Here is a 72,089-nt window from a genome sequence, read left to right on the forward strand (position 1 = left end):
TTCTAATCGGTTGTTTGAAACTATTGGCATACTTATGCAGGATAGATATATTGATACGTAGTTTGCGCACTAGTTATACGTGTAATTACACTTCGATATTTTCTGCCAGAGAACGAATAATTCAAGCAAGTGTAGACCATGTCCGTAGTCCTTGTACACCATGTTGCATTTTGTGTTTTTTGGTGCTTGCATCATTTAGTGTTTATAATCTGAACTACTTTGGATCATTAGCTGGTTGTCAAAGTGCATGTAGCTTCACATTTCTCAAGTTATGTTGATTTTCGGAGTGCAAGTGCCTTCGTATTTTTTAAGTTAAATTTTTGACCCTGGTAACTTGAATTCGTGGATCAGCCACTACACACAAATCATACACGAATGCCAGTATGAATTAAATGAAATGCAGGGACTTACGCTAGCTTGTTGTACAGGCTCACTGCAGCTCTGCTTGCGCTTGGGATGTTCCATGTACCAGTCCATGTTATCACTTGCTTGGAGGTGCAGGCCTTGTGCTCCTTGCATCCCCCTCTGCATTTTTGACACGGCGAATGGTTGATCAAATAATAGGAATCGACCTTGATGTTGTACCGGAGGACAGATACTTACAAGGTTATACAGGTGTGCAGGATGTGTACCAGATCCCGTAGCTCCGTCATGCTTCGCTAAAAATGGATTTGCTTGTTTCATATGATATCTCCAGAAGAAATAAGAGTTAAAGTTAGAGTTGCATAGGCGTGTAAGCTAAGAGAGCAGTGAAAGGATATCCAAACATCGTCGGAACAGTGCACAAGGGAGTGATGTGTGGATACCTAGTTCGGGCCGACGATTGGGCATGCTCGCCTAGCTAGAGTGCGGGTCACTTCAGAGCCGTTGAGGGTGATGCGCTGGCGTTGGCTGGCCGCGCACGGATGCGGATCTTGAGTGGCAGCGGAGCGCTATGATGCGGTGGACGAGACCGTTGGTGAAGCCCCAACGGCCTCGGGGGCGGAGGTGCGACAATGTGCTTAGTGAAGTAGCCCCGGTGAGCTGGGAGACGGCGTCGGTGAAGCGCACCTGATGTGGTGGAACTCGGTGTCTGTGAGGCACGTCGGTTGCGGCGGCCGACGTTGTCGGTGGACCACCCGGTGCGGTGGACGAGGGCGTAGATGAGGTAGCTCCGGTGCGGTGGTGAAGCATGACCGTCCTCTTCGTCGTCGTCGTCCGGCACAGAGGTGGGGACCGGTGGGGAAAGAGACAAGACGAGGGGCGATTCGAGGGTTGGTGGCGAATTAGGGATTTAAGAAAAATCTGGGCGCGGAAGGGAACGGTGGAGAAGAGAGATTTTGCATGGCTGGAATTTGGGCCGCAAGATATTTCAATCTGAAACGTGGAAGCGCGAACTTATATTGTCGTCGTCCTTTTTTGGGGGGGAGGGGGGTGGGTGGCTCGGTGCTACGCGTCGGTCCGACACACGCGACCACCCCGACAGGACTATGATTCGGTGCCTTAAGGAACCTGCCTTTGTGTCCATGCCATGTGGGCCCAACAGGTGGCTGGCCCACATGTCAGTGACCCAAAGGCAGTTGCCTTTAAGGCACCGAAGCAGCGTCCACCCCGACACGACCCTGGTCTGCCTAGTGCGCCTACATTTGAGAATGCAAACGAATCTTCTTTCATTTGCAAACAAATCTGTATGTATTACCATGCCCGTGCTTTCCTTGCAATAATTAGTCATTCGAAATGAGATACTCCATCCGTTCACTTTTGTAAGTTGTTTCAGACAACTTAAAATGAACTGTTGTGCACATTGTCTGAAATGTCTTCAAGGTCTTATAAAAGTGAACAGAGGGAGTACTGTAAATTAATTAATGAGGAGTTATTTGAAAAAAAATTGAAATGGTACCCACGCTAACGTGGATTAGAGTGCGTGTCACATAATTAGTTATTTCAATTAGAGTGTGTGTCACATAGTTAGTTATTTGAATTAGAGTGTGTGTCACGTAGCGATCTCCAATTCTAACGTGGATTCCGCATTTCACTATATCCACACTACTTTTTTAATACAAATTCATATGTATATGATGAACACCATGGTAGTGAGAAAACTTTTGGATGGATTCAAACATATGACCTACGAAATAGCACAACAAACTGAGTCAATGTCAACTTTTCGAAACTTAGCATGGCACGAATTCGAAATAATAACCTGTATGCCTGGTCCTCGGTTCAAATCTTACAATGTACACCGAATTGAATCATCGATATTAAGTCCCGTACTATGTACATTCAAATGTTGTTTTTAGCACCCCACCCCCCCGCACAAATGCTACATACTTCCTGTATCGGTCAATCTTCCTCTACTAACCACCTTAGGAAGCTATCGATTTCCAACACACGTTCATTCTTTCTCTCCATGTTTCGATCTCTAAGTCTCTCAACTACACAACCCCTTTTCCACTCTGTTACCAAATGTATTTACCTCACACACCCGCCATTGCACCCCATGTCGAGCTCTCTCTCTCTCCCCCTCTCCCTCTCACCCTCTCGCGCTAGATACATGCATTGCCTATCTAGCCCCCCCAACCTCTCGTGCGCACGCACGCACGTTGTATATCTAGGTCACTCCCTCGAGACTGTCTCACTCTTTCTTCCGCACGGCGGGCCACACTCGCTCAATCTTGCTCTCTTTATCAGAGTCTTGTTTAACCTCGTTTTATTTCACACACAAATGACATATCTCCCTGTTTGGGCCTCGATCGACACACTCTATACTCTCTCATGCAGATTATCTATCTAGGTCAGTCCATCCAAGCCGCCGCCACTCTTTCGACCTCATGGTGGGCCACGCTCACTCAATCTCTCTCTCTTTCTCTCTCTATCTCCGTATGTCTCGATTAACCTTGCTCTTTCTCGGACAAAAACGATATATCACCATGTTTGAGCCCAATTCGACCTATTCACATTGTATACTCTCTCACGCACATCGTCTATCTAGGTCACTCTCTTCAACCGGTCTCACTCTTTCGATCGCACGACGACCCTATGTGATCGGTTGACCTTGCTTCCTCCCACATACAATATATATCTACATGTCTGTGACTGGATCATCTCTCAAGCTCTATCTTACAGCCCTCACCCTTGCATAAAAGCTCAATCGGACAATATCTCTCCGGAGCATATATGTTTGTTGAATGAATGTCGGACCACACTCACTTTGTCTCTCTATCTATATGTCTCTCGATTGACCTCGCTTTCTCACACCGTATCTTCCACGCGTTGAGCTACTACCTCTCCATCCCTTGCAAAGCCCGAGCTATTTACATTGCGAGGGGCACTCCAACCTTGGATTAATTTGTGTAGGCATTTATTCCGGTCTGTTTAGATTATATTTTCGTAGCATTTGGCCCACAACTACTCCAAACACCGTTGCAACCCACGCAACTCCCATAGTTGATTTCCCTCTGGCTTGGTCATCGCTCTCTCGCACGTCCTTTCTTGCCTTCAACGTCGCACCATGGTATAATTGAAAAAACTATGTTGTTCTATTTATTTTTTATAAATAAGCTACAAAACTACACACTCATTGTCCACTTGGAATGGAAAAAAATCCGACCCACAAATTAAAGTGCTACAAACTACACACTAAGGGGCCCACATGTCATGAAACAAATTTGGACCCATATATAAATTAAAAATAAAGGACGAGGATCGAACATGCGACCGGGCTTTCAAGCCGCACGTCAATAGGCAACATACGTAGAATAGCAATGTTTGTTGTACCCCCTTTGTTCACATAATGTTTTTATATTACCACAACCTAATTAATGGATAACATGTAATATTATTTTTAGTACTATTCGCCTTCACTTACTAGTGGGTTCCATGTGTGCTCTCTCTCTCTCTCTCCTCCCCTTATGCGTTTAGATGCATGGGTAAACAGGAAGAACTCGCGGGCGATGTTGCCGTTGACCATATTTGGACGCGTTCACAAGTCATGGCACCAGTTTCACGTACTAGCAACACTAGTTAGTGTGTACGTGCAATGCACATTAATTTGGAAGTATATTAAGTGCATGCGGATATTAACTACTAGGATATTATTTGCGTGTTGTCATGTGATTAGCACTATTTTTGGCATGAAATTAACTGCACGCTAAACGTGTTGAGCACTCGACATTGAAGCAGTCTATGTCGTTGGATGACAAGGAATACATGTGGCTTGATGATGTTTTATATTTAATTTGATACGAATCTAGCAGAACATTAAATCGATAAAACCATACGTTTCGTTCAGTCTGACTCCGACTTTAAATTATACGACGATCGATATAAAGTAAACGGAAATGATAAACGTTCGGATTATAATCATGGCGATCCGAACGTTTTTCATGGCAAATTTAGATTAAGCGGCGGCGGCGGGGTGTCTCGTGGTGGGAAGCGGCTCCTCTACCGTGCTCTGTGTGTCATTGGGCCACTGACCGACGGCGATCGCGGCGTCTTGCGCCATTGTTGGCGTACTCCTGGACGTTGGCCTAGCTTCAAGGAAGGCCAAAATGTTCTGGACTTCACAGCGAGTCAACTGGTGGGATGAGGCGACTAGCGTTGGTGCAAGGAAGCGGTCGACGGCGGCCATCCATGCCGCCGAGGGGGGCACTGGCACCCGCGCGGGGACAGGCGATGTCAACGGCGCGGCAGATACATTTGTGTGCACAGGCACTGGCACGGGCGCGCATGTCAGGGCACGCGCAGGCGCATGCGCTGGCAGGTGCACGGGCACCGGCACGGGTGTGCGCGTCAGTGCATGTGTAGGCGCATGCGCTGGCAGGTGCACGGGCACGTGAAAGTCGGAGGGGACCTCGTGGAACCCCGTGGGATCAATCTCGGCGACAATGTGCGGCTCCCAGCCCATCAATGCCACGGGGATGGGCGCTGGCGCAGTCGGGGCGACGGGAGCGGTAATGGGAGTAGGGACTGGCGTGGCGTCTTCCCGCAAGGCCAGTTCAAGCTCGTCCCAAAGCGGCTTATGTTCTTGAGACTTCAGCTGGGTGTCTTCCTCAGGAAACTGGAACACTAAGGGCAGACCATCGTGATGCGGCATGGCGTACGTTTAGGTCAGGCTATTTGGAGGTAGACAATAGGAGAATCGGAGAGGAAGAGAGAGGATTGTAGCGATACCGGGTAGTGCGGGGTTGATTTTAAACTGCGGCGCCGGCGACATTAAAAGTGGGAGCAGTTGGGATGACGGTGGGCGGCGGAGCCTGGACAAAGGCTCGCCTCCCGGTGAGCTTGCACAGTGGTCTGCTCGCATGCCTCCCTGACAGCCGGCACAGAGTTCTGCTCGCACGCCTCCCATCAACTCACACGCTTGCTCGGACGGCACCTGCCAATGATAAGTGGGGACTCGTGGCGGCACGTAAATGCCCATGGTTTCAATAGTGAAAGCGTTCGCCTTAACGTGACAGGTCTTTGTTCCAAAATACCTTGGCTCTTCATTTGTGCAACTTGTCATAAGCAGCTTGTCTCAAATTGAAGAAAAAACTTATGAAGTAATATTTGTGCCATATCACGTGACCATGCTTAGTTTCAAGAATTTATGCTCACTTTTGGATTTTCTGAATTTAAGATCCAGGATTCGAAACAATATCATAACCTGCATCATGCAATAAATTTTCAAGCCGTACATCTGTCCTTTTGTATTTCTTAAGAAAGGATATGGTCAAACATTTTGCTTAGTTAGACTTCAGACAAGTTATATATGCAGAGTAAAAGGATAATCCCTCCGTACCAGTGCATTGCCTGATATATTAACTCAAGTACTAGGCACGAACAAACGGGCTCAATTCTATGCTCATCCTGGTGTAGTAGTAGTAGTACTAGGCAATGCAGTTGACGGGTGACCTTGACGAGCGGCGACCGAGGGAATTGAACCGTGCTCGGCACGGTAGGTAACATTGTCTAGTTACTAAAGCATCGCTCCGTTGTTCATCAGTAGTCATTATGGACCGGGGACATGAGGGGAATTTCCTAGGGTTGGAATTCTGGCCGCCAGATATTTTGACTTGAAACGCTGAGGCTCGACTGGTTGGGGTTGCCTAATGTGCGTATCACGGACGCCACCGAAGGACACGAGCCCAGTTTTTTTAGGATCAACACGAGCCAAGGTCTGGCTGGTACGCCGTTTTGTCCTACCATTCGAGAATACGAAAGGAACCTTTTAAATTGCCGAACGAATCTATGTGTATTACAATACCCATATTTTCCTTGCAAATACTAATCTCAACATGGTAATTGATTTATGACGAGTTGTTGAATTAGAGTGAGCTTGTGATATAGTGATCTCAACGTGGATTTCACATTTCATGGTATACCTAGTAAGTTTTCCAATGCAAATTCAAATTTAAAAGATGAACAATATGGAGGTGAGAAAACTTTGTATGTATCAAGAATATGACCACACACACACACACGCACGCACGAACACAACAACAATCCAATAACTATAGTGCATCTATTTTTACAAACCATGCATGTATGACACGAATTCAAAAATACTCCTTCTATTCCTAAATATTAGTCTTTTAGAGTGTTCAACAAGTGACTACATACGGAGCAAAATGAGTGAATCTAGACTCTAAAATATGTCTATATATATCCGTATGTGCCAGTCCATTTGAAGCCTCTAAAAAGACTAATATTTAGGAACGAAGGGAGTTCAATATTTAAAATGAACATGAAACTGAAACATGAATATTAAGTCTAGTACTACAGTACATGCAAATGTTGTGTTTAGGCGGAGCTATGATTGTCGGGGGTCAACCCCTCGACCTTAGATAAAATTGTGGAGCTCTGTTTAGGGTTGTTTAGATTATATTTGTCCCCACCCTCCCAACCACCGATTGGTTGTGCACCCCCACCCCTCCTCCCCGGGAGAATATCATGTGCCCCCATAATTTAGATGCTATAGGCCGATACGAGTTGCTTGGAGCTTGTAGATCTGAGATATAGCAGCTCACATGACGTGTCTTAATATTTTTGCAGGAAACCTTGATGAGTTTGAGAATTGCACACAATTTGTACAAAAACTACTTAGATGCCCTTTGATCCCATATCCAACGACCTCGAAGCTCGTATCACCGTAGCATCTAAGACGAAGGAGGACATCATATTCTCCTGTATGTAAGAATATCATGTGCTGCCACACCTTAGATGCTTTGGTGATACAAGCTCTTCGGAGGCGTTGGATTTGTGACCCAACACCTCCTCGGTGGTTCGAATGGTTTTTTGCAAAAAAGCCCCAAAAGAGTTCGGCCACTGCTTACAAGCACAAAGAATGCTCAGATGCCATTGGATCTCAGATCAAACGACCTCCAAGCTCGTATCACCGTAGCATCCAAGCTGCGATAGCACCTTATGTTTTCTCGCACGGGAGAGTATGAGGTGCTCCCGCACCGTAGATTATATGGTGATACGAGTTCACTGAGATCTAACTGCCCATAGTAGGAGGTTTGAATGTTTTTGCAATATACGGCGGATAGAGGTTGGGAAATGCGCAAGAAGTACAAGTACTACGCATGTGCCCTCTGATCACTGATCATACGACCTAGATGCTCATATCACCGTAGCGGGTAATTAAGCTACGGGGAGCACCTAATAAGAGCACCAGGGAGCCGTTGGATTGAAGATGCGGTGGCACAGACGAGGCCTGAATGTTTTATTTGAAAAAAAACCTTTGGAGAGTTTGGAAATTGCGCATAATTACAAATACTACTCCCAAGCCATTGGATCTCACTTCCAACGGTGTAAAAACTCGTATCACCATAGTATCTAAGCTGCGGGGTGGATGTGATATTCTATGCCGCTGTCATTTTTGTTCGTAAACTTGCAAATGTGTAACTCGTGTCGTTACTTGTCTAACCGCGCAAAGTGTTTGTTCAAAAAAACCATCCTACACTGAAATATCACTGGTAGAAAAAGGGCCTATAGTCCCGGTTCGTAAGGGCCTTTAGTCCCGGTTCCAGAACCGGGACTAAAGTGTCGGTACTAATACCTCCCCCCTTTAGTCCCGGTTCAATCCAGAACCGGGACTAAAGGCCCTCCACGTGGGCAGTGCGCAGAGCCCAGTCAGGAGACCCTTTGGTCCCGGTTGGTGGCACCAACCGGGACCAATAGGCATCCACGCGTCAGCACTTCTGTGGCTGGGGTTTTTGTTTTTTTTGAAAGGGGGGGGGTTGGGGGGTTTTGGGGGGTTAATTTAGGTGTTTCATATATTGTGTTAGCTAGTTATAATTAATAGAGAGAAGTGTCCTCTGTTATGTCCGTGCTTGGTCGACGCTACGTACTATACATACGTATATAGAGAGGACTAGACACGCTAGCTAGCTAGTAAGCAAGCGAAGGAAACAGAAGATCGTCATGAACATATATGCATATATACAGAGAGAAGTGATATCGACCACCTCTCCTTCTCCGAGAGATTGGTCGAACAACAAGTTCTCGTATATCTATCTGACACTACCGGCTACATATATACAATAATTATCTCTTACAAATATAATCATATGGACTCAGGGTCCACATAGAATTCTCCGTCTTCAGGGATCACGTGGTCAAGAAAGAATGTCGCCAATTCCTCTTGAATTTCTCGCATGCGAGCTGGTGCTAGGAGTTCATCCCGCTTCCGAAACATCTAATTTGAAGAAGGGGGTCAATACATATATATATATAAATGAATGAAACTCAACACAAATGATGGTAATAAAATAAAATTGTGAATGTTGTTATTTACGTACTTCATATTGTTCGTTAGAGTACCCGGCCCGCTCACAGGTCGTGTGGCGGATGGACTCGCAGATGTAGTATCCACAGAAATCATTCCCTTGTTCCTGCCACAACCACTTTATAAGAAATAGAGGTCAATCAAACTGATAAGCAAGAATGCTAAATGGTATTGATGAAACTAGCGCTTGAATCACTAGGAGATGCGCGGAACATGCTACTATAGTACTTACTTTCGGGTGTCTAAATTCCAGCTCCTTCGGCAGTCCCGGAACTGTTTTGGTGAATTTTCTCCAAACCCTGCCGGACAAAGAAAACAATTACTTGATATCAGGAAATGAACAAAGTTGCTGATATGGTGGATAATGATCGATTTAACTTACTTCTTGAGGATTTCAGTCATGTCCGCATACTCCTTGGGATCTTTTCGTTTAGAGTCCAAGACGGTTACTACTCCCTGCTCAAGCTTAATCTCTAGGAGAATATAGTGGAAACTGCAGACACATGCATAACTCATGAATTACATTACTATAACCTTGACTAATATATAAGGGAAACTGAATACGCACAAGACAGTAACACTCACCTGAAGTTGTAAGGAAAGAGTATTATATCTTTGTTTTGATTTATTACGAACGATCGTAGCAAGTTGGCCTCGGTAGCTGCGGCATGAAGTTTAACCTGAGTTGCATCTATGAGATATGTGTTAATGAACCCAATATCACCGACTTGTCTTTTCTTCAATTCGGCGATCTTCAATCTGCATAATATAGTGAGAATGATTATAAATACATGCAATGAAAGAGCTAAGCTATATAGAGAAACTTAATGACAGAAGTAGTACTACTTACAGACAGTAGCAGGCGACCGTTGTTTTATCGAGGGCCAATTGATTGAAAAACTGATAGAACTCCTCAAATGGAATAGGCAACAGATCAATTCCAACGAGTTCATGCTCCTTTTTAACTTTCACATACAAAGTACTCCTCCCCCCAGAGTCTCTGCAGATTTTCAAGTACCAATCATGCAATCTTCGCATCATCGTTGATAGAGATCTTTCATCTTTGACGAGAGGCTTCCCGTACTCGTATCTTTGTATCTGCACCTCCATGGGTTCATAATGTACTTCGTCGGGCAGGTAATCTGCAAGATTGCTATAACCGGGCAACATCCTCAGATCATTATCGACGTTGTGGCTAGGCACCTTGAGCGGGGGGCACGATTGCTTCGCTTGTTCGCCGAGCTGGGCAATTTTTTTCCCAGCTCGTCGGTCTTTCAGCCTTTGATCACTGACAGTACTTCCTGCCCGCTCCACTTTGGCAAATTCCTTTCCAATAATGCGGTCATAGTTTCCTTTCGGCGGATCAGACTTTGGTGGTTTTGTCAGGGCAGCCAGAGTGCGCTTCACTTTCACCCGATCTACCTTCTCCTCCGGAGGTGGATGTTTCTTTGCTTTCACCCCTTCAAAGAAGTTCCTCACTTCTTCTCGCGCGATCTCGGCGTTCTCCTCCAGGGTCCTCTCATATGGTAACTTCTCTAGAGTCTTTAGAGAAGGACCGAATCTGTATGTCCTCCCGCCTCTGGTTGTACTGCTAGACGCCGACCGAGCAGACGGAGCGGTTGTCTTCTTTACTTGCTTAAGCGGCGGAGGAGAAGGACTACAACGCGTCGGAGCAGCTGGAGCGGCGGCAGGTCTCTTCCGCCCTTGCTGACGAGGCGGAGAAGTGGAGGCTGGCTGCTCGGGAGCGTGGGCGCAGGCGGAGAAGGAGGCGGAGTGCCGCCACGCGCCGGAGAAGGAGCCGGCCGAGGGCCCTGATCGTCACTCGCCGGAGGAGGAGGCGGTGGAGGCGGAGTGCCCTGACTCGCCGGAGGAGGAGGAGGAGGCGGTGGCGTCCAGTTCGAAAGGTTAATGAGCTCCTTCTGCCATAGGCATGGAGTCTTCAGAGCAGACCCCAGCCGAGTCTCCCCTTCACCGGTAGGGTGGTCAAGCTGGAGGTCCTCAAATCCCTCCGTTATCTCATCCACCATCACCCTAGCATATCCTTCTGGAATCGGCCGGCAGTGAAAAGTTGCGCCGGGTTCAGTAGGATAAACAGAGCCAACAGCCGCCTTGACCTTCAAATTCATCCATTGCATCATAAGGTGGCAATTTTGAGACTCTGTTATAGCATCCACGGGATAGCTGGCAGGAGCCGTCAAGGCATGCTCCAGCTGAAGCAGCTCGGTGGAAGCCACGCTGCTTCTGCGCTGAGATGGCGGGGTAGCTTCGGGGGAGGCTTCGGCAGTACGTCTGATCTTATACCGCAATGCACCGCATACCGGGCATGCGTTCAGATCCTTGTATGCACCGCGGTAGAGGATGCAGTCATTAGGGCATGCATGTATCTTCTCCACCTCCAATCCTAGAGGGCATACGACCTTCTTTGCTGCATATGTACTGTCGCGCAATTCGTTATCCTTTGGAAGCTTCTTCTTCAATATTTTCAGTAGCTTCTCAAATCCTTTGTCAGCCACAGCATTCTCTGCCTTCCACTGCAGCAATTCCAGTACGGTACCGAGCTTTGTGTTGCCATCTTCACAATTGGGGTATAACCCTTTGTTGTGATCCTCTAACATGCGATCGAGCTTCAGCTTCTCCTTTTGACTAATGCATTGCGTCCTTGCATCAACAATGACCCGGCGGAGATCATCATCATCGGGCACATCGTATGGTTCCTCTTGATCTTCAACAGCTTCACCCGTGGCAGCATCATTGGGCACATCGTCTGGTTCCTCTTGATCTTCACCAGCTCCCTCCGTTGCAGCATCACCGTATTCAGGGGGCACATAGTTGTCATCGTACTCTTCTTCTTCGCTGTCTTCCATCATAACCCCTATTTCTCCGTGCCTAGTCCAAACATTATAGTGTGGCATGAAACCCTTGTAAAGTAGGTGGGAGTGAAGGATTTTCCGGTTAGAGTAAGACCTCATATTCCCACATTCAGTGCATGGACAAGACATAAAACCATTCTGCTTGTTTGCCTCAGCCGCATCGAGAAACTCATGCACGCCCTTAATGTACTCGCGGGTGTGTCTGTCACCGTACATCCATTGCCGGTTCATCTACGTGCATTATATATAATTAAGTGTCCAAATTAATAGAAGTTCATCATCACATTAAAACCAAAGTGCATACATAGTTCTCATCTAACAACATATAGCTCTCCAGAGCATCTAATTAATTAAACCATACATTGAAACTATGTAAAACATTTCAATGCGAAAACAAATGCGATCATAATCGCAACCAAGGTAACAATTGATCCAACGGCATAATGATACCAAGCCTCGGTATGAATGGCATATTTTCTAATCTTTCTAATCTTCAAGCGCATTGCATCCATCTTGATCTTGTGATCATCAACGACATCCGCAACATGCAACTCCAATATCATCTTCTCCTCCTCAATTTTTTTTATTTTTTCCTTCAACAAATTGTTTTCTTCTTCAACTAAATTTAACCTCTCGATAATAGGGTCGGTTGGCATTTCCGATTCACATACATCCTAGATAAATAAAATCTATGTCACGTTGGTCGGCATAATTTTCATAAACAATAAATGAACCAATAGTTATAAAGATAATATACATACCAAATCCGAATCATAGACAGGACGAGGGCCGACGGGGGCGGATAACAAAACCATCGCACTATATAAGATGCAATAATAAATGTAAGAAAATGATACAAGTATCTATCTAAACATACAAGTAAGAATATTTTTCCTTTCAGAAAGAAGATAAGAACAAGAGGCTCACCACGGTGGTGTCGGTGATGAGATCGGCGCGGGTGATCGACGGCGGTGAAGACGGGGACGGGGCGTGATGGACCGCTAAATCTAGAAAAATCTCGAGGAAAATGGAGCTTGGAGGTCGAGCTTCGAGAGGAGAAAGCTTAAGTAGTGTGGCTCGGGCATTCCATCGAACACCTCATGTGCATAGGAGGTGAGCTAGAGCACCGAAAAGCCCTCTCCCCCTTGGCCAGAAAAAACAGAGCACTGTGCTCTGCTCTTGCGCGAGGGGGTATATATAGGCACCTCATTGGTCCCGGTTGGTGGCATGAACCGGGACTAAAGGGGAGCCTTTGGTCCCGGTTCAAGCCACCAACCGGGACCAATGGTGGTGGGCCAAGAGCGAGGCCCATTGGTCCCGGTTCGTCCCACCAACCGGGACCAAAAGGTCCAGACGAACCAGGACCAATGGCCCACGTGGCCCGGCCGCCCCCCTGGGCTCACGAACCGGGACCAATGCCCACATTGGTCCCGGTTCTACACTGAACCGGGACTAATGGGCTGAGCCGGCCTGGACCATAGCCCTGTTTTCTACTAGTGTATCGGAACAACACACGGGGGTCCCACTTGTCATTAATCAAATTTGGACCTAAAACTAACAAATCTGAAAGGCAATATTCGAACTGGCAACCTGGACTACAAAGCGTGAGTCGATAGCCTAAAAAACGAACGGTTGTTGGCTTTGTCCCATAACTTGATTTTATACAGTACTTGCGTTGAGTAGAGTAGAGGGAGTGCCTCGTCAACACGTGCATGACCGTTGTCTCACTTACTGGTGGGTCCTAGGTCTGCGATCTCAATCTCTCTTCTCTCCATAGTCTAACCTTTGCACGGGCACACACGAAGAGCGGCGCTAGCTTGCCGTGGTGTTATTACAACTAAAAAAAGCTTGGAAAATAGAAGAATCGCCTAGAACAAGAGACGTTGTGGCTGGTCGAGACGGAGCTAACCACATCTATCCTCCGTGCCACATTTGCATGATGAAGTTGTGTGGCTAGTGGGGTGTTTTCGACCGACTGGCTGGGTCCCGAGGTCGAACCATAGGTACTACGTCTGATACAGTATATTTTTACACGCACATTTTTCCTCCGTGCCGAGATGTGGCACACCGTACCACGCGGTTTCGGGGTCCTCCCAGGTGGTGCACGCATATATTTTCCTGACGTGGGACGCCCTACCGCGTGTTTTTTGGGTCTTCCTCGGTCGTAGCGCCGAAGCAAGTAAATGAGTCGTCAAATCACGAAAGACCACCTTTCCCGCCGAGTACATCAGTGAAGCACGGTGGCTAGCTAGTTGGGCTAGTTCGACCGATTAGCTAGGCCGCCGCCACATTTGCTTTTCACCCCTTTTTTATCTACTTGCCAGCAGGTAAATTTAAATATCCACCGCCGCGTTGCTCTGGTGTTTGGGTGCGGCAGGATTTTTAATTTTTTTGATTGACGGGAGCAGGCGCGGCAGGATTTTTAAATTTTTGATTGACGGGAGCAGGCATGGCAGCAATTAGTCATGATGACTCCGCCTGTAAAAACCCACTGCTCCCTGATGTGAGAAGTCATCGACTGGTGTTTTACCGTGGTGAAAACCAAAAGATTCCCCGCTCCCTCACCTTCCTGTAGATTGCGTTGCCTTTTAGCCATGTCGGCCCCTTGGCTTCCTCTCCCCATTGCTTCTACCTGGTGCCATGGCAGCGCAGCAGATCACTGAGTCCGAGGTGAGGCGCCTGGCACTGGCTCCCATCGACCAGGAGCAGGCTCTGCGGGCGGTTGCACCCTGCATCACCAACGTCGTGCGCCTCAAGAAGCAGAGGGACTTCGGTGGTGTTTAGGCGCCCTCTGCATGGGCATGTCCATATGTCTCGGCGCAACATGACCGTTGGATCAAACTCAGACGGTGCAGATCCGTCACTGTAGCACAAAGCGTGTGGGTGTGTTTGGTTGCATTCCCATCTCAATATAGTTGTTTCCTATTCGTGTATTTTTGTCAACCTACTAGTGTGGACTCATGCACCCTTCATGCACTCTGCCAAACACCCAAAAGTGGGTCGAGAAGGGAACTTTTGCTCCCATCCCGTGCACCCTTCATACACCCTGCCTAACACTATTCGTGCTTCATATGGTTCATGTTTCATGGAGTACTGTAGCACTGTACTCTCCGTGCGCTGTGGACCTAGTTCTGTTAACATTTTTCTCACCGTTCATTCTCGACCGGACAGTCGAAAAAGCGGTACTATGTTACATATAGGAGTAGTTGACATGCGCACAACATCATTTGTTATCGTCATATCTTACTACACTAGCAACAAGATTGTATACTACTGACGTATGAACCACTTCACATGCCAAGTAGTAGGAGCACTGTGTATGTTCAAGTGGCTGCCGTGTTTCACACTCCTTCGTCGTAAGAGTGGAAATGCTTGCTGTAATCATTTTTTTCTTCAGAAAAATAGTGGGCACGCTCTACCGTGCGGATCCTCCTCCAGCCATGCACTAAATTACTCACTTTCGCCGACGTGTGGGACAGCCAGCACCTGGGTCCACCAGCCATGCACTAAATTACTCCGTAGTAGAGTGACGGTAGACTACCCCGATCGAACCGCCGCAGTAATGCCCAATGAGCCGTCAAATCACAAAACCCCCACCTTTCCAGCAGTAAGTTGGACGGACGAAGCAACCATCATTTCACTCTTCTCTCTCAGCTTCCTCTCTTGAAGAAAACCCCCACTCGCTTCGCTTCTCCCTCATCTCGTTCCTCCTTTCACTCTTCTCTCTCAGCTTCCTCTCTTGGATGGATGCCGGAGCACCGGCCGACGTGATGTCTATGGCTCTGGCCAAAACCATCAAGGTTGATGGTACGAAGAAGCGCAAGCACCCCGCCGAGACTACCGCAGACAAGCTCAAAGCCATCGCCCTGTCCAAGCCCCCCTCTCCGGGATCCCTCATTAAGAAAGTCCAGGTAATGCCTTTTGTTGATGATCTTTTTCTCGATCTTGATCGTGTTTTTTCATCTAACACGCAGTGCTAGTACTGGTAGTACAACTTTCTTGGTGATCTTGCATGTGATTTTAGTGTGCCAAATGACGGTTCTAAATTCCTATTTTGACCAAAACATGCGAGAGGTTGACACTGATTTCTTATAGATTACTTTCAACTACTCCCTCTGTCCCAAATTTCTTGTCTTAGATTTGTCTAGATATGGATGTTTCTAATACTAAAATGTGACTTGATACATCCGTATCTAGACAAATCTAAGACAAGAATTTTGGGATGGAGGGAGTACTTTATGAACCTCAATGCTACCTTTTAAGAGGGTACATTTGCCTCAGTAACTTGTGTTATGGATATTGCATGTAATCCCTCTGCTCTCATGCCTTTGAAGACATGTTCTAGTGTCTTTGTTCACTCATTTTTGTGTGTATATGTAGTCATATATGGAGTATAATATCGAAAATCATCTTCTTTTTCTGAACAGAGGTAGTAATAAAATATGGTTTCTGTTTGAATTAGAACCAGGTCCGCGGTGGAGATGAAGTTCTCAAAGTCATGCCGTGTGAACTGGAAGACCTGTAGCTGAGTACTACTGCTGAACTATCCAGCTGTTGTGTCCTTGTCGCCACTTGTCCTGAACTAGTGTTTTCCTGTAGCATTGTTGTCAGGCGTGTTCTCGAGGCTGTACTTGACCACAACAATTTCCTGGCTATGCCTTCGATTACGAAGGGTGTGGTTCTTGTAAAGCTTCCCAACAAATCTGATGCGACCTATCTTCATCATCATGTTTATGAGTGGAAAGACCACTCTGTTAGCTTCTCCAAGGTTGACAAGATGGTGATGGTGCATGTAGACATCTCACATGAAGTCCATGGCCTAGTCAGTTATGCGGGGTTCATCCCGTAGGTCGGTGGCAAGAAATAGTCTGCAGAGTTTAGTTAGTGCAACTTTGCTTGTCTGTAGTAAGTACTATTGGTCAGTACTTGATTTGTGTTTGTGAACCCTGTATTGTTTATTAGTACTGCCGCTTTTGGTGTGTGGTCAATCCTGAGAACGGTCTATGTTAATGTCTGTCCAATCAATTCAGTCTGTATATTTTGAAGTATCTAGATGATATTTTTTGTGAGGACGGTTTATCAATTATGGTTACACTCCAATATCTATATGCATTGCAGGGTTTATCGCACCCACCAGGATTTCCAATCCCATGGATGTTTAGTCCATATGATTTGTCACGACCTTTGGACTGTCCTGCTTGTGGGAGTAGGCGGGGCCCCTGCATGCCACGCGTAGTTGGACGATCAATCTTCTGTTTAGTACTTCAACATAGTGATTTCCTGGTAATGATTCACTCGTGCCACATCATGTAAATCTTATTGATTTACTGTCTAAATCTTATTAATTTAATGTCATGTTTTCTTTCTTTTCCTGAAATTTTATGATGCAGGTTTTTCCATGTGACATTCATCACAGAATAAACCGTTTGGGTTGCTCTACGATGGCTATTTTTTGCAGGTTTCACTTCTTATGTCGTGTCAGTAACGAAGGCACTGTCCATCACTTATATTACTAGAAAAAATTGGTTTTGTCTGTTGCCTGAGTACAAGCTGAATCCCTATGATGAACTAGAGTTTTGTTTAACAAAAACGCCACAATTAGTCCTTCTCGCGTTTAAAAGAAATGAAGAAAAAAAATGGATCATGGTCACGGATCCTAGTCAAGTTAGAAAGCTCATCATAGCAGACCAGACACGATCTCCGCTGTCTCGCACAGATCGAGCACTGGCAGTTGCTCTAGCACTGGAAGTGGCAGCAGCTCAGTCTGATCTAGCTGAGGGTTGGGCACCGACCGCGTCAGCGGATCATACTGATCTACCAGAGGATCGGGCATCGACACCGATGCCTGCTCCGACACCGGCACCAGCTCTACAAGGAGCACCATCTCCGGCAGTAGCAGCGGCTTCGGCACCTGCACCAACACTTGCACTTGCATCTGCTCTAGCCCGTGCAGTTGCACCGGCAACAGACTGGGCTGCAGTTCGCACTTCATATACCAAAGTCCTTACAAAAACCGACATGTCCACCTTCTTGGTAAGCATTTGCCGCCCAAGTGCTTCGTTCTTTTTTCTTTCCATGTTGTTTCACATGATTCACTGTGTTGATCTAACTGTTTGGGTATGTCTTCTTGTTTGCAAACAGAGAATTCCTAGAGCAACGAGGGAGTCGTTCAACAATCCGGGCGACCGCAGCCAAGTTTCTATTACCATGCGCAGCCTTGGTGTGAATGAACCTGCTCAATATACCGTAAGTACAAGGGATGGTCGCATGATGATTGATGCGAAAGGATGGTCAAGGTTCAAATCTAAATCATATCTTGCGGTAGGGGATGATGTCAAAATTGAACTTTCTCGGCAAGGAGAGCTGGTCCAAATCAACTTTGAAATTCTTCAGTAGCAGCACGCAACTGCCGAACTGATCTATCCTCCGAGATATTTTGATGTAATAATCTGGCATGGTGAAACAAGTGTCCTGTGTGTATAAGTAGTACGACAGTATTATTTATCGCATGGTATATCGTTGATAGAATTGCAACTCTGATTGCTGGTTAGGAACTGTCGTTCGATTTCATTCCAACAGCTATCATGCTTTATTCAATTTTGTGTATTCGCCTTGCGACAACATCTAAAACCCGCGCCGTATCGATCACTTGCAATATGAAAAGCGCCGAGGTAGAACACATGGGCCCCCAAACACGCAGGGTCGGCCTGTGGCCCAAAGTCCAGAACCGTGAGCCTATCTGAGTATTATATTCTCAGTTGAACCCCCATAATGCCCGTGCATTGCAGAGGGATTATATTTCTCGTCAAGGTGAGCCTGTGATATAAAAGATTTGTATATTTCTTTACAGAGGGAGTATCTCTCTGTCAAAAAATATATTTATGTGTAACTAGTTACTCCTGTCTTTCTACTTCCTTTCGCTGATATGTGGGGTAACCGGCAATGGGGTCCACGTGCCATATGCACAAGTTAGAGTGGACAACTTCACGGTAGACACACCCCGGTCGTAGCGCTGCAGTAATGCCCAATGAGCCGTCAAATCACAACCCCCCCTTTCCAGCTTTAGCAGTAAGCTGTATGGACGAAGCCGCAATATTTCACTGGGCCTAAATCCCCTTCTCCCTCGTCTGCTTGTTCAGAGAAAACTCCCTCTTGGCGATTGCATAGGGTTTTCTCATGGAGAACCAGGTACGAATTCTTCATCCATCCCCAATAAATCCAAGTCCCTTGGTCGCAGGTAATGCTAGGATGGCAGCCCCCGCTGTTGATGCATTTTTCTTCCTACTGAATCTAGTGTGTTTCATTTGCAGTGCCCAAAGTGCGAGTACCCTACAGGTTTCTGCGCCCTCGGCCAGACGCCACACTTGTTCCTTCTCATCCTAACACAGCATTTTGAAACGCGCACAGTATGCTCCTAGAATCCTCTTCTCTATCCGGGAGGGTGGGTTTTTTTTGAACATGCTGTGTTCTCATATTATTTTTCCTGCAATGTATTATTTGCTCTACCAGAACACATGTACTCAAGATGCTCGGCCTTGCCATAACTGAATACACTAGTTTAATGGTCACAGTGAAGACAAGCCATGGATATAAGTTCCGAGTTGGGTTCATGAACCAAGAAGATCACTGCTTTTTTATGGACGAACTTGGATAAACTTTCTCAAGTGTTACAGACTGAAAGTTAGCGCACGAATGTTGATGGAAATAGCAGAACCTGGTCTCATCTTCACTGTGATCTTCCACCCCCACGTTGTTCCAATTGTTCATCCATGTTAGTTTTGTATCTAGTTCTTGCTTGTTGCCTCGATTACTTCTTAATCCACCTATTCTGTCTAACTAATCACAATTTAACTTTAGAAGTAGCAACGAATCTCTCATGAAGATGCTACTTCTAACTAATATTTTCTTATATTGGTGGCACGTGTAGGTTTTTTCAGAGTTAAGCAGTCTGCTTGTTTGTTACTCTGTAATAACTCGGCTATTACTAATGGCACTGAAGTTGACTGGATTGACATCCACAAGTTCCTACACTTTATTGATCGTCTTGAGGTCCTTGTGGGGCATTTCAATGGTGGAAGGCCACATGGGATATGTGTGCCACTGCTGCACTCGTTGAACAGGTCCAACTGTGTCGAGAAACTTATGGTACGAGCTGTTTTCTGTTATATATGTTGTTCATAAACTATTGCTTATACACAGTTTTACAGCTGTGATCTTCTTGAAAAAGGAACTGTCGAGTTCTATTGTTCCTATACAGATGCCTGACCATGGCCGGGTCAGACTTGCGATTGGTCACAACATGATGTTTATGTCGACCTACTCAATTCCCCTTGGAGGTGAAAATATACTTATTCGTGGGTGGTCTCAAATAATGAAGGCACGTCCATCTTGGAGAATAGGACAGAAGATTATGTTCATGCTTTTCCATGGCTCAAAAGCGAATATCATGTTTATTGACCACGTTGCGAGATGAAGCCGCTTTCAGAAGGTTGTGGATGTGCGGGGTGGCGCATGGGCATTGTCCTGGGGCATGGCGGCCTCACCCTTGGTTAACTATAGGCAAAGTAGCATTGTTCGAGGCGTGCTTTGTACGGTTGAGCCTGTATAAGTACTCATACTGCTTTCAACTTTGGTTGTTAAGTGCCCCTGCTGGTTTCAGTTAAGGTTGTTAAGTACTCTTGCTGCTTTTACAGTCTGTCATGTTTCTTCAATCTTGTCTTCCTCCAGCCGCCAAAACCAAACCAGCACCAGCGGGGCCGCCTGCTTCCGCCTCCCACGGCTGGCTGCGCCTCAGCGCATGCATCGCCGCCCCACCGTCTCCTAAATCGTTAGCGCCGACGTCCTCCGCGCGCTTTGGTGCGCTCACCACGACGCCGACCTCTTGCGTTGTCAACATGGTCAACAAACAACAGGAATCGGTAGAAGTACGTGGAGAGGATGACAGTAGGAGCCCACCACGTCAACGTATGGAAAAATAAAATGCTTCCTCCTACTGTTTTCCTGACATCTGGGACCCACGACATTGTGAGCGTATATAGTCAATAGACAAGAGAACAACACAAGATTGGCTGACACCTGGGACGTAGCTACTTGAGCAGTATTTTTCTTTGTTTGGTATTGTTGAGACGGAGCAGGGTTTGAACTGGGTTGTGGCCCGTCTAGCCCAGGCTTATATTTTATGTTCACCATGTGACCAGCCCAGCTATTTTTTCTTTGTGAAAATGAGCCCAGTTTATTTTTTCTGAAGAATACCCAATCCAGGCCTACTTATTTTTCTACACCCTGATGGGCTGCAACTCTTTCAAGACGCCTGCAAATCTTGAAAGTAATAGGAAATGGGTTGTAAATATAAAAACAGATGACAAATTGGCAATTACTTTAAAATTTCTGAATTTTTTCACATTTTCAGATTCCTATATTACTAGACATTAACCTAATTTAAATATATCTTCAAAGTACTTTAAATCTGCCTCAACATTTGGGTATTAAAAATAGTTTGGAACCCACAGAAATATGCGAAATTGGACCTGGCCAACCAAAAAAATGACTGCAATAAATTGCATAACAAGTTGCCATGAGCTATATATAAATTATTAAAAAAAAGAGGGAGTAGTCTGACTTGTGGGCCTATTTAGTTGACGTGTATGCAAGATTTTTTTAGTTATTATATACGTCAACAAACGATTCTAGCAGGCGTAACCGTTGGATGTCAATCCAACGGCCGTCGTGTTTCTTCAATCTCTGATCTTCTTGCTCCAGCCGCCAAAGCAGTGCCGGCGGGACCGCCTACTCCCGCCTCCCGTGGTCGGCTGTGCTGTCGCGCAGGCCTCAGCGCCCCCTACTACTCCCACCGCTGGCGAGGGCATCCCTCTACTCACCCACACCCCCTGTTATTCTGCGGCGACGGCAGCCTCACACTGTAGCCGAACCGGTGAACTCTCGTACTCCTCTCCGCGTGGGCTTCCACTTCCGTGTCTTCCCTGGCTCCGCATCGTCCCCTTCCTAGGCCTCGCCGTGGTGCTCTCAGCGCGGCGTGGTCAATGTGGTCAACAACCGACTTCCATCGGAAGAGTACTGTACGTGGAGAGACAGCTGGGTCCACGGCAGCCACAAGGAAGTGCCTCCTTATTACGCGGAAAATAATTATTCCTCCACTTGTCAGTAGGGACCCACCGGACGGGCCACCAGTATTTTGCGAAAAAAACGTTTCCCCCTGACTGCTGACCCACAGGATGGGCCACCGTATTTCGCGAAAAAAACGTTCCCCCCGCTGTCAGCTCGGACCCACCGGAAGTGCCTCCTTATTACACACAAAAAATGAATACCCCCTGCTAGCTGGGACCCACCTTGGTGGGAGGCTGACTTGTGGGCCTAGTAAGTTGAATGGGACGGAGGCCTTTGTCAACTTTAGTCAATATATGAACGATTCTAGCTCCAGTGACCGTACGATGTCCATCCAATGGCCGTAGTGCTTCTTCAACCTCTAGTCTTCTTGCTCCAGCCGCCCAAAGCAGCGCCGGTCATGCCGCCTGCTCCTGCAGCCCGTGGCCGGCTGTGATGACACGGAGGCCTCACTGCCCCCTACTACTCCAACCGCTGGCTAGGCCATCCCTCTACGCACCCACACCCCCTGTTATTCTACGACGACGACAGCCTCACACCGCAGCTGAACGAGTGAACCCTCATACTCCTCTACGTGTGGGCATCCACTGCCGCGTCTTCCCCGGCTCCGCGTCGTCACCTTCCTAGGCCTCGCCGTCGTTCACCGCCCTGGTGCTCTTGGCGCGACGTGGTCAACGTGGTCAAGGAATGGCTTCCATAGGACGTGGACTGTACGTGGAGAGGCTGACAGCTGGGTCCATGGTCGCAGCAAGGAAGTGCCTCCTTATTACGTGCAAAATAATTATTCCTCCAGCTGACAGTGGGGACCCACCGGACAGGGCACCGTATTTCACGAAAAAAACGTTTCCCCCTGACTGCTGGGACCCAATAGCTACATCTTCACACGCAAGGAAGTGCTGCGTCCGAAAAAAAAGATTCACCCCCTGACTGTTGGGACCCACCAGCTACATCTTCGCATGCAAGGAAGTCGTCCGAAAAAAAACGATTCGCCCCCCTAACTATTGGGACCCACCAGCTACATCTTCGCACGCAAGGAAGTGCGTCCGGGCCAAAAAAAACAATTCCCCCCTGACTGCTTGAACCCAGCAGCTACACCTTCGCACGCAAGGAAGTGCGTCCGGGCAAAAAAAACAAAAACAAAACAATTCGCCCCCCTGACTGCTGGGACCCATCAGCTACATCTTCGCAGGCAAGGAAGTGCCTGACAGTCGGGACCCACCTGGTCGAAGCATACGTAACGTTTCCATTCTAGTCGCGAACGTGTACGTACATATATACTGGTCGATGTAGAGGCGCGCACGTGTCGTAGTAGAGGCGTGTACGTGTCGTAGTAGAGGCGTGCACGTAGCATGTACACGTACGTACAGCGGCCAGGGTGCAAGAAAGAAAATACGGCCACGTACGTACATATGGGCAGGGTCTCGAACGCCTACTCGCACATACGTACGGCCAGGGCTCGTGTACATGGCTGGGTCGGAACGGAGAAACAACATCGTTGTTGTGTTCACGGGGAGGCAACGGAATGCGTCGTGTTCATGGGGAGGCAACAGAATGCATCATGTTCATGGGGAGGCAATGAAATGCGTCGTGTTCATCGGTAGGCAACGGAACGCATGGGAGCCTACCGGCTGGGTTGGAACGGAATGCGTGGTCGTGTTCATCGAGAGGGCTTGGACGGAATAGGCGATGGAAACGAGGCCTGGCGTACTGAAAAATGGAGGAAACGGCCTTGTGTTCGACCGGCCACGTTTGAAACGGGATCCTGTTGATCGGGAGGGGTCTAGCGTACCACAAAACGGAGGAAACGGACCTCCTATGGTCGAAACGGGGGTCCTGTTGATCGGGAGGGGTGTGGCGTACCGCAAAACGGAGGAAACGGACTTGTGTTGGAGCGCTACGGTCGAAACGGGGGTCCTCTTGATCGGGAGGGGTGTGGCGTACCGCAAAACAGGACTCCACGGGATACTGTTCATCTCCACCGTCAACCTCCTCCAGCCTCCATGAGCTACCGTCGACCTCCTCCAGCCTCCACGGGCTCCTGTTCATCCAGCCTCCACCGCGCGCTACTCCACCGACTACTGTTCAACCACCCCTCCACGGGCACCCCTCCATCATCTACTGTTCATCCAACCCTCCACACCACGGGGGCCTATTCAACCACCCCTCCACGGGCACCCCTCCACCGTCTACCGTTCATCCAACCCTCCACACCACGGGGTCCTGTTCATCCAGAGGCAACGCCACCGCTCACTGTTCATCCAACCCCCCCCGCAACGCTCATTATTCATCCAATCGATCGTCTTCAGTTAGCAGCAGTAGCGAAGGAGTCGCTCGATCGGGTTTAGTTAACAGCCATTGATCGATCGCTCGGGTTCCGTAACGCATAGCCTGCAGTGCAATCACTCGGGTTTGGTTAGAGCCCAACGCCTCGCTCGGGTTCAGTTAGAGCCAATGCCTCGCACACACAAGCGTACGTGTACGAGAGAAACGTGCATCGCTCGGCCCCCGACCTCCCACCGTAACCGGGAAATCCCCGAAATTTTCCTCCCCCTCGCTTCTACCATGGTTTTTTCCGTCATGGACGGCCCAAAGAAAGTCATGCAGCTGCATCTCCGGACCGCCCAGGATGAAAAGCCCATTTTATGTCATGATTTTTTGTCATAGAAGTAGGAGCCCACCAAATCTATGATGATACCGGGTTTTGTCACAATTATCGTCATAGAAGTGTCATATGTATGACAGAAAAAAATTTCGTTCGGCCCAAAATGTCACGGATGTTTATTTTTTGTAGTGAAACGGAATTGGAGACACAAAGATTTTTGGCGTGGTTTTGATAGGTGGTGCTATCATACATCCATGTTGATGGAGACTGCAACCCACGAAGGGTAACGGTTGCGCGAGTCCACGGAGGGATCCACCCACGAAGGGTCCACAAAGAAGCAACCTTATCTATCCCACCATAGCCATTACCCATGAAGTACTTGCCTCACTATGGTAGATCTTCATGAATTAGGCGATCTCCTTGCCCGTACAAACTCCTTGGTTCAACTCCACAATCTTGTCAGAGGCTCTTAGGTGACACCTAACCAATCTAGGAGACACCACTCTCCAAAAGGTAATAGATGGTGTGTTGATGATGAACTCCTTACTCTTGTGCTTCAAATGATAGTCTCCCCAACACTCAACTCTCTCTCATGGATTTGGATTTGGTGGAAAGATGATTTGAGTGGAAAGAAACTTGGGGAAGGCTAGAGATCAAGATTCATATGGTTGGAATGGAATGTCTTGGTCTCAACACATGAGTAGGTGGTTCTCTCTCAGAAAATGAATGCTGGAAGTGTAGGCATGTTCTGATGGCTCTCTCCATGAATGAAGAGTGGGTGGAGGGGTATATATAGCCTCCACACAAAATCTAACCGTTACACAAAATTTAGCAAACTCGGTGGGACCGAATCAGAAAACTCGGTCAGACCGATTCAATTCGTAATGTGACCATTAGGCATTTCGGTGGGACCGATATGATCAACTTGGTGGGACTGATGTGCTAGGGTTAGGGCAAAACCTCATCTCAGTTTGACCGATTACACAAACTCGGTGGGACCGATTTTGGTAATGAGCAAAACAGAGAGTTGGTCAGAACAACTCGATGGGACCGAAATAATTGCAACAGGCAACAGAGAGTTTGCAAGCCCATCTTGGTGAGACCGGGATCCCATCTGTGAGACCACATTGACTAGGGTTTCTGGCAGTGGCTATGTTAAGTGAACTCAATGGCGCCAGATAGGTTAAATCGGTGGGGCCGAGTTTGACTTTTGGTTTGGGACATATGTGGATATAAGAAAGTGGTTGAGGGTTTTGGAGCATATCACTAAGCACTTTGAGCAAGCAAGCCATTAAGCAACACCTCATACCCTTTTAATGGTATTGTCTTTCCTATGGACTCAATGTGATCTTGGATCACTAAAATGAAAATGTAGAGTCTTGAGCTTTTGCCAATCTTCTATCCTTAGCATCTAGAAGGGGGTCCACATCCTCTTGTCCATGCCACCCCAATATTGAACTTATATGAAATATACTGGATAAAAGTATCAGTCCAACAAGAGATATGTTGACATTGATTACCATAACCACCCAGGTAGCACTTGTGCTTTCACACAGCTTGCATGATATGTAGACGATAGCCAATCCATCCGTGTTTGTTGGAGTCTGGTAACATACATGGACGAAATGATCTTCTATTTCATGCAGGGATCGTCCAGGCACCGACGGCTGTACAACATTGCTCTAGTACTATCGCTCGTCTCTCTCTTCTATTAACTCACCCGACTTGCGGGGCCGGGGAGTGTGCCTATGGTCGGTTCTCAATTGCGGTCCCACATGTGTGTGCAAACGCAATATGACGTGCCTTCCAGTCGGAGAGCAGCGTGCCAGACCGACCGACCGTCTAGGGTGCGACGCGAGCGCGACGGGCGTGTTGTGTACTCTGTACATGTGTACCTCTGTTTTCTTAGGCTTAACTCCATGGCGCAATCCATGGATACAAAATTATACTATACTATTTAAAAGTCGAGGGCTGCGCTTTTCCCGCGTGGTAGGCAGGGCAGTTCCACCTAGTTGGTTCGATAGAGACACGAGAAGATGAGGGAGTAGGCTGCTGCAAATGTAGGGTTGTGTGATTTGACAGCAGGTTACTGCTGGACAGGTGGGGCCCCGTGATTTGACTTGCCATTATCATTTTAACTACGTCTCTACGACCGGCGTGTGTCTCTCGATTCCTGACCACCTCCATGGTATACAGGTGCCTCTCCCAATGCTCCACCATGTAGAGGCTGGCTCTTGCATGAGAGCCCACTCCTCCACTTTTTCCTTGCCTCTCTCCTCCAAATATGCAAAAATGCCATGTAAGCGGGCTTATAGCCGACTATTGTACTTGCTCATACAGGTGCTAAGCCTGCCACATAGGCATAAAGTCTGATGTGGCAAGTTAATTAAGAAGAGAGAGGCTAGTTTGGTGACACCAGGAAGAAATGGTGCTAAGCATGCGTACCTAGGTGAAAAGAAAATTTTGAGTCTATAGCTAATTAAATGAAGCAAGCTTAGCAACAAAAAAACTCAGCACCTATGCATTGGGGACTTGAGTTGCTAAGCCATTTAATGCCCTTAGCACCTCATCTAAGCACCATTTCATTGGAAGAGGTCACTCCTTGGCAAATGCAATAAATATTACGAAGAAAGAGATATAGATAGTTAAAAAAATACTCTTATAGCCAACCTTCTAGCTAACCTTGTTGTGTGAGTGACTAAGTGATGACTCTATATGACATGCCAACATTAGATAGCCTAACGCACCTGGACGGAGGAAGTAGTTTCATGCATGCGAATTAGGCAATAAAAATGATCATCTATAACTGTCTGAAATCTCCAAGGGCGCGACTGCGCGAGTGAGGCGATAGACGTGGTGGGCGTGACCATGATACGGGCTGCTGACAGCCCTTGGATCTGAGATCGAATGGTCGCATGCTAAGTTGCTGAAACTTTACAGAATAACCCTCTAGGATAGGGTATTCACCCATAGGTCTAGAATCACGCCATGCAACCGTTCGATCTCAGATCCAAGGGCTCTCGGAAGCCCGTATCATGGGAGCATGGAAAGCTTCATATCACTTGTAATATTCAAGACGCTTGACGTGCGAACACGCTGATGCATGAAGCCATTTAATTGGGCATCAAGTGGACATGGCATCTAATTGGGCCCCTCCCCCCAAGGCAAGCCACTACCCTGTCGTTCGCATGCCCCACTCAACATTTTTACAATCGAAAAACCACTAGCAGTTCGCTCCTACTCATCCCCGGACGTCCTTTAACATTATGGTTGTTTGCTCCTAGTTGTCCCGTCCTTTCACATTACGACAGTTCCACTAATCCTGACCCTACCCACAAATCCACGGTATCCCAAATCTCCATGATCGACGGTGAGTACAAGGTTAGAACCATCACTGGCGATGAGTTTGACATCATCTACACCCGTTCTTCCGCGACGGTGAAAGGATGCCTTGCTCGCTTTAGACGCATGTTCGAAAAGTCAAATGATGAGTGGGTCGCTGGGCTAGATGTTGAGTACACCACAGCCCTAGACAAAGATGAGAATCTAAAGGAGGAAGAGAAGAAGAAGTCCGCTGTGATCCAGGTTTGCGTGCATAACTTGTGCTTGGTCTACCAGATATGCCATTCCAACATTGAGTGCGAGGAATTTAAGAACATCCTCGCTGGCGGCCTAGTCAAATTTGTTACTTTAGACATTACGAATGACAGAAAAGTCCTAGGTCGGATAGGCCTCGTTGTAGGTGAGCCCTTCGACATCTGGAAAAATGGGGTGGTGCCCTCCCGTGATCAACCTTCAATGCTGACCCTGGCAGGAGCCATGGTTCATCCTTCGTACGACACACTGAAGAAACCTCCGCCCAAGTTTCATCGTCATGCATGGCAGTGGAATGTACTAGATATAGACAACATCCAGTATGCTGCAGTGGATGCCCACCTTTGTTTCAATATCTACAAGGGTTGGATGAAGAGCAAGAGCCAAGTGTGCGGTTCAAGAAAATAAGTATCGGCCAAGAGGAAGAGGGACAAGGACAAAGTCGAGCACGTGGATGAGGAGTCCGAGTAAGGTGGCAGTGTCATTTCTCATGGTGGTTCTAATGCAGTATCTACCGGATTAGTTGCTTAGTTTAATTTTAGGGTGCTTAGTTTCATTTGAGGGGTGTGTTGTGCTGAGCCCCCAGCAGAACTATGTTATGTTGCTTCCCATTACTTTAACTCTTTAGTATGTACATACTACTATTTCTTATAGTTCATCTTGTAGTTGGTAGTACTACTACTCATTTCTTTACATTATATACATAGAATATGTATGGCCAACATCATATAGCCAGCAGTTTAGCTGTCAAGGAATTTCAGCGTGCTTAGTTTTATTTGAGGGGTGTGTTGTGCTGAACACCATTATTGTGACTCAAATCTCTTTTGCCATGTTATAATGGCATAAATACCTATGGACCAACATGCTAGCTCTCCCTCTATCTCACTACAATACAATAAAGTGTGGGGCCTACTTGATCCCAATAGCATTCTTATTTTCCTGTAAAATTATTCGCTTGGTTACTCCTAACAAGCGGGGCCACACTTATCATTGTGAGAATCTGCTTATTTTTGTCATATAACATGGTCAACGGTTTTGACGTGAAAATAACAATGTCTAATGACATTTTTGAGCAAACATCTAATGGAACGATCGCATTTTTGAGATGTCTAATTGCATTTTTGAGAAAGCATCTCACGGATCGATGGAATTTTTGAGTAGTTGTAACTTCTAATGGCAAAACTGAGTAGGTATGCTAATTTCTTTCATAGAACTTAACACCCCATTTAAGCACGTACTACCTTTTTAAATAGTACTATATGCATAATTTGGCGACGAGCGCTCTCTATATGTACCACCTTTTTCTTTAATTGCATCTTGTTAGTTTTGCTCCATGGCGCAATCCATCTATACTACTACTGTACAAAAGCATACATTTTTTTAAAAGGCTAGAGGGCGGGGCAGCCTCACTTGGTCGGTTTCACGAGAGGCGAGGGCCTTTGTGATTTGAAGGCTCATTACTGCTGGAAGGCAGGACCTTGTGATTTGACTGCTCATATGAATGTTGCCAACAACCTGAGGAGGAGCAAAGAACCATGCGGTATACTCATGTTTTCCACTGGAGTACTAGTACGACGGAGGAGCACGAAACATGGCAGCCCAGTGCCATATGACGATAAAATGATCTAATTTTCTATTCATTGATCCCACGGCACCGCTCATCATTAGCATTGTTCTATTCATGCCTCGCAGAGAATGTGACACATGCGGCAAAACACCCGAAGCAAAAGAAGAAACACAGTAGCAAAAGAAGAACGAATATTATCACTCGCAAAAAAGAAGGAAGACGCAAACACAAGTCTAGGGTGCTCCTCTCTACTACATGAAGGGTTGCTAGCCGCGGAGTCGCAACTGCATCTTCATCGCCTCCACGCCTTCCATCTCCTTGCACATCTCCTCCATCTTCTTCATTCTGTCCATGACGCAGGATTTCTCGATGTGAACCTTCATCATCTGTTCCACGACCGCATTACGTACCTTGACATCAGCAGGGTGATTGATGTGGAGCTTCGCCAACTCCTGCTTCTGTTCCATGATGAGGGCCTACAGCATCTTCATCGAGGAACAACTCTTCTCATGCAGTTTCTTCCAGACAGTGTTCCCCTCCTTCAGCACGTCGAGCTCATGGCAGAGCTTCGCCTTGTCCTCCTGAAGTTGCAGGATTTCACCGGTCGCCTTCTTATCCGAGGCAATGCTCGTCTTCAGCAGCATCACCAAGCCAGCGGTCAACCCCCCTGCTCACTGAGCTCAGCCGGCATGTCGTCGAGGCTCTCCTTCAGTAGTATCTATAATTTTTGTTTGCTCCATGCTATATTATCTACTGTTTTGGGCATTATTGGGCTTTATTATCCACTTTTATATTATTTTTGGGACTAACCTATTAACCGGAGGCCCAGCCCGGAATTGCTGTTATTTGCCTATTTTAGGGTTTTGAAGAAAAGGAATATCAAACGGAGTGCAAACGGAATGAAACCTTCGGGGACGTGATTTTCTCGCCGAACATGATCCAAGAGACTTGGACCCTACTTCAAGAAACAAAGGAGGAGGCCACAAGGTAGGGGGGTGCGCCGTCCACCCTCGTGGCCCCCCTATTGCTCCACCGACGTACTCCTTCCTCCTATATATACCTACGTACCCCCAAACGATCAGATACAGAGCCAAAACCCTAATTCCACCGCTGCAACTTTCTGTATCCATGAGATCCCATCTTGGGGCCTATTCCGGAGCTCCGTGGGAGGGGGTATCCATCACGGAGGGCTTCTACATCAAGACCATAGCCTCTCTGATAAAGTGTGAGTAGTTTACCTCAGACCATCGGGTCCATAGTTATTAGCTAGATGGCTTCTTCTCTCTTTTTGGATCTCAATACAATGTTCTCCCCCTCTCTTGTGGAGATCTATTCGATGTAATCTTCTTTTTGCAGTGTGTTTGTTGAGACCGATGAATTGTGGGTTTATGATCAAGATTATCTATGAACAATATTTGAATCTTCTCTGAATTCTTTTATGTATGATTGGTTATCTTTGCAAGTCTCTTTGAATTATTAGTTTGGTTTGGCCTACTAGATTGATATTTCTTGCAATGGGATAAGTGCTTAGCTTTGGGTTCAATCTTGGAGTGTCCTTTCCCAGTGACAGTAGGGGCAGCAAGGCACGTATTGTATTGTTGCCATCGAGGATAACAAGATAGGGTTTTTATCATATTGCATGAATTTATCCCTCTACATCATGTCATCTTGCTTAAGGCGTTACTCTGTTATCATGAACTTAATACTCTAGATGCATGCTGGATAGCGGTCGATGAGTGGAGTAATAGTAGTAGATGCAGGAAGTAGTCGGTCTACTTGTCTTGGACGTGATGCCTACATACATGATCATACCTAGATATTCTCATAACTAAGCTCAATTCTGCCAATTGCTCAACAGTAATTCGTTCACCCACCGTGAAATACTTATGCTCTTGAGAGAAGCCACTACTGAAACCTATGGCCCCCGGGTCTATCTTCATCATATTAATCTTCCAATACTTAGTTATTTACTTTGCTTTTATTTTACTTTGCATCTTTATCATAAAATACCAAAAATATTATCTGATCATATATATTAGATCTCACTCTCGTAAGTGACCATGAAGGGATTGACAACCCCTTATCGCGTTGGTTGCGAGGAGTTATTTGTTTTGTGCAGGTACTAGGGATGCGCGCGCAACCTCCTACTGGATTGATACCTTGGTTCTCAAAAACTGAGGGAAATACTTACGCTACTTTGGTGCATCATCCTTTCCTCTTCGGGGAAATCCAACATAGTCCTCAAGAGGTAGCAAGCAGCTCCACCAAGCCATCGATGAACTCCTCCTGCTTATTGAGCTGACCGGGCATGTCATCAAGGGATAATGACTCCAGCGCCGCCAGCTCGGCATGTTTGCCTCCGCGGCTAGGGCGCTCCTGGGGGCCCCCGCATCTGTGGCTAGGGCGCTCCTGGGAGCACTCGCCTCCGTGGTTAGGGCGCTCCTGGGAGCCCTCTCCTGCCCGTGAGAGATCTTTCGAGGTCTTTGCGAGGCGGCAAGCCCTCTCTTTTTTTCCTGCGTCCTTGGTTGCCGCTCCCTGGTTACGAGTAGTTCTCGACCTAGAGCTCTACACACCGGCCATGGCAAGGATGGACGGACAAGAAAGACTTATGAGGAGGAAGATGTAGAGTGATTTTCGGCTAGGTACTAGTTCCCCTTTTTATAACCTAGTACTAGCACTAGTACTAAAACCTGCATAGTGGGAATATGTTCAGGTTTGATACGTACTAGGTGTGAGCAGGTTTGCACTTAATTATACTATACACTTTGGAATGTGATGGGAACAAGCTAAAGATTAATTGATGGTTCTGGTTTCGAGGCCCGAAACGGCTCCCGATGAGTTTCCTGTAACACAAATTTCAAGTACTACTGCTCAAATACGATCGCACAAGTCAGTGATGTAACTAGTCGTACGTGTCAGACCAAGCCGATGCATGTCGCAGGTCCGACCGACCGTCTATTGGTGCGACTGACCGTAAGTATTACGCGATGGAGACTTATGGTTGTGGCTTCAGGTGATTGTCACGACCAATCATTCAAAAACTAGTGCTAAATCTATTACCATCTTTTTCCAAACGACCAAGTATTTTCACAGGAATACAATACATATAGATGAAGTGATTGTCACGGTTGCAAACCGCCATGGCACCGCAAGTTCACTGCAGCAGCAACCGAGTAGGTCACTGCATCGCCGGTGGGGAAGGAGGGAAGCTCACCTCGCCTACGATGGATGCCCAGCGGCGCCGCCGCAGCTGGTCCTGTGATTTGGCTTCTCCTACCGCCCATTCGAACAGTTGCACCGGCTGCTCATGCCACTCCGCAGGCATGCACATTCTTTCCTCCGTAGTTGACTCCGTGAATATGATCTCTGCCATTAGCCCTAGCTTGAAATCAATGCGACGCTGCCATATGCTGACATCCCTCGGCATCTCTCCCATGAGATCGACTTGCGCCTCTGCCTTGTGCTGTGCCAAGCGCAACTCCTTTGAACTTCTCTCCAATCGATGTGACGCTTCCTCGATCGAATTTTCCCTTGCTGCCCACCACTTGCAATGCAGCCCTAGCATGTCCTTTGGCGCCACCGATCTGTGATCCCAGAGCAATGGATCCCCTCTAAAACACATGTGGGTTCTGCTCAAAGGCGTCACTGTTGCGGGCCGCAGCGAGAGGGCAGCCCGCGGGATCCTGGGATCCGAGGGATTATCCATGGCGTGATCCTCCATGGTGGGATCCGGTGGGCGAGGTGGGGAGGCGATCCTAGGCGCTGGGTGAGCCCTACGAGGTTAAGATAAAGACCTATTTGACTCCGTCCATATTTAAATACAAAGGCTACCAACAGTAGCCCTGGCAAAAATTGATCATCCTGCTTGCGTCCGGGTTTATTGGCCCCTTTTTTGTGCCACTTTTTATGACATGCATAAATATTATGTTACTTAAAAACATGGTCAAAAATTGGCACAAAATATGAAGGAGACCAATGGAAGTAGCAACCCAGGATTTAACTACTCGCATGCACGTAGTGGAGTAGTAATGTCTTTCTCAACTACTTCCTCCCTCACGTCCACTCAATTTGCAGGGGCTGTATTAGTTGACCATCAATGAACTGAAGGACTTTACACGCATCAAATTATCACATGGGGTGGATCTTCGTACAAAAATGCATCCCACCGTGTACCCGCGTGTGCGTGCGAGGGAATGAGTGCGTGCGTGCACATCTTCGCTTCATGCATGCACTGCCATTGTGCGTGAGAGAGGACGAGTACATTCTTCTAGAACCAGCAGCATGTCACTATGATCAATCCACACAAGGAGGTTGCGACAACGCCTCCACATGTGCCACGTGGCTTCACGAACTAAAAGAGAGACACTGTGTAGCATGCCATTGGAATTCTAAGTGTTTTGCACATATTATAGCATGTGAGCTTTGAGTCATATATGCATGATGTAGACGTTCGTTTAATTCTTATAGTTCATCTCATTCAAAATCAATTAGTTTTTATAAAAAAGTTAATCTATTTTATGATTCATGGAATTGTGCGTTGTAAAACATAAAGTAAAAAACAAATAATGACAATTCCACTAGAAAAAAAGTTTGGGCAGTTATGATATGGAAGATTCTAGAACAAAGGAGAAGCACTTGTGATTTGAGGTTTGTTCATTATGCTTAAGTTCAATCATGGAGTCTTCTAGATTGTACATGAACTGGTTTACCAAAATGAGTTTCATATACAACATGGTAAACCTGTGATGTGTCTGTTTGTTTCTCTTTTAGAACGCAAATAAAATACTGGAGAAGAGTACCCCGTTATGCAATGGTAAAGGAAGTAATGCAGATAAGGCTCAAGATAGTGAGACATCCCTGTTGGTCTCTAAGAAAGCTGATAAAAACTATATTGAAGACACTGAGACAACCCCAAAGTCCTATCTTGATGTAGTGTTCGAGTTACTGGCTACTACTGCTGGCACGAGCTCTTCGAACTTGCTGCTTGAATCAGTTTGGCATCTTGAGTCTCAACTTCAAGTTGAAAGAGATCGTTCAGATGTTATGCGATAGGAAGCCGAAGGACTGAGGAAGTCCCTACAAAATTCAGATGCATACTTTCTGGTGCAACAGCAAGCGCTGGAGGATTTAAGTGCCAAATAAGAGAAAGTTAATAAGCTTGCTAAGCATCTTGCCAGCATTATGGGTACCCAGTATATTGTTTCTTGTGCTCTTCTCAACTGCTTTTAGTTCTGGACTTACTTTGCTACGACGTTTATTTGCACTGGTCGCCAACTTTGACAACCCGTATATGTGATATCCTGCTTTGTTCATTATATTTACACTGGTGGTGAACTTTGATGCCCAGTGGATGTAATATGTGTAATAGACGTGATAGCCTAGCGTAGGTTACTTGCTTATTTATTTCCTTTTTGTCTTGTTTATTTGTTTGCTTGTAGTCAGTGCAGTTATTTTTCCATGGTTTGCTAGTGGCCGCAATAACCTATTTTTTAGAACTAGGCCCCAATAACCATGGGCTACATATTTACTGTAGTGACCCTGGGCCTCCTACGGGTCATAGAAACAATGGGCCTTCTACTGGCCGTATCATCAATGGGCCTTCTACGGGCCGTATGATCGATTGGCCAAACATGGGCCAATAACAGACTGCATTATGGGCCATAAACAGGCTAGAGTTGGAATTGTCCGTTCATGGGCCAACCATAACGGGCTGTCGTTAATCGGCCATATTTGATGACGCTATGAAAACGGCCCAACGGAATAATGGGTCGTTAAAAGGTATAAAGTGATACACTGTTCATTACGGGCCAGTTTCACCACGAGCCGTTAATGGGCCAAGAGTTACAAAGGGCCTCATATGGGCCGAAAGACATCATGGGCCATACATCGGCCAGAAGTTAAAACGTGCAGGAATCATATTGGACGGCCCAGATGATGCTACCGGGCCTAATTCGGATAGGCCGTAACGGGCCCTGGGTTAGCGGGCTGTAAATGTGCTATATGCGAAGAAGTCGTTAAAAGGCTTTCCATGGGCTGTCCCGCTACCTTTTAACCAAGTCAAACGGGCCGGCCTTTTCATACGAATGGGCCTCTGTTGGGCCGTGCCACGTGTCGACGTATCATAGGCGCCTTTGGTCCAATGAGTGGACGACATCTGTCCCAACGGTGAGCCGACACGTGTTTCCTCCAGCCAATGATGATTTTACACATGGAAAATCCCATCGGTCCGGGCTATTAAGAGGTTATCGGATCCAAACCGGAACCCGATAGCTTAACGAAGACCTGTTAGGGTGGATGCCACGTGTCGATTACCCTTGACGAAAGCACTTTGATGACGCACGATTTATTGTCCTGGAAGTGGACACTTCCGTGACGATAATTTTGGTAATGTCATGGAACACTTCTACAACAACATAGGTATGACTATCTTGATTCTGTCATAAAATCATCATGGATGTACATGCATGACAAAAAACGTGACCTACTGTGACAAACATGTATCATCACGGAAGTGTATTTTTTGTAGTGATGGGGGTGGTGGAGCCATCGGTCACTCTTGAGAAGGGCTTGGTGGGGAGGAGCTCACTAGTACAACGAGGTGCTATACAAATGGTTTTTAACCGATTTCCACGACGGCATTTGGAACTTTTGCCAAGTGAGTGTGGGCGATAGGGGGGTCCTTCCCACACGACCTAGAAACCGTCGGGGATAGGCAGCCTTGATGCATACATTTGTCCCTATATAACCGTTTCTGATATCGTGAATATACCAAATGCTTCATCCTTGCTACTCGTTTGTGCTCGCATTTCCATCGCAGTTGGAGTTTTGTGGTTTTACCTAAAACCAGGCAGATTCTAGGCATGGGAATTTTCCAGGCACGTACCAAACTGGCTCTACATTTACAATGCCCGACACATCACAAACAGTTCATGATTATAAACCTATATGATAGGTAGACAATCACACACATTTAGTTTTCCCTCACCGTCTGTGATAGTTTCTGACATCACACACACTTTGCAAATGACAAATGTGTGAATTGTTACACATGTTTCCCTCCGTGAGCCATGTTGGATTATGATGTATATCGCACATGATGTGCTTTATTAACCATGTGCGTTGTAATGACCTGCACACTATAATTTTTCCCTAATTTAATTGTTGCTATTTATAATTGTACCTAATTTAAACTTTAAAGTAGGCTATAGCTTTATTCATATCCATCAGGTTCAAACAACCAATGCATTAGTCGATTCGCGGGTACATATGCTTAAGAATTACATAAGCACCAAATAAAGAATGATGAACCAGGGTTCTATACTTGTACTATTACAGATGGTAAAGAAAGAGGCGACAGACATTCTGCTTGCCGAACAAGGTGAAGCGAAATGGCCCTATTGTGCTCTCCTGGATGCAGAAGGTACGCACGACTCTAGTCCAACCCCTTGTGATAGCCGACCGCCAATCATGTAGTTTGAGAGGTAATCTTGAGTAAACTATTTCAGGATCCACTGCAAAGGAAAAATGATCGAGACATTGTCATCTAACACAACTCATTACGGGCAGTAAAATGAAGGCTACAGGGTTCTTACTTACCATCCTGCAGTTCACGGTTGTCTTGCATAAAGTGTAAATGAATAGTTCGATTGACATCTTTTGGCCCATTTTAACAACAATCTTTATCAATTTCCTCACTGAATGCTGGTTCATGAATATCTCATTGCCCCATATGCAGAATGGGATGAAGTGTGGATCTTTGGCAATGACATATGTACCTAAAAGCACCAAGTTAATATTAGAAGCTAAACAACAATTGCAAAATGATGTAGTACAACACTCCCTCCATCCCATTATATAAGATTTTATTACATATATATCTAGACATCATGAGAACATTAAGGTAACACTCTTCCTAGTTGTTATGTAGCCTGGGATTGCATACTTAGTCATTCAGTATAATGCATGTTGCTATGTAGCCTCAAATATATTGAATTGGCCATAGTTAACCTACTGATAAATGGGTTATAGATATATTCAGTGAAATGTACGATTCGACGATTGATCCCTTATCATCCCCCAGGCTATATGAAACTAACCTTGATGGAAAACAACACTGTTCTCAACATTGTCCTGTATGAGTACATATAAAGGTATGTTAAGCAGAACAGGCTAGACATCAACCAAATATATCCATGGTAGACAACATAATCTACAAATCACAGCTTGAGTGTATGTGCTTAAGCATGCTAGTTAAGCAAAATAAGAAGTGGAAAGGTGTGTTAACTGCATCAGGCATAACATTTAAAAACAAGCAAATAGTCATTCAAACTGGTATTGTGGTGGTCTAAAGTACACTAGTTATTGTTAAAAAATGAAAAGGCATGTTAACTGCAATATCCTTAACAGCAACCAAATATTGTAATTCATAGTGGTATTGCTGAAACTATTATTGATGAAATTGAACTGCACGACAAATAGTTGCACATATAGAGCATCACATTGTGAAGAACTGAGATAAACAAGGCATAAGGCCATCTCTAGCCGATCCTTTAAAAGTTAAAGTACTAAAACCCTTAGTGGATATATATATATATATATATATATATACTCCAGCAATTTTTGTCCGTTTCTAGTCGATCCCCTAAACTTAACGTGGTAAAGTTCAATTCGATCAAGTTCAAAGCAGGTTCAACCGAAAGTAGCATGCATTCAAACATAAACATAAATAGTTTTGGATAACCGAACATAAAACATAAATTTAAACTGAGCTAAAATACTTTCGGTCGAAGTGGAGGTTGTGCCAATCCTTCCTCGTCAGGTACGGTGTGCCACGAGCCAGGTCTGCGTCGGTGCCATCATCAGGGTTGTTGGGGAAGACACTTCTCCACTCGTCGATGTCGAGTTCCTTGTCCTCGTCGCCCACCTCGACGCCCTCCGCGACACCATCCTCACGGCCTTAGAACTCGTCATCGAAGGAGAGCGCGATAACCTCGCCGCCCTCCGTGCCGGCAAAGATCGCCCGCTCCGCCTGCTCCGGGTGCTGCCGATGGAGCTCTTCCATGTAGGCCTCGTCGGCGGACTCGGCCTTGAGGTGCTCCCACGCCTCGCGATCCTCCCATGCCATAGCCGAGCTCACCACCCCTAGCTCCGATGGAATGGGGTCCACTGGATGAGTGCTGAAGGGGAAATTCAGCCTAGCCGCTGCGCCGTGGTAGCGGACCTGCCAGCGGTCGTACCCCATGGCCACGAGCTTGGCCGTGTGGAAGCTACCGGGCCACCGGCGGGTGTGGGTCTCTCGATCTGTAATCTTGGTGACCCACGTTCCCCACCACCGCTGCCGGACCCCGAGGTAGGACCTCGTCGGCTGCCGGGTCCGAGGGAGGACAGGGAAGTCCTCGAACCGGCATAGGGGCGCGGGGGTGGGCGGATCGGGGGACCGGCGATGGCGGATCGATAAAGAGCTCGCGGAAGATGATGGGGACACCTCGGCAGCCACCTTGCCAGCGTCGGTTGAAGAGGCCGCGATGAACCTCTTTTTGGCCATTGGCTCCTCGAGCTCCCCGGCACACAAGCAGAGGTTGAGGATGGAGGCGGCGGCGATGGCGGCGACCTACCAATGGTTTCAGGGGTGGTGTGTGTCTTTGTGAGTGGTGGTTTTGGGGAGTGTGTGGTGTGTGTGGAGGGGGGGCAAGGTGGTGTTTGAAGAAATACCGTGGCAACTAAAATTTTTACTAGGCGGGAGTAACAAGGACGGGCTACTAAAAATTTGGATCAAGGGCGAGCAGATATTTTTGAGATTGCGAGGGATGCAAAGGCGGGAGTAAAATGTCGGGGCTACTGAAAATTTGAATCAAGGGACTGAAGCAGAGTAGGAGTAGCAGACATCGCACACGGTCTGCACATACTAATAGTGTGCTATCAAACATTAAAACCTTGCAAGCAGTAGATATTTTCAAGATTACGAGGCATTAGATATTTTTGAGACTGGGAGGCAAGCCTCGTGGAGCCCAATCTACTGTGCTGATATGAGGGACTGCAGGGCACGGGTGTGGCACACGGGTAGTCTGATTGAACCGTGTCTATTGCGTACCCAATTGCAGACGGTTTCTACATCCAACTCATGTGTTGTTTATAAATTTGTCAAAAAGAATAACATGGGAGAGGGTCAGAACACGAAAACACTTGCATGTGGACCAAATATATGTATGAAAAGGGTGGTTTGATGTTTGAATACCCAATGACAACATTGATGTGGCACCTGTCGCACAAAAGCACAGTATTGCTAGTCAGCCACCCCCTACGAACCCCACTTCATGTCGGCGGTAAGGGAATCCTAGTTACGAATGCATGTCCCCAAAAATCTAGGTATGAAATCTCACCTTTCCGTAACACAAAACCTACAGGAGTCCAGTTACCGTGTCTCCCATGTAAATTTTTGCGGGGGTATTTTTTAATAGTTTAGTGGTTGGACAATTTTTAGGCGAGTTATGGGAGTGCGAGTGAATTGACACCTCTGTTAGTCTACCACATGTCTAGATTTTTATTGCTTTAATTTTATTTTTTGTAGTTGTGGCATACATTGTAGTACACTGCATTTTCGATAGTAGTGTACTTCGTTGTAGCTGCATTACAGTGGTTATGGCAGCTTATGAGATTTCTCTTTTCTTAAAATGCATTCTGTGTTCTGGAGGACTACATAGTATGCACTTTTGTACGACATTAGCACTATGGTTAATGTTCTATTCTGCTATTAGAATAGATGGTCCATTATATGCTTGTGTTAGTTGAATAGTTATTATAACAATTTTTTGAACTGCATACTATGAGAATTGTTTTGAACATCATATGTTAACTTCAAAGTTTCGACCATTCGCATTTCATTGTTACTGTTTAGTGGACTGCTTTTTTATATTTTAGGACCACACTATGTGTTTGAGAGAACTGCATTACTGTCATCAGCAACTTGTCTAAAAAGGGCGATAAAATGATGCAGCTGAGGTTGTATACATTAAATAGGCATCGTTCAAAGTGTCTGATGGACATAATTTTAAAAGCATACAACATAAGCAGAGCATTATAAATATGCCACTGGTGGCTTGCTTCATAGTAGATAGCCTAGAGTGCAAATATTGTGAACTTGAGGGAGTCTTCTTCTTTGTAGAAAAACACCATGGCCACTTCTCCGACCTCAAAGCCATTCTGAGAGACAAAATCTTTGCAACCAATAGTTATGTTGATGCAGTCTTCAGAGTCGATGTGGTAGTCAGATTGCATGTCTGCATCCCCATTCTTGTGTTGTGTCTCCAAAGTAACCTTCCCTGAACTCGGAGCAGGAAATTTTATTGTGGATGGAAGTTTCTGCATTTTGGAATGGGTGGAAAAAGAATTTTATAAGTAAACAGCAAATGTTTTTCTTTATACTTAGGACGATCTATTTATGTTGACTTAAATACTTACATATATACGACTGCTATTTTCTAAAGTAATTGCAATGTATGAACAAACTTATATACAGAATTAACCTCTAGTTTTACTAGGATATATATAATACTGCAACATGCTTGTACTGCAAGGTCAGTTACAGTGTAATTCGCCAGCATGTTAAGAGAACTGCAATGCTAATCTACTGACCCTCTTTTTTGTTCGTGTGTAGGGGTTCTGATCTAACTAGTGTTGATACTTCGTGTGGTACTGAAGAAAAATAGGTGGAAGCATCTAGTCTTAATAGCTAACAAATCTGAACAACGATACAAATTCTGTTTTGTATTTTGTTGACACTACTGAACAAATTGATTGAACTATATATTCAGATGTGGATTTGCAGCCTAAATTATGTCAAAAATTGTGAGGGAAAAAACATACCCAACTTTCCTGTAGATCTAGGGTTGTGAGGCGATGAAGAAATGCCGCCCGAAACCCCCTGTTGGGTATATATCAGGCACCCGAGCATGCTGCGCCACTTGGTGTTGGTGAGCTCTATACCTTCTGCGTACACGCATGTGTCCGCTACTGGTGCCATCCTTGCCAAACTCTCACACTTACAGTCCATGGTGGGTTCAGTGGAATTTCAGAGAAGAGCTGGGGATGGGATGAACCCTAGATCTACAATTTGAAGAAAAAGTGGAATGGGGGGAGGAGTTGTGTCAGTCTGGAGCACGAATGGATACGTTTTTATGCAACAAATTGAGCAACGGAAGTAATAAATGTTGTGGTTGGTGTTAGGTGGTGGGTTGGTTCTGATTCAGTGTACGTGAATGCATTTGAGAAACAACAGGACTGCTTAGTTGAAAATAGCGAACCGCATTGTCATATGATGACGAACTGTGGAACACGTGGTTGGGCATGTGTTTGTGGAGTGGTATGTGGGATTTTTTTTAAAATTTTCAGTGGCCTCTCTTTTGTCTGTTGGTCCTGTGTTCATGGAGTGTGTGCCCGGCCCCATGCATCGTGGCTCAGAACGACTCGCCTCCTGTGGGCGTAGATCAACTACGAGACTGGCTGGGGCCGGTTGCACCTAGGTGGTCATTTTTTTAATATTTTCTCTCAGTTATTTTTTCCAATGTAGGGGCGCGCACTGCTTAGTAAATCATCGGTGCACTGCATCGATCAAGGTTCTGTACTACATGCACACGCATTCCGTACTACATGTACAGTTCTCATTTTTGTTATCGTGTTTTTGCTCTTATGTATTCTTTTTCAATTATAGGGGCATGCACTGCTTTGTTGGGTATGTGTAAACATCATTTGACAGAGTCTGTACTGCATTTGTACAGATTTTGCACTACATGCGTCATGTTTGCACACTGCATCTTATTTTGTTTTGTGCACTCCTCGAATATAATGATACATAAGCAAACAACATAAAAAAAATTATTACAAAAATTCTGTACGACAAGTTCATCATCAGCAAACTAAGTTCAACAGAAAGCAATCTAACATAATCAAAGTTCATCATTACAAGTGATTCTGCATGACAAGCAAACTAAGTTCAGCAAAAGCAAATGATCGCAAGCAAACTAACGATACATAAGCAAACAACATAAAGCAAATTTGATGATAATTCTAAAACGACGCTAGCATTGTTGGCTCTTAGCCGGCACCATCTTCTTCTTCACCAGTTAGCATTTCCCGATCACCAGCTGCTCCTGGCGCGCTTCTTGGGGGGCTCCTCCTTCTCCAGCTTTGCACGACGAAGCCCTGATAACCCACAAGTATAGGGGATGGCAACAGTTTTCGAGGGTAGAATATTCTCAAGTATTAGTTGTTGAGTTGTCAATTCAACCACACCTAGATAAATTAATATCTGCAACAAAGTATTTAGTAGAAAAGTAATATGATAGTAGTTGTAATGGTGGTAAAAGGTAACGGTAGCAAAAGTAAATAAGCGAAGAATAGTATATGGAAAGCTCGTAGGCAATGGATCGGTGATAGAGAATTATGCAGGATGCGATCGATCATGTAACAGTCATAACCTAGGGTGACATAGAACAAGCTCCAGTTTGTTGATGTAATGTAGGCATGTATTCCTAATATAGTCATACGTGCTTATGGAAAAGAACTTGCATAACATTTTTTGTCCTACCCTCCCGTGGCAGCGGTGTCTTATTGGAAACTAAGGGATATTAAAGCCTCCTTTTAATAGAGTACCGGACCAAAGCATTAACACATAGTGAATACATGAACTCCTCAAACTACGGTCATCACCGGGAGTGGTCCCGACTATTGTCACTTCGGGGTAGTTGGATCATAACACATAGTAGGTGACTATAGACTTGCAAGATAGGATCAAGAACTCTCATATATTGATGAAAACATAATAGGTTCAGATCTGGAATCATGGCACTCGGGCCCTAGTGACAAGCATTAGGTATAGCAAAGTCATAGCAACATCAATCTCAGAACATAGTGGACACTAGGGATCAAACCCTAACAAAACTAACTGGATTACATGATAAATCTCATCCAACCCATCACCGTCCAGCAAGCCTATGATGGAATTACTCACACATGGCGGTGAGCATCATGAAATTGGTGATGGAGGACGATTGATGATGATGATGGCGACGGATTCCCCTCTCTGGAGCCCCGAACGGACTCCAGATCAGCCCTCCCGAGAGAGTTTAGGGCTAGGCGGCGGCTCCGTATAGTAAAATGCGATGAATCCTTCTCTCAGATTTTTTTTCTCCCCGAAAAAGAATATATGGAGTCAAGGTTGAGGTCAGTGGAACATCAGGGGGCCCACGAGGAAGGGGGCGCGCCCCCCACCATCGTGGACCGGTGGAGGTCCCCCTGACGTGGATTCTTCTTCAAGTATTTTTTATATATTCCAAAATAATTCTCTGTTGATTTTCAGGTCATTCCGAGAAATTTTATTTCCGCACAAAAATAATACCATGGCGAATCTGCTTAAAACATCGTCAATCCGGGTTAGTTCCATTCAAATCTTGCAAGTTAGTGTCCAAAACAAGGGCAAAAGTGTTTGGAAAAGTAGATACGACGGAGACGTATCAACTCCCCCAAGCTTAAACCTTTGCTTGTCCTCAAGCAATTCAGTTGATAAACTGAAAGTGATAAAGAAAAACTTTTACAAACTTTGTTTGCTCTTGTTGTTGTAAATATGTAAAGCCAACATTCAAGTTTTCAGCAAAGATTATGAACTAACCATATTCACAATAATATTTAGGTCTCTTGTTTACTCATATCAATGGCATAATCAACTAGCGAGCAATAATAATAAATCTCGGATGACAACACTTTCTCTAAATAATCATGATATGATATAACAAGATGGTATCTTGCTAGTCCTTTATGAGACCGCAAAACATAAATGGAGAGCACCTTTACAGATCAACTAGACATTGTAATTCATGGTAAAAGAGATCCAGTCAAGTCATACTCAATGTAAAATAACAGTAATGGATGCAAATGACAGCGGTGCTCACCAACAGGTGCTTTTTAAAAAGAGGATGATGACTCAACATAAAAGTAAATGGATAGGCCCTTCGCAGAGGGAAGCAGGGATTTGTAGAGGTGCCAGAGCTCGGTTTTGAAATAGATATGAATAATATTTTGAGCGGTATACTTTCATTGTCAACATAACAACCGAGAGATCTCGATATCTTCCATGCTACACACATTATAGGCGGTTCCCAAATAGAATGGTAAAGTTTATGCCACAACTAACAAGAGTCCCGGGGGAGTTTTGTTTGCAATTATTATGATTTGATTTGCATAAAGCATGGGACTGGGCATCCCGGTGACCAGCCATGTTCTCGTGAGTGAGGAGCGGAGTCCACTCCTCTTGAGAATAACCCGCCTAGCATGGAAGATACAGACAACCCTAGTTGATACATGAGCTATTCGAGCATACAAAACAGAATGTTTATTTGAAGGTTTAGAGTTTGGCACATACAAATTTACTTGGAACGGCAGGTAGATACTGTATATAGGTAGGTATGGTGGACTCATATGGAACAACTTTGGGGTTTATGGAGTTGGATGCACAAGCAGTATTCCCTCTTAGTACAAGTGAAGGCTAGAAAAATACTGGGAAGCGACCAGCTAGAGAGCGACAACAGTCATGAACATGCATTAAAATTAATCAACACCAAATGCAAGCATGAGTAGGATATAATGCACCATGAACATAAATATCGTAGAGGCTATGTTGAGTTTGTTTCAACTACATGCGTGAACATGTGCCTAGTCAAGCCACTCGAATCGTTCAAAAGAGGATACCACCCTATCATACCACATCACAACCATTTTAATAGCATGTTGGCACGCAAGGTAAACCATTATAAGCTCCTAGCTAATTAAGCATGGCATAAGCAACTATAATCTCTAATTGTCATTGCAAACATGTTTATTCATAATAGGATGAATCAGGAACGATGAACTAATCCTATTTACAAAAACAAGAGAGGTCGAGTTCATACCAGCTTTTCTCATCTCAATAAGTTCAGCATATAGTCATCATTATTGTCTTTCGCTTGCATGACCGAATAGTGTGGATAATAATAATAGTGCACCTGCATTGGACTAAGCTGGAATCTGCAAGCATTCAATTCAAGAGAGAAGACAAGGTAATATGGGCTCTTTGTTAGATCAACAATAATGCATATAAGAGCCACTCAACATTTTCATTATGGTCTTCTCCTCTCAACCCCCAAAGAACAAGAAAAGAAATAAAACTATTTACAGAGGAAAGCTCCCAACAAGCAAAAGAAGAACGAGAAATCTCTTTGGGTTTTCTTCTTTTTAATTACTACTACTACAACATTAAAAGTAAACTAACTAAAAGCTACAACTATTTTTTAGTTTTTCTTAAGGTTTATCAAACACACAAGAAGAAAGCATAAAAAGGGAAATAAACTAGCATGGATAATACAATGAAAAAGTATGAGTACCGACAACTAGCGATGAGTGTGTGAACATGAATGTAATGTCGGTGAGAATTACGTACTCCCCCAAGCTTAGGCTTTTGGCCTAAGTTGGTCTATGGCCATGGCTGGCCTGGCAGATATCCAAAGTTGTAGCTAGGGTCGTACTGAGATGCAGCGGCTATTGCATCGTGGGCTGCAGCGTGGAGGCGAGCTGTCTCAGTCCTCCCCTCATACTCGTTCACCTCTTCCCTGGTTATGACATATCTCCCTTTTGCCTAAAAGTCAAAGAAATTAGGAGCAGGGAGAGCGACGTGATAGGTGCGTCGTCTATCAAAGATTAGTCGGTACTGGAGAAACTAATCGTTCCTCTCAACAAACTAATGACGAATCATAGCCTCATAATCTAAATGAACAGGAGGCAACTCAATATCATACCCACATATGGGTATATCAAGAAAATTTGCTAGACGGGTTGCATAAATTCCAACAAAGAAATCTCCATTAAATCTATTATTATGCAACCTACGTGCAACAATGGCTCCCAATTTATAGTGTTTATCTCATAATACATCACTCCTGAGAACACTGAGGTCAGGGACACACATGTGACATGCTTCATCCTTAGCATGTATGCACCTACCTATGAAGAGAGCAAAATAATGTATAGCAGGAAAATGAATGCTCCCTATGGTGGCTTGTGTTATATCACTAGATTCCCCCACAGTTATACTAGCAAGAAAATCTCTAAACTCAGATTTGCGAGGCTCACTAGTGCTGCCCCATTGTGGATGTTTGCAAGCAGTATTAACATCCTCTAAGTCCATAGTATAAGAGTTTTCATAAAGATCAAATAGGACAATTTGAGAATTAAGTGATGATGAAAATTCAAACCTTCTCACAAAGGAATCAGTGAGATAGTGGTATTGGCGGCACTTATCTGCCTCGAAGCTCTCAAGATCGGCATTACGCACATACGCGTTAAATTCTTCCATGATTCCCGCTCGATCCATAAAGACCTCAAACAACCATTCACAAGCTCGCACCTGAGCTTCCATCGGTGGTTCATCATCGGCATCGCGTATTGCGAGCCTGGGTCCTTGCTTCCTTCAAGGACCACCTTCGTACATTTTCCTAAACATATTTCTTCCTCTGAAAAATTTCTGAAATTTTTAGTAACTTCAAAATAAAAGTGAACCAAACTCAACAAAATTGATAGCAACTACTCCCACAAGTGCCTAGAGGATATATCATGCATTAAAACTACTTTTGACCATATAAATTTGACATGCAAGCTCAAGAACAGGGTCACCTAAGCAGCAAAAAATTTCAATGAATAAAGCACTAGAACAAAAACTAATTGGAACACTAGAGGAGTCACATACCAAAGAACAATCCCCCAAAGAAGTTTTGTGAATGGAGCTTTGAGCAAGGAGATCGAAAAATGGCAGCAAGATGAGCTTGGACTCAGGTTTGAGCTGGATAGTGATGTTTTTGGGAGTAAGAAGGAGTGTGTGGTTGCTGGAATAAGTGGAGGGGATCCACCGTGAGCCCACGGGGTAGGGGGCGCGCCCAGGGGGTGGGCGCGCCCTGGACCCTCGTGGCCAGGTGCTTGCTCCCCCTATTGTGTTCTCAGTGCTAGATATTCTCAAATATTCTAGAAAAAATCATATTTAAATTTTAGGGCAATTGGAGAACTTTTATTTTCGGAGTATTTTTTTATTGCATGGATAATTCAGAAAACAGACAGAAAAATACTATTTTTGCTTTATTTAATATAAATAATAGAAAGTAAAAAGGAGGGTACAGAGAGTTGTGTTTTCTAAATTCATCCATCTCATGCTCATAAAAAGGAATCCACTAACAAGGTTGATCAGGTCTTGTTAACAAACTCATTCCCAATAACATGGAACCGGAGAATTTTCGAATAACACTTGGTTACCTCAACAGGGATATGCATGTACCCAACAATAAGAATATCATATTTCTTCTTGACAGTAGGAAGAGGAAATTCAAAACCTCCAATAGTAATAGTTGAAATTTTTCCAATAGAATTGATACTGTGGACTTGAGGTTGTTTCCTCGGAAAGTGTACCGTATGCTCATTACCATTAACATGAAAAGTGACATTGCCTTTGGTGCAATCAATAACAGCCCCTACAGTATTCAAAAAGGGTCTTCCAAGGATAATAGACATACTATCGTCCTCGGGAATATCAAGAATAACAAAGTCCGTTAAAATAGTAACGTTTGCAACCACAACAGGCACATCCTCACAAATACCGACAGGTATAGCAGTTGATTTATCAGCCATTTGCAAAGATATTTTAGTAGGTGTCAACTTAGTCAAATCAAGACTATGATATAAAGAGAGAGGCATAACACTAACACTGGCTCCAAGATCACATAAAGCAGTTTTACCATAGTTTCTTTTAATGGAGCATGGTATAGTTGGTACTTCGGGATCACCTAGTTTCTTAGGTATTCCACCTTTAAAAGTATAATTAGCAAGCATGGTGCAAATTTCAGCTTTCGGTATCTTTCTTTTATTTGTAACAATATCTTTCATGTATTTAGCATAAGGGTTCATTTTAAGCATATCAGTCAAACACATACGCAAAAGGATATGTCTAATCATTTTAGCAAAGCTCTCAAAATCCTCATCATCCTTTTTCTTGGATGGTTTAGAAGGAAAAGGCATGGGTTTCTGAACCCATGGTTCTCTTTCCTTACCGTGCTTCCTAGCAACAAAGTCTCTCTTATCATAACGTTGATTCTTTGATTGTGGATTATCAAGATCAACACCAGGTTCAATCTCTACATCATTGTCATTGCTAGGTTGAGCATCAACATGAACATCATCATTAACATTATCACTAGGTTCATGTTCATTACCAGATTGTGTTTCAGCATCAGAAATAGAAATATCATTGGGATTCTCAGGTGTGTTAACAACAGGTTCACTACAAGCATGCAAAGTCCTATCATTTTTATTTCTCTTCCTCTTAGAAGGACTAGGTGCATCTACATTAGCTCTCTAAGAATCTTGCTCAATTCTCTTAGGATGGACCTTGGGATACAAAGGCTCCTGGGTCACTTTACCACCTCTAGTTATAACTCTAACAGCATTATCATTCTTATTATTTAATTCAGTGAGCAAATCATTCTGATCTTTAAGTAGTTGTTCTACTTGAGTGGTAACCATAGAAGCATGTTTACTAATAAGTTTTAGTTCACCTTTAACATTATCCATATAATCACTCAAGTGTTCAATCATATAAGCACTATGTTTCAATTGTCTACCAACATAAGCATTGAAATTCTCTTGTTTAACAATAAAATTATCAAACTGATCTAAGCATTGGGTAGCAGACTTATAACGAGGAATATCACCTTCATCAAATCTATAGAGAGAATTTACCTTTACTACCTGTGTCGGGTTATCAAGACCATGAATTTCTTCAACAGGCAGGAAATTAAAGACCATGTATTTCTTCAATAGGAGGTAAATTCTTAACATCTTCAGCTTTAATACCTTTTTCTTTCATAGATTTCTTTTCCTCTTGCATATCTTTAGGACTGAGAAAAAGAATACCCCTTTTCTTCGGATTTGGCTCAGGAGTTGGTTCAGGAATTGGATCAGGAAGTGTCCAATTATTTTCATTAGTCAACATATTATTTAATAGAATTTCAGCTTCATCAACAGTTCTTTCCCTGAAAACACAACCAGCGCAACTATCCAGGTGGTCTCTGGAAGCATCGGTTAGTCCATTATAAAAGATATCAAGTATTTCATTTTTCTTGAGAGGATGATGAGGCAAACATTAAGTAATTGGAGAAGCCTCCCCAAGCTTGTGGGAGACTCTCTTCTTCAATTTGCACAAAATTATATATTTCCCTTAAAGCAGCTTGTTTGTTATGAGCGGGGAAATATTTAGCGAAGAAGTAATAAATCATATCCTGGGGACTATGCACACAACCAGGATCAAGAGAATTAAACCATATCTTAGCATCACCCTTTAATGAGAACGGAAATAATATAAGGATATAATAGTAGCGAGTTTTCTAATCTTTACTGAACAGGGTAGCTATATCATTTAATTTAATAAGATGTGCCACAACAGTTTCAGATTCATAGCCATAAAAAGGATCAGATTCAACTAAAGTAATTATCTCAGGGTCGACAGAGAATTTATAATCCCTATCAGTAACAAAGATAGGTGAAGTAGCATAAGCAGGATCATATTTCATTCTAGCATTCAAAGTTTTTTGTTTATGCTTAGCTAATAGTTTCTTAAGATCACTTCTATCATTGCAGGCAAGAAAGTCTCTAGCAGTTTCTTCACCCATAACATAACCTTCAGGAACAACCAGTAATTCATATATAGGGGGAGAATCTTCATCATCACCTTCATTAATATTATCAATTTCAAAAATTTCATTCTCTCTAGCCCTTGCAAGTTGTTCATCAAGAAATTCACCAAGTGGCATAGTAGTATCAAGCATAGAAGTAGTTTCATCATAAGTATCATGCATAGCAGAAGTGGCATCATCAATAACATGCGACATATCATAATTAATAGCAGAAGCAGGTTTAGGTGTCGAAAGCTTACTCAAAACAGAAGGTGAATCAAGTGCAGAGCTAGATGGCAGTTCCTTACCTCCCCTCATAGTTGAGGGAAAAATCTTGGTTCTTTGATCTTTCAAGTTCTTCATAATGATAAGCAGATATAAATCCCAAGTGACTCAAAGAATAGAGCTATGGTCCCCGGCAACGGCGCCAGAAAATAGTCTTGATATGCCACAAGTATAGGGGATCACAACAATTTTTGAGGGTAGAGTATTCAACCCAAATTTATTGATTCGACACAAGGGGAGCCAAAGCATATTCTCAAGTATTAGTAGTTGAGTTGTCAATTCAACCACACCTGGATGTCTTAATATTTGCAGCAAAGTATTTAGTAGGAAAGTAATATGATAGTAGTGGTAACGGTGGTAAAAGGTAACGGTAGCAAAAGTAATATTTTTGGTGTCTTATAGTGACGATAACAATAGCAACAATAAAGTAAATAAGCAAAGAATAGTATATGGAAATCTCATAGGCAATGGATCGGTGATAGAAAATTATGCCGGATGCGATCGATCATGTAACAGTCATAACCTAGGGTGACACAGAACTAGCTTCAGTTCATCAATGTAATGTAGGCATGTATTCTGAATATAGTCATACATGCTTGTGGAAAAGAACTTGCATGACATCTTTTGTCCTACCCTACCGTGGCAGCGGGGTCCTATTGGAAACTAAGGGATATTAAGGCCTCCTTTTAATAGAGTACCGGACCAAAGCATTAACACATAGTGAATACATGAACTCCTCAAACTACGGTCATCCTTGGGAGTGGTCCCGACTATTGTCACTTCGGGGTTGCCGGATCATAACACATAGTAGGTGACTTTAGACTTGCAAGATAGGATCAAGAACTCTCATATATTAATCAGAACATAATAGGTTCAGATCTGAAATCATGGCACTCGGGCCCTAGTGACAAGCATTAGGCATAGCAAAGTCATAGCAACATCAATCTCAGAACATAGGGCACACTAGGGATCAAACCCTAACAAAACTAACTCGATTACATGATAAATCTCATCCAACCCATCACCGTCCAGCAAGCCTATGATGCAATTACTCACGCACGGTGGTGAGCATCATGAAATTGGTGATGGAGGAAGGTTGATGATGACGATGGCGACGAATTCCCCTCTCCGGAGCCCCGAACAGACTCCAGATTAGCCCTCCCGAGAAAGTTTAAGGCTTGGCGGCGGCTCCGTGTTGTAAAACGCGATGAATCCTTCTCTCTGATTTTTGTCTCCCCGAAAGAGGATATATGGAGCCAAGGTTCAGGTCGTTGGAGCGTCAGGAGGCCCACGAGGCCGGGGGCGCGCCTAGCGGGGTAGGGCGCGCCCCCCACCCTTGTGGACCGGTGGAGGCCCCCAGACGTGGAGTCTTCTTCTAGTATTTTTTATATATTCCAAAATAATTTGCCGTTGATTTTCTGGTCATTCCGAGAACTTTTATTTCTGCACAAAAATAACACCATGGTAATTCTGCTGAAAACAACGTCAGTCTGGGTTAGTTCCATTCAAATCATGCAAGTTACAATCCAAAACAAGGGCAAAAGTGTTTGGAAAAGTAGATACGACGGAGGCGTATCAAGCCCGTCCTGGGTGAGGGTGATGCATGAAGAGGTACCGTCGAGGGTGACTTCGATTCAAGAAGGAGGGGATGATGAGGATATCTCTGCCATAGTTGCACCCACAGTGACATCGGGTATTCCATCTGGACCTATGACTACAACACATGTGAGAAAGATAAATGACCAGGTACTATCGATCCTTTGTACATATGATTTAACTAATGAGAATATTATATTATAGTCATGTTCGGATTTACTTGTACTCAGGAATGAAGGTGTTGGAGAGATGAGGAGGAAAAGCCGCATGCAGATGGAAGATGAAAAATGTTGCATGTTGATTCCACAAGCACCAACACTATTGACATGCAAGAAGCTACCTAGCCACGTACGTGCTCAAGTGCAAAAGGAGGAGAAGCAATATTAGGCTTCCTGGACCGGATAAGGCCATGTGTGGGCCCATGTGTGCCCGGCCCCATGCATCGTGGCTCAGAACGACTCGCCTCCTGTGGGCGTAGATCTACTACGAGACTGGCTGGGGCCGGTTGCACCTGGGTGGCCAATTTTTTTTAATATTTTCTCTCGTGTATTTTTTCCAATGTAGGGGCGCACACTGCTTAGTAAATCATCCGTGCACTGCATTGATCAGGGTTCTGTACTACAGGCGCACGCATTCTGTACTACATGTACAGTTCTCATTTTTGTTTTCGTGTTTTTGCTCTTATGTATTCTTTTTCAATTGTAGTGGCATGCACTGCTTTGTTGGGTATGTGTAAACTTCATTTGACAGAGTCTGTACTGCATTTGTATAGATTTTGCACTGCATGCGTCCTGTTTGCACACTGCATCTTATTTCGTTTTGTGCATTCCTCGAATCTAATGATACATAAGCAAACAACACAAAACAAATTATCACAAGAATTCTGTATGACAAGTTCATCATCAGCAAACAAAGTTCAACAGAAAGCAATCTAACATAATCAAAGTTCATCATTACAAGTGATTCTGCATGACAAGCAAACTAAGTTCAGCAAAAGCAAATGATCGCAAGCAAACTAACGATACATAAGCAAACAACATAAAGAAAATTTGATGATAATTCTAAAACGACGCTAGCATTGTTGGCTCTTGGCCGGCACCATCTTCTTCTTCACCAGTTAGCGTTTCCCCATCACCAGCTGCTCCTGGCGCGCTTCTTGGGGGGCTCCTCCTTCTCCAGCTTTGCACGACGAAGCCCTAATAACCCACAAGTATAGGGGATGGCAACAGTTTTAGAGGGTTGAGTATTCAACCCAAATTTATTGATTCAACACAAGGGGAGCCAAAGAATATTCTCAAGTATTAGCAGTTGAGTTGTCAATTCAACCACGACTTAGAGGCATAACCGCATTGTAAGCAATGTCGCAAGTGGGGTAATCTTCACACAACCCATGCAAAGAATAAGGAAAAGAGGTACATAGTTGGCTTACACTCGCCATGTCACATAATAGCATAAATAACATTACATTCATCCAGATACAATCAAGGTCCGACTACGGAACCAAAATAAAGACAACCCCAAATGCATAAGGTCCCCGATCGCCCCAACTGGGCTTCACTACTGATCATTTGGAAAAGAAACATAGTATCATCCTGACTCCTCATCGAACTCCCACTTGAGCTCAGTCGAATCTCCTGGAGTGGTATCATCAGTCGCTGCATCTGGTTTTGGAAGGAATCTGTGAGTCACGGGGACTCACCAATCTCACACCCTCGCGATCAAGACTATTTAAGCTTATAGGTAAGGTATAAGGTATGAGGTGGAGCTGCAGCAAGCACTAGCATATATGGTGGCTAACATACGCAAATGAGAGCAAGCAAATAGAAGGCAAGGCACGGTCGAGAAACTATGATCAAGAAGTGATCCTAGAACAGCCTACGTTCAAGCATAACATGAGACCGTGTTCTCTTCCCAGACTCCGCCGAAAAGAGACCATCACGGCCACACACTCTGTTGATTCATTTTAATTAAGTTAAGGTTCAGGTTTTCTACAACTGGACATTAACAAGTTGCCATCTGCCCATAACCGTGGGCATGGCTTTCGAAAGTTCAAATCCTTGCAACTTAGCCCATCCCAAGCTCCCACGGTCAATGAAGGATATCCCTTCTCCCAAGACAACCCGATCAGACTCGGAATCCTGGTTACAAGACATCTCGACAATGGTAAAACTAAACCAGCAAAGCCACCCGAATGTGCCGACAAATCCTGATAGGATCTGCACATATCTCGTTCTCAGGGCACACCGGATTGGCCAAGGTTCCGGTAGGCCAGCCCAGAGTTGCCCCTGGTGGCCACCGGCAGCTGACATGTTGGACCAACACTCAGAGGAGCACTGGCCCGGGGGTTTAAAATAAAGATCACCCTTGAGTCCACGGAACCCAAGGGAAAAAAGGCTAGGTGGCAAATGGTAAAAGCAATGTTGGGCCATGCTGGAGGAGTTTTATTGAAGGAGAACTATCAAGGGGTTCCCATTATAACCCAACCGTGTAAGGAACGCAAAATCAAGGAACATAACACCGGTATGATAGAAACTAGGGTGGCAAGAGTGGACCAAAACACCAGGCATAAGGCCGAGCCTTCCACCCTTTACCAAGTTTATAGATGCATTAAAGTAGACAAGATATAATAATGATATCCCAACAAATAAACATGTTCCAACAAGGAACAAACTCCAATCTTCACCTGCAACTAGCAATGCTATAAGAGGGGCTGAGCAAAGTGGTAACATAGCCAAACAACATTTGCTAGGACAAGGTGGGTTAGAGGTTTGGCATGGCAATATGGGAGGCAGGATAGCAAGTGGTAGGTATCATAGCATAGGCATAGCAAAAGAGCGAGCATCTAGCAAGCAAAGATAGAAGTGATTTCGAGGGTGTGGTCATCTTGCCTGCAAAGTTCTCCGAGTTGACGTTAGCTTGATCCTCGTAAGTGTACTCAACGGGTTCCTCGATCACGTACTTGTCTCCCGGCTCTACCCAATCAAGAACACAAGCAAAGGGAGACACAATCAACCACGTGCAATGCACAAGCAACATGATGCAAACATGGCATGATATGCGGGATGCGATATGCAATGCATATGCATGTTTCGGAAAGGAAAGATTGAGCCTGGCCTCAACTTGTAAAACCAAGAGTGCCACTGGAAAGATGGGTTGATTTCGGTCGAAATCGATATAAAGATCACCAGAATCGGATGCACGGTTTGCAAATGGCAAGCAAAACAAATATGGCACCGATCTGCGATTAATAGCACAAGGCCATCTAAATGCATCAAGAACAACAAGCTATTGCACTCTAACATAACAACAAAGCACATGGTAGTGATCCACTCAAGATTCTTGACAAAAGATGAACACTGAGCTACGGCTAATTCACACAATAGCAGGTTCAAACAAGGATGGCAAAAGAGCAAAATATATCAGGCTACACACTTAGTGAAAATAACAACATGTCAGGAATTTAACATCAGGAAGCAATGTTTAGAGCAAGATATCAACATGCTACGTGAACATATCATGGAAAAGCAAAGCATGGCATGAAGCTACTCAAAGCATACTACAAAAGCCCCTTACTGACCATAAGCCAAAAGGGGTCAGAAAATACAATGGCAACCATGTGAACATAGCAAGTTTCGTTAACAGTTTCAGACTTAGTAGAAAACTGGAACATGGCAAAACAGATTCACGTAGGCATGTTTACGAGCTCGATGCACTCACCACAAAGCATGGCATGATAAACTAAGCATACACCCAACAAGCAGACATGGCATAGAAGCTAAACATGGCAAGAACAACATTATCTACAAAACATCCTTACTAATCATGCTCAAAAGAGGCATGGATCACTCTGTAGCAACTAGAATACATGGCATAAAAATATTAACAGGGCAAAGACTTAGAAGATTTCTAAGTCCCTGAAATCAACAACATTACGAGAGCTACTTTGCATGCTTGTTCTAGTCACCACAAAGATCACAAAAATACATGGCATACACCCCTGTAAAGTTGGCAAGGCATACTTCAAAACACATGTAGGGCTCAAGTTCATAGGAGGCACACATTAATCATGGCAAAAATGACAAATGTCCAATCTCTGCTAAGAATCTGAAACTAACATTGCATATCCCTCTTGCAACAGCATTTAGGGCATCAAGATGAGGTCAAATGAACATGGTGCAATGGAATGAAATGAAGTACTCGTCGATATGAACAATTTTACATGCTACACGCCCGAAACGGAGCCATGGATGCAGAGTTACGATGCGATGAAAAATGCCAAAAATTACTAAAACTAGGAACGAAAGTCAACCCTTAGGGTTTCGGATCCAGATCTCGGGGAGCTTGCCGGAGTTGAAGAACTCGCCGGAGTTGTACTTGGGGGCGCCGGAGTTGGCCGGATCCGGTCGGCGAGGTCGCCGGGGCGGCGAGGGTGGCGGTGGTGGTGCGGTCGGGCGGCGGTGGCGCGGCGGGGCGGCGCCGGAGCGAGCGAGGCGGGTGGCGGAGGCGGCGAGGCGGCGCGCGGGTGGTGGGGCGCGGGCCCGGTTGCCGGCGCGGGAGGGCCAGCCGGGCTCGGCGGGCCGGCGCGGTGAGAGGCGACGGCGGTGACACGTGGCGGCTCAGGAGTGGGCGGCGGTGGCGGCGGACATGTCTGGCTCGGTGGATTTCGTCCGGCACGTGGAGGAGGAGGGGGCTAGGGTTTGAGATCCGGAATTTCGGGGAGGAGATGCCTTTATATAGGTAGAGGGAGCTAGGAGGCTCCAAATTGAGCATGGTTTGCGGCCACGCGATTGTGATCGAACGACCTAGATGATGGAGGGGGTTTAGGTCGGTTTTGGGCCACTTTGGAGGGGTTTTGGGCCGCAACACACACGAGGCCTTCTCGGTTCCTCGGTTAGCCGTTGGAGTATCAAACGAAGTCCAAATGGCACGAAACTTGACAGGCGGTCCAACCCGAGAACGTTTAACATCCGCACACGAAAATAGGTAAAAGGAGACACCGGGGGACATTGGAGCGCCAGAATTCGAAACGGACAACGGGGAAAATGCTCGGATGCATGGGACGAACACGTATGCAAATGTGGTGCACATGATGACATGATATGAGATGCATGACAAAGACAAAAACAACACGAAGACAAAAACCCGACAAAGAGGAAATATCATAACTTAGTGCCGGAAATGTCAAGAGTTGGAATACAAATATGGTAGGTTACATACGGGGTGTTACAAAAATACTATCACTTATATAATGATCCTGTTGTTCCTACTACTTATGTTGAGAAACCACCTTTTCCTGTTAGAATAAAGGATCATGCTAAAGTTTCAGCTGTAGTCAACAAAAGTAATATTAGGACACACAAACCCCGTGAGCAAGTTAAAGTTGAACCTAATATTGCTAAGGTTAAAGATCTCTTGGCCGATAATATCGATGGGCTTGTTATTTACTTCTATTGTAGGCATGCCTATTATTTTTGTTAAAATAGGAGATCATTGCTATCATGGCTTATGTGATATGGGTGCTAGTGCAAGTGCAATACCACATTCCTTATACAAAGAAATTATGCATGATATTGCACTTGCTGAGATAGAAGATATCGATGTTACCATTAAGCTTGCCAATAGAGATACTATTTCACCAATTGGGATTGTTAGAGATGTTGATGTCTTGCGCGGGAAGGTTAAATATCCTTCTGATTTTCTTGTTCTTGGTTCCACACAAGATAGCTTTTGTCCCATTATATTTGGTAGACCCTTCTTGAATACTGTCAATGCTAAGATAGACTACAATAAGGATATTGTTTCTGTTGGTTTAGGGGATATGTCTCATGAGTTTAACTTTGCTAAGTTTCGTAGACAACCCCGTGATGAGGAATTGCCTAGTAAAGATGAAATTCCTGGTCTTGCTTCTATTGTTGTGCCTCCTACTGATCCTTTAGAACAATATTTGCTAGACCATGAAAATGATATGTTCATGAATGAAAGAAGGGAAATAGTTGAGGTATTCTTTAAACAGGGACATATTCTGAAACACAACTTGCCTGTTGAAATCCTAGGGGATCCTCCTCCACCCAAGGGTGATCCTGTGTTTGAGCTTAAACCATTGCCTGATACTCTAAAATATGCTTATCTTCATGAAAAGAAGATATATCATGTTATTATTAGTGCTAACCTTTCAGAGCATGAAGAAGAGAGATTATTGAAAACTCTGAAGAAGCACCGTGGTGCTATTGGATATAATCTTGATGATCTTAAGGGCATTAGTCCCACTCTATGTCAACACAAAATAAATTTGGAGAAAGACGCTAAACCAGTTACTGATCACCAACGACGGCTAAATCCTAAGATGAAAGAAGTGGTAAGAAAGGAAATATTGAAGCTCCTTGAGGCAGGTATAATTTATCCCGTTGTTGATAGTCAGTGGGTAAGTCATGTCCATTGTGTCCCTAAGAAGGGAGGTATTACTGTTGTTCCTAATGATAAAGATGAATTGATTCCACAAAGAATTATTACAGGTTATAGGATGGTAATTGATTTCCGCAAATTAAATAAATCTATAAAAAGATCATTACACTTTGCCTTTCATTGATCAAACGCTAGAAAGATAATCCAAACATACACATTTTTGCTTTCTAGATGGTTACTCTGGCTTCTCTCAAATACTGGTGTCACCTGATGATGAAGCAAAGACCATTTTTACTTGCCCTTTATGTACTTTTGCTTATAGACGTATGCCTTTGGTTTATGCAATGCACCTGCTACCTTTCAAAGATACATGATGGCTATATTCTCTGACTTTTGTGAAAATATTTGTGAGGTTTTCATGGACAATTTCTCCATTTATGGATCCTCTTTTGATCACTGCTTGAGCAACCGTGATCAAGTTTTCCAGATATGTGATGAAACTAATCTTGTCTTGAACTGGGAAAAGTGCCACTTTACGGTTAATGAAGGTATTGTCTTGGGGCATAAAATTTCTGAAAGAGTTATTGAAGTTGATAAAGCTAAAGTTGATGTTATTGAAAAGATGCCGTGTCCCAAGGACATCAAAGGTATAAGAAGTTTCCTTGGTCATGCCGGTTTTTATAGGATGTTCATCAAGGACTTCTCAAAAATTTCTCGGCCTCTGACTAACCTATTGCAAAAAGATATTCCTTTTGTCTTTGACAATGATTGTGTAGAAGCATTTGAAATACTTAAGAAAACTTTGATTTCTGCACCTATTGTTCGGCCACCTGATTGGAATTTACCCTTTGAAATCATGTGTGATGCTAGTGATTATGCTGTAGGTGCTGTTCTAGGGCAAAGAGTTGATAAGAAATTAAATGTTATTCAATATGATAGTCAAAATCTAGACAATGCCTAGAGAAATTGTGCTACTACTGAAAAGGAATTCTTAGCAGTTGTATTTGCTCGTGATAAGTTCATACCTTATATTGTTGATTCTAAAGTAACATTCACATTGATCATGCTGCTATTAAATATCTTATGGAAAAGAAAGATGCTAAACCTACACTTATTAGATGGGTTCTCTTGCTACAAGAATTTGGGTTCGCATATTATTGATAGAAAAGGAGTTGAGAACCCCGTTGTAGACAACTTGTCTAGGTTAGAGAATGTTCTTGATGACCCACTACCTATTGATGATAGCTTTCCTGATGAACAATTAAATGTCATAAATGCTTCTCGTACTGCTCCATGGTATGCTGATTATGCTAATTATATTGTTGCTAAATTCATACCACCTAGTTTCACATACTAGCAAAAGAAAATTTCTTCTATGATTTAAGACATTACTTTTGGGATGACCCACATCTTTATAAAGAAGGAGTAGATGGTGTTACTAGATGTTGTGTACCTGAGCATGAACAGGAACAGATCCTACACAAGTTTCACTCCGAACCTTATGGACGACACCATGCTGGAGATAGAACTGCACATAAGGTATTGCAATCCGGTTTTTATTGGCCTACTCTCTTCGAGGATGCCCGTAAGTTTGTCTTATATTGTGATGAATGTCAAAGAATCGGTAATATTAGTAGACGTCAAGAAATGCTTATGAATTATTCACTTGTTATTGAACCATTTGATGTTTGGGGCTTTGATTATATGGGACCATTTCCTTCCTCTAATGGATACACACATATTTTAGTTGCTGTTGATTACGTTACTAAGTGGGTAGAAGCTATTCCAACTAGTAGTGCTGATTATAACACCTCTATTAAGATGCTTAAAGAAGTTATTTTTCCGAGGTTTAGAGTCCCTAGATATTTAATGACTGATGGTGGTTCACATTTTATTCATGGTGCCTTTCGTAAAATGCTTGCTAAGTATGATGTTAATCATAGAATTGCATCTCCTTATCACCCACAGTCTAGTGGTAAAGTAGAATTGAGCAATAGAGAGCTTAAATTAATTTTGCAAAAGACTGTTAATAGATCTAGAAAGAATTGTTCCAAGAAACTTGATGATGCATTATGGTCTTATAGAACTGCATATAAAAATCCTATGGGTATGTCCCCGTATAAAATGGTTTATGGAAAAGCATGTCACTTACCTCGTGAACTAGAACATACGGCATATTGGGCTATTAAAGAGCTCAATTATGAATTCAAACTTGCTAGTGAGAATAGGTTATTTGACATTAGCTCACTTGATGAATGGAGCACCCAGGCTTATGAAAATGCCAAACTATTTAAAGAAAAAGTTAAAAGATGGCATGACAAAGAGATACAAAAGCGTGAGTTTAATATAGGTGATTATGTATTTCTATACAACTCTCGTTTAAGATTTTTTGTAGGCAAACTTCTCTCTAAATGGGAAGGTGCTTACGTTATCGAGGAGGTCTATCGTTTCGGTGCCATAAAAATCAACAACTTCTAAGGCACAAATCCGAAGGTGGTGAACGGTCAAAGAATCAAACATTATATCTCAGCTAATCCCATAAATGTTGAAACTAAAATTATTGAAACCGTAACCCCGGAGGAATACATAAGGGACACTTTCCAGAATGTTTCAGACTCCGAAAAGGAATAGGTATGTGGTACGGTAAGTAAATCGACTCCAAAACAGTTCTAATGGAAAATTTTCTCCGTTTTGGAATATTTAAGAAAATAGGGAAATAAGAAGCACACCGGAAAGGACACGAGGCTTCCACGACGGTGGAGGGCGCGCCCTACCCCCCTGGGCGCACCCCTCTGCCTCGTGGGCACCTCGTGTGCTCTCCGGACTTCGTTTTCTTGCACGATACTTCTTTTGGTCGGTAAAAATTCATTATAGAATCTCCCGAAGGTTTTGACCACCGTATCACGCAAATATCTCTTGTCTTTGTTTTGAGCTGTTTTTCTGAAAGATCTAGGTCGCCATGTCGTCTTCAAGTGCCCCCAAGGACAAGTTCTTCGAGAAGGTCATCAACCCCTACCTTGCGGAGGTGCTGCAACATCCTCAAACCAGTGAGATGCGTGAGGGGTTGTTGCACATCCACGATGTTGAGGGACCAAGGAGAACCGGAAGCGTGGAGACAAGGCTCGAGGCAATGGAGCAACAAGCTTTCAAGTGTTAGGATATGGTGGAGCATGGACTCGACTCCAATCACATAATGATCACGGAGTTCACCAACAACCACAAGCTGGACGCCAACGACATTGGGGACGCCATCGTCAAGCTTCATGAGAAAATCGAGCACCTCCAAGCCCCGATCTATGACCTGCAAAATCAAAACTGTGAGTATGAATATAGATTCAAGAGGATGAGTTTGGCTGTAGAATTGAGGATTCCAGAGACTATCATCCTTCTATGATGGTGAGCCTATGCCTTGGAAGAGGGACGATAAGCCTACATCATCAACGACTCCATCTCCTTCACCGGCAAAATAGACATAATCACATGGGTATGGTCACTCCCCTTGGCAACTGCCAAGCTTGGGGGAGTGCCCCGGTATCGTATCACCATCACTTTTACCTTTACTACTTTTCTTAGTTTGATCCTTTTGATAATATCTTGATCTAGTTGTGAGTTTTGCTTTATGATCCATCTATGTAGTCGAGTCCGTGAGATATATATATATATATATAATAAAGATTAGTGTTGAGTCAAGGGCTTGATTACCTTGCTATGATCTTGAGGGGATAAAATATAAGAGAAAGAAATAAAAAGAAATAAAGAGATCATATGGATCTTATGGAGAGTAATGAGCTCACATATAAAGAGTATGATGAATAAAAGTTGTTGAGAGTTGACAAACATAGTTTTGGTCATCGTTGCAATTAATAGGAAATAATAAAGAAAGAGAGGTCTTCACATATAAATACACTATCTTGGACATCTTTTATGATTGTGAGAAGTCATTATAGTATGACATGCTAATGAGTTGATGTTGGACAAGGAAGACAGCGTAACGGGTTATGTTTTATTTCATCTGAGATAAATTATATTGTCATGGATCATCCAACATGTTGAGATTTCCTTTCCCTCTCATGCTAGCCAATTTCTTTGCACCAAGTATAAATACTACTTGTGCTTCGAAATATCCCTAAACCCAGTTTTGCCATGAGAGTCCACCATACCTACCTATGGATTGAGTAAGATCCTTCAAGTAAGTTGTCATCGGTGCATGCAATAAAAATTGCCTTCTAAATATGTATAACTTATTAATGTGGAGAAAATAAGCTTTATACGATCTTGTGATATGGAAGAAATAAAAGCAATGGACTGCATAATAAAGGTCCATATCACAAGTGGCAATATAAAGTGACGTTCTTTTGCATTAAGATTTTGTGCATCCAACCATAAAAGCGCATGACAACCTCTGCTTCCCTCTAAGAAGGGCCTATCTTTTACTTTTATCTTCTACCTTATACAAGAGTCATGGTGATCTTCACCTTTACTTTTTACATTTTATCCTTTGGCAAGCACAATGTGTTGGAAAGATCCTGATATATATGGCTAATTAGATGTGGGTTTGCATGAACTATTATTGTTGACGTTACCCTTGAGGTGAAGAGTTGGGAGGCAAAACGATAAGCCCCTATCTTTCTCTGTGTCTGATTAAAACTCCATACCCATAAATATTGTGTGAGTGTTAGCAATTGTGAAACACTAAAAGATGGTTGAGTATGTGGACTTGCTGAAAAGCTCTTATATTGACTCTTTCCTATGTTATGATAAATTGCAATTGCCTCAATGACTGAGATTATAGTTTGTTGGTTCTTAATGAAGTTTATGATTCATACTTGAAATTGTGATTGAATTGTTACTTTAGCATAAGAGATCATATGACAATATATATATATATATGTTGATGTTCTAAGAATGATCATGATGCCCTCATGTCCGTATTTTATTTTTATCGACACCTCTATCTCTAAACATGTGGACATATTTTTCGATTTCAGCTTTCGCTTGAGGACAAGCAAGGTCTAAGCTTGGGGGAGTTGATACGTACATTTTGCATCATGCTTTTATATTGATATTTATTGCATTATGGGCAGTTATTACACATTATGTCACAATACTTATGCCTATTCTCTCTTATTTTGCAAGGTTTACATGAAGAGGGGGAATGCCAGCAGCTGGAATTCTGGCTGGAAAAGGAGCAAATATTAGAGACCTATTCTGCACATCTCCAAAGTCCTGAAACTCCACGGGAGCACTTTTCAGAATATATAAAAAATATTGGGCGCAAGAAGTACCAGAGGGGGGCCACCCACCAGCCACGAGGGTGGGGGGCGCGCCCTACCCCCTGGACGCGCCCCCTACCTCGTGGGCCCCCTGGTGGCCCTCGGATACCCATCTTATGCTATATGAGTTCTTTCATCTGAGAAAAAATCGTAAGCAAGCTTACAGGACCAAACTCCACCGCCACGACGCGGAACCTTGGCGGAACCAATCTAGGGCTCTGGCGGAGCTGTTTGCCGAGGAAACATCCCTCAGGGAGGGGGAAATCACCACCATTGTCATCTCCAACGGTCCTCTCATTGAGAGGGGGTCAATCTCCATCAACATCTTCACCAACACCATCTCATCTCAAACCCTAGTTCATCTCTTGTATACAATCTTTGTATCCAAACCTCAGATTGGTACCTGTGGGTTGCCAGTAGTGTTGAGTACTCCTTGTAGTTGATGCTAGTTGGTTTACTTGGTGGAAGATCATATGTTCAGAACCATTATGCATATTAATACCCCTCTGATTATGAACATGAATTTGCTTTGTGAGTAGTTATGTTTGTTCCTGAGGACATGGGAGAAGTCTTGCTATAAGTAGTCATGTGAATTTGGTATTCATTCAATATTTTGATGAGATGTATGTTGTCATCCCTTTAGTGGTGTCATGTGAACATCGACTACATGACACTTCACCATTGCTTGGGAATAGAGGGAGGCATTGGGAAGTAATAAGTAGATGATGGGTTGCTAGAATGACAAAAGCTTAAACCCTAGTTTATGCGTTGCTTCTTAAGGGGATGATTTGGATCCATATGTTTCATTTTATGGTTAGGTTTACCTTAATAATTCTGTTGTAGTTGCGGATGCTTGCAATGGGGGTTAATCATAAGTGGGCGCTGGTACAAGTAAGGACAGTACCCAAGCACCGGTCCACCCACATATCAAATTATCAAAGTACCGAACGCGAATCATATGAACGTGATGAAAACTAGCTTGATGATAATTCCCATGTGTCCTCGGGAGCGCTTTCCTTCATATAAGAGTTTGTCCAGGCTTGTCCTTTGCTACAAAAAGGATTGGGCCATCTTGCTGCACCTTATTTACATTTATTAGTTGCTATTCGTTACAAATTATCTTATCACAAAACTATCTGTTACCGATAATTTCAGTTCTTGCAGAGAATACCTTACTGAAAATTTCTTATCATTTCCTTCTGCTCCTCGTTGGGTTCGACACTCTTACTTATCGAAAAGGCTACGATAGATCCCCTACACTTGAGGGTCATCATCGACCGGGGCCTTCTTCATCAACTTCAGCATCACACACTTCGGCACCACTGAAAAGTACTACACAAATTCCAACAAAAAGTTCGTCGTCATCGCCTTCTTCCTCCAAAAGAACAAAGGATATCCAGTGCCACACTTGTAAGGGATTTGGCCATGTCATGAAGGAGTGTCCTAATAAGCGTGTATTGATCATTCGTGAAGACGGCGAGTACAACTCCGCTAGTGATTTTGATGAAGACACATATGCCTCACTTGGTGCACATGAAGACGATGACACAAGACCGGAGCAAGAGGAAGAACATGTGACCGCCGCCGATGTCGATAAGTACATGAGTCTTATATCGCATCGTGTACTTAGTTCTCAGATTGTCAATGCAAAGAAGGATCAACGTCACAACCTCTTCCGCATCCAAGGAGTCGTCAAGGAGCATTCTGTCCGCATAATCATTGATGGAGGGAGTTGTAACAATTTAGCAAACAATGACATGGTGGATAATCTCTCCCTACCTTCCTGAAAACATCCACAACCTTACTACATTGAATGGTTTAATGATGGTGGAAAGGTAAGGGTAACACGCATGGTGAGAGTTCCTTTTTCTTTAGGTTCATACCATGACACTATTGATTGCGATATTGTGCCTATGCAAGCTTGTTCTATGTTACTAGGAATGCCATGGCAATATGATAAACAATGTTTACATGATGGTAGAACTAATCAGTACACTATCACACATAAAGGAAAGAAAATCATTCTACACCCTATGTCTCCTGAGAAAATTTTAAAAGATGATCTTGCTTGGGCTAGTAGAAACACACATATTGAGCATACTAAATCTGAAAATCAGAAAGTTGTTGATGAGTTAGAACAATTTAATAAGATGCACAAATATGATCCTAGCACATCTAAAGAAATTAAATTGAAAGGTGCTTCTTTCTTAGCTACACGTGCTGAAATTTTTGAGTTAGATGATCATACTAATGAATGTTATGCTCTTATTTGCAAAGAAGTTTTGTTTTCATTTGAGGATATGCCTTCTTCTTTGCCTCTTGTTGTCACTAACCTTTTGCAGGAGTATCATGATGTTGTCCCAAAGGAAGTACCACCGGGGCTGCCATCTATGAGAGGAATTGAACATCAAATTGACTTGATACCTGGCGCCTCATTACCCAACTGTGCGTCGTACCGGACTAATCCAGAGGAGACTAAGGAGATTCAACGACAAGTTCAAGAACTACTTGAAAAAGGTTACATTCGTGAATCCCTTAGTCCATGTGCTGTACCAATTTTACTTGTTCCTAAAAAAGACGGTACTTCACGTATGTGTGTTGATTGTAGAGCCATCAATAATATTACAATTCGATATCATCATCCTATTCCTAGATTAGATGACATGCTTGATGAACTCAGTGGCTCAGTTGTGTTTTCTAAAGTTGACTTGCGTAGTGGCTACCATCAAATTCGTATGAAACTAGGTGATGAATGGAAAATTGCTTTCAAAACCAAATTTGGTTTATATGAGTGGTTAGTTATGCCTTTTGGATTGACTAATGCACCTAGTACTTTCATGAGACTAATGAACGAAGTTTTACGTGCTTTCATTAGACGATTTGTGGTAGTCTATTTTGATGATATATTGATTTATAGAAAATCTTTGGAAGAACATTTGAAACATTTACGTGCTGTTTTTATTGCTCTACGGGATGCACGTTTGTTTGGTAACCTTGGTAAGTGCACCTTTTGCACCGACCGAGTATCTTTTCTTGGCTATGTTGTTACTCCATAGGGAATTGAAGTTGATAAAAGCCAAGATTGAAGCTATTGATAGTTGGCTGCAGCCCAAAACGGTCACACAAGTGAGGAGTTTCCTTGGCCTCGCTGGTTTCTATAGGCGTTTTGTGAGAGATTTCAGCACCATTGCTGCACCTCTCAATGAGCTTACACAGAAGGATGTGCCTTTTGTTTGGGGTACCACACAGGAAGAAGCCTTCACGGTATTGAAAGATAAGTTGACACATGCTCCTTTACTCCAACTTCCTGATTTTAATAAGACTTTTGAGCTTGAATGTGATGCTAGTGGAATTGGATTAGGAGGTGTGTTATTACAAGATGGCAAACCTGTTGCATACTTTTCTGAAAAATTGAGTGGGCCTAGTCTGAACTATTCTACTTATGATAAAGAATTATATGCTCTTGTTCGGACCTTAGAAACATGGCAACATTATTTATGGCCCAAGGAATTTGTTATACATTCTAATCATGAATCTTTGAACCACATTAAAAGTCAAGCAAAACTGAATCGTAGACATGCTAAATGGGTTGAATTCATTGAGACTTTCCCTTATGTCATTAAACACAAGAAGGGTAAAGAAAATGTTATTGTTGATGCATTGTCTCATCGTTATACTATGCTTTCACAACTTGACTTTAAAATATTTGGTTTGGAGACCATCAAAGATAAATATGTGCATGATGCTGAATTTAAAGATGTATTGCAGAATTGTAAGGAAGGGAGAACTTGGAACACGTTCGTTGTTAATGATGGATTCGTGTTTTGTGCTAACAAGCTATGCATTCCAGCTAGCTCTATTCATCTTTTCTTGTTGCAGGAGGTGCATGGAGGAGGATTAATGGGACACTTTGGCGTGAAGAAGACGAGGATATACTTGCTACACATTTATTTTGGCCAAAGATGAGACGGGATGTTGAGCGTTTTGTTGCTCGCTGCACTACATGTCAAAAAGCTAAGTCACGACTCAATCATCATGGTTTATATATGCCTTTGCCTGTACCTAGTGTTCCTTGGGAGGATATATCTATGGACTTTGTCTTAGGTTTACCTCAAACAAAGAAGGGGAGGGATAGCATATTTGTTGTCATGGATAGGTTCTCGAAAATGGCACACTTTATACCATGTCATAAAAGCGATGATGCTGTTAATGTTGCTAAGTTGTTCTTTCATGAAATTATTCGCTTACATGGTGTGCCAAATACTATTGTTTCAGATCGTGATACTAAATTTCTTAGCGTCTTTTGGAGATGTTTATTGGCTAAGTTGGGGACCAAACTTCTTTTTAGTACTGCAAGTCATCCCCAAACTGATGGACAAACTGAAGTAGTCAATAGAAAATTGTCTACCATGCTAAGGGCTGTTTTGAAGAATAACAAGAAAATGTGGGAAGAATGCTGGCCTCATATTGAATTCGCTTATAATCGGTCGCCGCATTCTACTACTAAGATGTGTCGTTTTGAAATTGTGTATGGTTTCCTACCTCTTGCACCTATTGATTCATTACCTCTTCCATCTTTGGAGAAGGTTAATTTTGATGCTACACAACATGCTGAATTGATCTTAAAAATGCATGCGTTAACTAAGGAAAATACTGAGCGCATGGATGCTAAGTATAAACTTGTTGGATATAAGGGTAGAAAACATGTTGTCTTTGCACCTGGAGATCTTGTTTGGTTACATTTGTGTAAGGATTGGTTTCCTAATTTGCGCAAGTCAAAGCTAATTCCACATGCTGATGGTCCTTTTAAGGTGTTAGAAAAATTAAATGATAATGCATATAAACTTGAGTTGCCTGCAGATTTTGGTGTTAGTCCCACTTTTAACATTGCAGATTTGAAGCCTTACTTTGGTGAGGAAGATGAGCTTCTGTCAAGGACAAAACAATTCAAGAAGGGGAGGATGATGAGGACATCACTAACAAAGTTACACCAACATCCCCTACTGATACTTATACATGACCAATTACTAGAGCTCGCGCACGCCAATTAAATTACCAGGTACTTTCATTTTTTGGTAATGATTCTAATGTTCATGAGAATATGATGCTACCTAAATTGGATACATTTGTCTTGCTTACAAATGAAGGGCCTAGCTTGGACAAGAAGGATGATCATTGGAGCAAGATCAATCATGGAGATGATGGCATGCATAAGGCGGACAAGAATGGAGTTACAAGTGATGATTTCAGGACTTTGAAGCCACCATAATGTGTGTGTGGAGCCTTGGATGAAATATACAAGATGCCACTTCATAAATTTCGTCCAGAGGCTATTATAGGTGCTGCGTCACCTTATTATGGGCCAGGCCCATGTAATTTCGAAATACTTAAGTATATAGGCTATTTTTAGAGTCCGTATGTGTGGGGAAACAAGAGTTAGGGTTGGTTTCGGACCCCTCCTCCAAGGGCCACGAAATTCCCCCCTCTTCCTCCATATATACAGCCCTTAGGGCGTCGTTTAGACTTTGGGTTTTGTTTAGATTAAAGTTCGCCATAGCTGCAACTTCGCGTACTTCGTTTGTGTTCAACGACCAGACAAAGGCGTCACAGAACCCCACCTTGATCAATAAAGCTTCTCATCTTAATATTCGCAATATCCAGATTGCAATCTCAGTTTCTTGCTTGTTCTTCATTTGCCTGCAGGAAACAGAACCTTTCGTGGTCAGGTTGATCGTGCTCCGGCGTGGTCAATAACCTCTCGGAGTTGGTTTAGCGATTGCTAAGGCGCGACGTCCTCGCACGTTCGTAGTCGGATCGTCAAAGTCGACTTCCTCCAAAATGATAGCCACCATCTCATCGAAAGACGGGACACCTTTGCTTCTATCAATCCGCCTTCTTGCTACTTCGTCTCCTCCATCCTCTTGTCTCCGGCCACCGGCCTCGACCTCCCAGCCGCCCCACCTCACAACAACATTTCCCGAGGAGCGAGGCAAGCGAGGCTAGCAGATGGAAGGAACGGATGGAGGCCATGCACGCTGGCTCCGTCATCTGCTTTGGCATGTTCTGGATTCGCGGCGCCACATGCGATGGTTCTAGATCAGCGCAGGTCACCGCCGTGGGATATTAGGGTCGGCGGGTTCTTCACATCGGGGGCTGGAAGTAGTGCAGGTCAGGAGGCTGTCAGGCATGGTCGGCTGTGGCCTGTGGGAGACCTGCTACTCGGAGCTCCAGGCTGCGCACACCTCGCGGGGTCTGGTCCCACCAGGAACTCGATGCAGGCCTCATCGGCATCCCGTGGTGATACAACGACGGTCGCGCTTGACACCCGCTTTCATGACTCGATGACGGCCTAGCGCCATCGGCGGCTCATACGGCGGTCCAGCCTCCAGCGGACGGCGGCCTCAGCGGGTGTGCGACGACAACCACAGGTGGTGCACGAGCTCGCACTCAAGCCATCCGTAATCAACTCGTCTTGGTACGAGCCCCTTGCAGCCTGTTTGAAGTTTTCTCTTTTCCCCCTTCTCCGTTTGTTTGACCTGGTTCTGTTCGGGTGGATGCAGGTGCGAATTGAAAGTTGGACGCTCTGTGCTAGCATATGGAAGTGTTGTGACCACTGTTGTTTCGTATGTGCGGGATAGTGCTAATTGGGCTTGTGAATTTACCGTGTCTTGGTATGGATTGCCTTATTGTTGGGGTTTTCACCGTATGTAATTTATTTACTCATTTTTATTGTTAATTCAGTGGTCCTTGATTGCAACTGCTGTCATCCTATTCTTACTCACGGGTTACAATTGTGTTATGTATAATATACCCACGCTCTTGTTTCTTGAAATTATCCAACTATTAACTAGAATATGAATAGTTGATCTTGCAAGTGAATTTTCATTACGTGATTTCAGGAGGATGCGCGGTCTTCAGACTCAGAGATTTCTGGTTTTTCATTTGATCATTTCTGCAGATATTGTCTTTCTGTGCATTATTTGGTTACCATCTACTACAGATCAGCTACTGCCTTGTTGTGCCCTTATGGTGAATGATTGATAGTGCATGTTTTCCTTTTAGTTTCTCTGTATGCCAACGTCTAAAATTTATCATTTTGCATTTCTCCAAGCCTTTCATTCTCACTGTGATTCCCTGAGATGCACTGTCCATAGGTAATGCACTTTCTAATAAAATATGGCGGTGAACTTCAAAAGAGTAATTTATCTTAGCTACAACAACCTATTGTTTATGTTCCTTGCTTTTGCAAATAGTAGTTTGTGGTTGACACTTTAGTGTATATCTGTCATGCACCCATCTGGACTATAAATAGGACCCTTCACCACTACATCATATAACAACAAACACCATGGATCTACTTCTGCTACTCATCTGGCTTCTTGTGGTGAGTGCAAAAATCATGTTCTAATTGGATGGTTTCTTTCCATGCAACAGATATGCGCACAAACTGCTTTCATGTGTAGTTAGTTAGTTAATTAATTAGCTTGGGCATGTGTGTGTGTATTTGCCACAGATTGCTTACCAATTATGCTCGTTCTTATGCACATAGGTCACTGGAGGAGAGGGAATCTCGCTTGCAAATTTTGCCGATGCGGCCACGACGGTGATGCTTAACTCTGTGGAGATACCAAAGGTGTAATGGTAGTGGGGCTTCTTGGAATCCCAGTGCCTCCACCTATCATCAATCTGCTCTTAACCCAGCAAAACGGTCTCTCTCTCTCTCCATAACAGTCTACGATCCCACCTTGGTTACCTCATTTAAGTAATTTTGATAATCAGTGGTACAACTTACCCTCCTTGATACGTACAAATCTTCTATTATATAATTAAAACAAGAGGCAAACAAGCCATTATATTGATCCACATAGATTAAATTATCTTGACCACTAATTTTAGATATCAAGGGCTGAGATTAAAAGATGTAAACGTTACATACAAATATTGTTACGTAGAAACAATTGGACCTGTCACATCCAAATATTGTTACGTAGAAACAATTGGACCTGTCACATCCAAAAATAAAGTTGTGTGCATCTAATGTCCTATCACGTATATGGTTCTGCGATGAGAAAGTGCAACCACACCGTGCATAAGGAGGACACCTAGAAGTAGCAATGCCAACATCATGTACGTGCTACACTAAAAAGAGAAAACATCAGGCACGTGTTCTGTACATGGAAAAAGGGAACAACCAATTCCGGTTTGGATTCAATTTTTCTTCTACAACAGGAGAGAAGAAAAGAGGCACGCTACACATACCAAATAATCTCACGTACGTGCTTTCAGAAAAA

The sequence above is a fragment of the Triticum urartu genome, chromosome 7 (genome assembly GCF_003073215.2).
Source record: "Triticum urartu cultivar G1812 chromosome 7, Tu2.1, whole genome shotgun sequence".
Classification (NCBI taxonomy): domain Eukaryota; kingdom Viridiplantae; phylum Streptophyta; class Magnoliopsida; order Poales; family Poaceae; genus Triticum; species Triticum urartu.